Source organism: Phocoena phocoena, chromosome 8 (assembly GCF_963924675.1).
Source record: "Phocoena phocoena chromosome 8, mPhoPho1.1, whole genome shotgun sequence".
NCBI classification, from domain to species: domain Eukaryota; kingdom Metazoa; phylum Chordata; class Mammalia; order Artiodactyla; family Phocoenidae; genus Phocoena; species Phocoena phocoena.
This window is the reverse complement of record NC_089226.1, coordinates 86,130,626-86,202,714: the sequence shown is the minus strand read 5'-3', so window position 1 is coordinate 86,202,714 and position 72,089 is coordinate 86,130,626. Positions and strand designations below refer to the sequence as shown.

The 72,089-nt window shown below is 44.0% G+C and overlaps 1 protein-coding gene across 4 annotated transcripts; it reads right to left on the bottom strand.

Moving 5' to 3' along the window:
• Window positions 1–29,581: 29,581 nt before the first annotated feature.
• EHF (ETS homologous factor) lies at window positions 29,582–67,808 on the bottom strand. Of its 4 annotated transcripts, XM_065881316.1 has the most exons (9): window positions 67,655–67,808; window positions 46,734–46,833; window positions 42,844–43,089; window positions 40,277–40,339; window positions 37,532–37,600; window positions 37,345–37,413; window positions 31,899–31,961; window positions 30,117–30,312; window positions 29,582–30,013 (listed from the first exon to the last, which is right to left on the bottom strand). In XM_065881316.1, the coding sequence occupies exons 2-9, from the start codon at window positions 46,828–46,830 to the stop codon at window positions 29,914–29,916; spliced, it is 903 nt and encodes a 300-aa protein (XP_065737388.1). In that variant the 5' UTR covers window positions 46,831–46,833; window positions 67,655–67,808; the 3' UTR covers window positions 29,582–29,913. The 4 variants fall into 4 exon arrangements, with proteins under 4 accessions (XP_065737388.1, XP_065737389.1, XP_065737390.1 ...); XM_065881317.1 differs by lacking the exon at window positions 67,655–67,808 and having other exon boundaries at window positions 29,914–30,013; window positions 31,899–31,958; window positions 46,734–46,830; XM_065881318.1 differs by lacking the exons at window positions 37,345–37,413; window positions 67,655–67,808 and having other exon boundaries at window positions 29,914–30,013; window positions 46,734–46,830.
• Window positions 67,809–72,089: the final 4,281 nt, after the last annotated feature.

The following is a 72,089-nucleotide window of genomic DNA, read 5'->3' as shown; positions in this document are numbered from 1 at the left end:
AACTTAGAAAACTATTATAGGAAGAAAATTGAAGCTAGATTCCTATCTAACTCCATAAACAAGGGTAGATTTCAGATGGATTAAAGACCTAAATGTGAGCAGTAAAACTCTAAAATTTATAAACTGTAGAATATTTTTGTGACCTAGAAGTTGGAAAAATGAGGGGTTAATAAAACTTCCAGAGAACAGATGCTATGACAAAAAAAGAGATAGATTTGACTATAATAAAATTAAGGATATTTGTTCATTGAAGAACGCCATGAACAAAAGTAATAGATGAGTGGCAGAATAGGAGAAGATATTTGCAACCTCTAAAACCAATATCTACAATTTTCAAGGAAATTTAATAAAAGACAGTAGCCCTAATAGAAAACTGGGTAGAGGGAGTAAAAAGGCAATCTACAGCAAAGGAAACAAAAAAGGTTTAGTATATGAAAGACTCTCAAAATTATCAATAACCAGAGGAAAGCAGTTTAAAGCAAGATATCGCTTTATACCTACCATACCAACAAGACTCCCAAAGCTGGATAATGGAAGTCTTGCTGAGAACAGAGCCATGAGAACCTTCATGCGCTATGGGTGGGAGTTTAGAACCAGTAATTTCACTCCTGGGTGTATATCTCAAGTGAATTCTTTACCCAGTCCCATGAGAGATGAAGTACTAGAAAGTTCACTCTTATTATTATTGTGGTTATTGCTGTGGTGGCTGAGCATTGACGACAACTGGCATATTTGCCAGTGGAAAAGGAGAGAGAGAAACTGTGGGAGACACTTATCTTGGAGCATTATGGGGCAATGAGAAGCAAGGGATTAGATGTAAATATAGTAGTATGGAGACACTTTTGAAAAATGCTATACCTAGTGTTAAAAAAATAAAAAGTAGAATGAGATATAAAATCAAATATGATTTACATAAAATTGAAATAATGTACATAAAAAATATATATTTGAAGGACACATACTCTTAAAAAGACCTAAACAGGAACCACAATAACAAACAAATTAAATAGAATAGAATGGTTGTCCATAGAAGTGAGTATGAAAATAAAAGACAATAAATTAATAAATCAAATAAAAAAGAAACCCTTCAGGGGCCAGTAATAATTATGCCCCATAAACTGCAGAGCGTAATTAGCTCTGCAACTGAAGATATCCCTGCCCTGTAAGTGCTCATACTGTCACAGAGAAAAAGACACTAAAAATGTCAAAGAAATTTTATTGTATTAAGGAATTCAGGGGGTCAGATTTTATCGTATTAAGGAATGTATTGTATTAAGGCAAAGAGGAGATATTCATCATACAGATGCTATTTAGGCCAGGCAGACTGTAATAAAAGCCATCATATAGGATATATTACAACATAATATAGAGTGACCAACATGTATTTTTTTTTACAGACTAAAGGTCCTAGGTTTCTTCTTCTGGGGGTATATTAATGGAACAGTTTATTCAATGAAACTCTAAGCACAAATTACCTTAGGCAATGCATCACAGATACATGTGTGGGAATTGATAGAAATGCACTGTGTTCACTGCGATTTTCATCAACACTTTGGATAATGAGGGACAGAAATGTGATCCTATCTATCTTATGTAATGTCAATAAACCATTTATTACGTGTATTTGTCTATGTTTTTAGATTTTATCATGACCTTGTAGAAAAAGAAAGTACCACGCAAAAAAGTGAACACTTCCCCTGTACCTTTTTCTCTCCCATCTCTAGAATTTCTCCCCCATCATCTTTTAATACTTGTTCCTACCTTATTTATATGGTAAAAGATTTGAAATAACAGAAATGCCCCAAGATAGGGGAACTGTCAAGCCAATGGTGTCTCCCACTTGATAAAATATCATAGACTCATGAAAATTAGGTTAAGAAGAAGAGGCAGAATGAGCACTAAGGAGGAGATGATGCCTCTTGGCTAGAAACACAGATTCCCAAGCAGAGATCCGTTTCTCCCCTTGAGTCTTTCTGGCTGGAATCCCTGGTGATTTGTCTCATCTGCATTGTAAGCAGGGTTTAATTTAACAAATTCCACGCCTCTACCAATCCTTTGGGCATTCAGAATGGTTGCTGCTGACAATGGCAGGTCACACATGGAAAAATATATATAATAAAATATTTTTTCAACATTGATTGAGTGAGGCCATAGAAATTTGTAGAGCTATCATGAGTAATCCTGACATACTACTGCTAAATTTCACCTATGTTCATTGTAAGATACTCCATTATTTTATGAATCATTAAGTAAGAAAAACATTGTCAATTTAACTATGACAAAATGGTGTCCTTAAAAAAACAATACTACCTGTTCAGCAGCCTGGCAAGCTGGAGTGTATGTACCAACCCTTCCACTTCTAGCTGTGTGGCTGTGAACACATGAACTAACCTCTCCAAGCCTCAGTGTCAGCATTTGTAATAAGAAAACAGCAATAGGACCCACTAAGTAGGGTCTGTGTAGAGATTAAATGAGAAGAAAACACAATGTTTACCATGCTGTCTAGCACATACTGGAGGTTGATACTTAAAATATATAAGCAATTTTAGGATGAATGCAAAGTTTGTAATAATGTGGAATGTGCTCATAGTATAATGGCAATGAAAAAGCAAGACACAAATCACTATAATTTTTTTAACATCTTTATTGGAATATACTTGCTTTGCATTGTTTTGTTAGTTGCTGCTGTATAACAAAGTGAATCAGCTATACATATACATATATCCCCATATCCCCTCCCTCTTGCGACTCCCTCCCACCCTCCCTATCCCACCCCTCTAGGTGGTTGCAAAGCACCAAGCTGATCTCCCTGTGCTATGCGACTGCTTCCCACTAGCTATCTATTTACAGTAATCAAGACAGTATGGTACTGGCACAAAAACAGAAATAGAGATCAATGGAACAAGATAGAAAGCCCAGAGATAAACCCACACACATATGGTCACCTTATCTTTGATAAAGGAGGCATGAATATACAATGAAGAAAAGACAGCCTCCTTCAGTAAGTGGTGCTGGGAAAACTGGACAGCTCCATGGAAAAGAATGAAATTAGAACACTCCCTAACACCATACACAGAAATAAACTCAAAATGGATTAAAGACCTAAATGTAAGGCCAGACACTCTAAAACTCTTAGAGGAAAACATAGGCAGAACACTCTATGACATAAATCACAGAAAGATCCTTTTCGACCCACCTCCTAGAGAAATGGAAATAAAAACAAATGAGACCTAGTGAAACTTAAAAGCTTTTGCACAGCAAAGGAAACCATAAACAAGATGAAAAGACAGCCCTCAGAATGGGAGAAAATATTTGCAAATGAAGCAACTGACAAAGGATTAATCTCCAAAATTTACAAGCAGCTCATGCAGCTCAATAACAAAAAAACAAACAACCCAATCCAAAAATGGGCAGAAGACCTAAATAGACATTTCTCCAAAGAAGATATACAGATTGCCAACAAACACATGAAAGGATGCTCAACATCACTAATCATTAGAGAAATGCAAATCAAAATTACTATAATTTAATCTCAATTATATTTTAAAAGTAATGCATAGGAAAAACACTGCAAAGAAATATACCAAAATGTTCACATATGTGTTAACACATATAACATACATTTGGAAGCTAAAACCATAGATTATTGTTCATCTTTTCGTATTTTTCTGACTTCCTAACTTCTCTATAATATTAATTTAGTGGACAAAAGTATTTGATTGCTTTTATGATTTACTCCTAGATGCTTTTTTCATACTTGGGTACCACCATTGAATGAGTAAACAAATGCACCCTCAAATGTGGCTACAAAGAATCCATCCTACCACTTCTCATTCTAGCCCGAGAGAGACATTGCTAATCACAGCCTCCTGTGATTCTGGCCCTGAATCCTACCTGATATTTACAATCCTTAATATAATAGTCCAGCTCTTTCCTTCCAATTGAAATAGCACAACAGGTAAAGCCTATCTTTGGTCTCATGTATTATTCCTCCTCAGGATATTTATATGTTAACTATTAACATATTTGATCAGTAGATCAAAAGTTTAGGCTAAAGACAAAAAAAAAAATCCAGGTGGAACTTTAGGTGGTCAATTTTGGGAAAAGGGGATTTGGAAAGAGAGGCCTTTCAACCGCAACACCCTCATTTTCTTTTACCAAAAGATTATAAGGTTAATGTCTTTAAACCTATGGCAGAATTCAGATTTTCCTAAATAGTCATACTATTGAATATTCTACCACTTGTGCTGGTCAGGCAATGATGTTCTCCAACCTTGGTTTTGCCTCTAAGGTCCTGTGAACTCATCCTTTTTTATATTCCATGCACCAGGCTCCTGACAGATGCTAAATCAATTGGTTATCCAGTGATCAATTTCTTTTAGCAAAAAGGGGACCTCTTTCTTTCCTAGCAAAGCCATAAATTCCCCTCACTCTCAGACTTTGTGTCTCACCTCTTCAATGTCTGCCAAGATGGCACAGCCCAGGTGACTGATACATAAACTAGACTAGTCCTCCCAGGCGGGTCCTAGAGATGGTTTCCCAGGAGACAAGAACTGGTGGTCAGGGCCATGTCATTCCCATGCTTTGGAAAGCCACTGGAAATGACTGGTGGGTGAGTCATATGACTGTGTCACTGTAGGTTTACATGGACCAAAGCTACATTTGTTCCAAGCTTGTAAATTCAGAGAAGAGAAAATCTCAGGAAAAAAACAGAGGCTCATATTACTCCAAAATACCTGCAAAAGGTGGAGTGATAGGCTGCCTGCAGATGGTGATAGTACAGCCTTTGAAATGCCATTGAAAGGCTGCAGGCACCTGTTCCCAGTGTCTTGGGTAGTTGGCAAAGAGATATTTCCCTATGAAAAGACAGAAGAAGAGATTCTGTTTTTCCATAAGCCCAGAGGGGGGATGGGAGGCGGTTCTAGGACAGCCTTTGGAATTGTCCATTGGTGTGGCCGAAAGAATATATGACTTGGTTTCAGAAAACCTGCATTCAAGTTCTGCTTCTCTCACCTAATGATCCTATGATCTTGGGTGAGTCTCTTAATTTCCCCGAGTTTTATTTTCAGTTTTATTATCTGAAAGATGATGGCAATAATTCCAGGGAGTTGAAATAAACAATTGAGACAGCTTATAGGAATTTCCTGGCATATAGTAGGTGCTCAATGAACATTACATTCCTTATCCATTCTCTTTCCAGTTTGTTCAGATATGGAAATTTAGGCTAGGAGAGATTCTGTGATTTGCCAAAAGTCTCCCTCATCAATGGTGAATGACAGACATTCATTCTCTGTCTGGAAAGTGGAAGAACTGGGTCTCAAGTCTAGTTAAGCTTCCTGATTTAAAATCTAATGCATTTGCTGAAAATTCATTTTGCCTTCTTGCCAATCAATGCCAGCTGGTGGGGGCCTAATTGGAACTGAGGATGAGCACAAGTTCTTAGGGGCCAAGAGAGGAGAAAACCCAACAGGAAGAGCTCACTGAGAAAAGCCCGTAGCTCTGTGCCGGTGTGGACCTCTGCATCCAGAGAACCAGGCGGAGACAGCACAGGGGAGGGTCCAGCCCAGCATCGTCACATGTGGGCACTCCCTGCAGTTACCTGGCAGTGCTGAGCCAAGACCATGTCACTGTAACAGCAATAACCATAAAATGATAACTCCCACCTACCAACAGATTCTCATGTAGCTGGTCACAGGCCAAATAGTCCCCCTCGCAAGGTTGTTGTGGAGATGCAATAAGGCAACATATCTACAACACTTCGTAGAGCACGTGGCCTATAGTAAGTGCTCAGCTAATGGTAGCTTTGGGTACTTTATACACATGGTCTGCTTTCATCTTTGCAACGACTTTATAAAATGCTCATTACTATGGTCTCTACTCTATCAATGAGGATACTGAGGCTTAGTGGATAAAGGGACTTGGTCACAGACAAAAAGTTAGCAATTAGTAAATATGTCTGAGTCCAAAGCCTGTGCTTTTAACCATTAGGATATACTAGCTGACGGGTCAACTAGTGGAAATTGTGACCCACTGGATAGTCTTGGTGTAATGCTGTCAGAGTTTCCTCTTTCCCATGAGCCCTAAAACTGAGCACAGCAGGAGGAAGCATATGCAGGACAGTCTGGTTCCATCCTCACTCTGCATTGCAGGAGCCTCTCTGAGACTGGAGACTCGTGGCTCAGAAGGAAGGAACTGGACTGGGTTTTTATAGGAGGAAGCTTAGAGGTTACCTTATCTCAAGGTCAGTGGACTCGTTTGTTTGTTCTAGTTTGATTTGGTTTGATTTTTCTTTGGAAGCCTTTGCTTAAACGAAATTTTATAGGCAAGCCCAAAGTGTGAAGTCAACAAAAGTGGAACCACTCTGTTGAAAATAATTGGGAGGCCCAGAGCCTCACCTCCTCCAAGGAACCCTGACATATGCACCTCTTAATTCACTAATGGTAGCCGTACATCTGGAGACCAAAGGACTATGCCTTCTGTATGTGGACAGAGACCATATGGGTAGTGGAAATGAAATCAGGTAGTCCTGGGTTCGTATTACATCTCTGTTCTTTATGATATGTGTGATTTGGGCAAGGAAAATAATCTTTCTGAGCAAGTTTCATCCTGTGTAAAATAGTGCTCTGATCCCAGCCTGAGAAGGCTGTAGAGGGAAAATGCAGTAATCGGTGAAAATGGCCTCAAACAGTAATAGACACAGAGAAGAAGGGATACAACTGTTAGCTCTTGGATCATTAACCTGGGGCTTTAGTTTGGTTTATTTTGTTTTTGTGGAAGGAAGAAGAAATTTTTAGGGGTTAAAATGAATAAAGAAAATATATCTTAAGACAAGCATATATAATCACAAAGGCTGAAAAATGCACATCCTTGCCTCCGTTCAACATTTACCATGTGCCCAGAACTGTGTGGTGCTGAGATGGAACAAGCAATATGACTAGCACCTGCCCTGGACGAGCTTACAGTCCACTGTATGTACAACCACACACACGCGCGCATGCAGGAAAAATTTCCAAACTCTTCCCAGTGTGGCAAATTATGACAATGTAGCAGCTTAGAGTCCTGAACCCTAGGAATCCCTGCTCTGGTTCTTGTCACAGCAAGAAAAACACCAAAGCAGTAGACGAGACCATTACCCTCCCAACTTAGACATTGTAGAATTCCAAGACTTTATGTACTGGAACACAGAAATTTTTCTATTATCCTTCATCCGGCGAGACCAGAAAGGTAAGGATCTTAGATGATATATAGTGGCCATGCAATTATCCCTTTCATGTATTGAGTGCTCACTGTGTGCCAAACAATGTACAGACTTTACCTAGACTCTCTCTGGGCGCCAAGTTACTTGAGAGCAGGGAGTTTTGTGTTCCCAGAGACAGAGCAAAAGGACTGGACTTTTCAGGTTCTTTTCAGACTAGAATAATTTTTCTTTTTCCAGAAGAACTCCTTTAAGTATTTATTTTACTGTAGGTCTGCTGGTGACTAAATCTTTTTTTTTTTTTCTGTCTGAAAAGTCTTTACTTGACCTTAACATTTGAAGAATATTTTTGCTGTGCATCGAATTTTAACTTGGAAATGTTCTGGAACTTTAACGAAGTAATTCCATTGTTTCTGGCTTTCACTATTTCTTAAGAAAAGTAATGTTATTCATCTATTTTTTCTCTGCTTACTTCTGAGGTTTTCTCTTTGTCTCTTGTCTTTGTTTTGTTTTTCAGAGGTTAGCAATGAAAGCCTACATGTGGTTTTCTTCTGATTCTTTCTTCTTGGAGTCTGAACCTAGGGGTTTCATCCATTTTGGAAAATTCTTGCTTGTTATCCCTTCAATGTTGCTTCAGTTCATTTTTTCTCCTCTCATTCTAGGACCCTAGTTATATGGTTTTTGACCTATTTACTGCCTCCATATGTCTTCCCTTTTGTCTAGTTTTTCTCTAGGCTTTGGTCATTTAGTTCTAGTAATATTTTATTGAATTGCATATAAAAAATTGTCAAGATTTTGAATAATGTTATTTTCCTCATGAAAAGGTTTGCCCTTTCCTTTGCTGAGTAGACAGATTAGGGGTTATCAACTTTAACCAGTCAAGTACTAAGCTGGTTTGAAGTAGATCTGTGGTTATGGCAAAGATCTATCACTTCTGGTTTATATCTCTCCTTTCTGGAATTACCAGTAAGTAATCATTACTGAGGTGTTTCTTGAAGATTTTTCTACCTGCTTGGTCCTGAATTCTAATCCTTTTATCTTTGGCATTATAACACTAACAAAATTCCATTCTGCTTTTTAGAGCCTACCTCTGTTAATCTCCTCCATAGGCAAATTCAGAATTTGGCAAATATTGAGAGATGGTGAATCTGATGGAGTGTTGGGATCAGGTCTCTAGCCTTCTCTTTTCATTGTTATTCTATCTTCACGTATCTTCTTTTTGTCTTTCCAGCCTGTAAGACTATCAGAATCTCTATGGTTTCTCTGCGTCTTAGTAGCTGTCTCCTGCCTGGACCCTTTGTTTCAAACCCCAAATTGAAAAATGCCCTGAGATTTGAAAGTCACTTTAAATGTCAGCTTACTTCCTTGCATAATTCCCTCTTCCTTGGAATTTTGTTCCCTCAAGTCTTCGCTGCCTTTACCAGCTGTCAATGCCCTCAAATGTTTCTAGTCATTTTGCTGGGGGCTACCGTATTATATTTGGAAGTAGAAGTCTATAGTGTGATTTGAAATTTGAGGAGTGTTTTTGTTTCATTGGACAGTAATTTTACTTTATCTTTTAAAGGGTGAGAATGGGAAATGCAGCAAAGATCTGTAGATAATGAGAAGATTTTGAAGATTTTAAAACACAGAGACGGCATAACTCGGGCTGTATACTAAGTGAGTTTCTTGGCAGAAGCATGTGGAAAGGAATGGGGGTGGAAAAAGCAGAAAAAGAGATCCTGGTAATTGTTTCCCTACTTCTTGTCCCTGCTTGAGAAATGACCCAACCTTTGAGACTCCTGCTCCTTGCTCTAGAAAAATCAGAAAAGGGTGATCTCCCTACAACAGGGAGGTTATGAGCAACGCCTAACAGAAGTGATAAAAGGTGGTTTCAGGATAAAAATAAGGACTTTGAAGTCAGATAGACCTTGTTTTAAATCCTGTCTTTGCCACTAGCTAACTATGAATCTGGTAAAATCACAAGCTTTCTAAAACTCATTTTTCTTGTCTGTATAATACCCCATAGAGTTATTTCACAAATTCAATGTGATTTTAGTATTGTGGTTGAGCCAGGATTCAAATCCAAGCAATCTGGCCTTGGAGTCAAGTGTTTAAGTACTACAATATACTGCGTCTATGAGAATCAGAGATTGTGGTTGAAATTCCCCAAGTCAGATATTTCCAAAAGACAATATTTTCCATTGTGCAGATTAGTTTGAAGACAATAGGTTCTCTTCAAGGTCACCCAAGTCCTGCAGTGGTCCTGGCTCATAGTTTCAATCAGATGAGAAATTGGTGACTCCAAATCTAGACTCTTTCAGGAGATTCCAGGAAAGGACTTTGCCCTGTAGACAGACAATCAAGATTTCTGATAGAAAGTGGTCACATTCATTAGTATGGCTTAAGGTTTCTCTTACTCAGGATTCTGTCTCTACTTGTCCCAAGACTAACCTGTACCTAATGCCTTAAAACACCACACAAAGGAATGAAATGGGCTCCATCTATTTGTCAGGACAAGTCCTTTTCCCCATCTTCCAACTCTCTCACTGGGTTCTTCTTGGCTTCCTTGCATTTTCCCAGCCCCAGGTAAAATCTTTCTGTACAGAAATAACTTATATGATAGGCAAGCTGTCATCACAATTTTACTCCTCTTTAATAAGAATAAGGCCCTTTGTAACCTGAGAAAAATCTAAACTCCCAAAGACTAGACCATATGCTCTCTGTTTGCTGGCCTCTGAAGCTTTGTTCATGCCATTTCCTCTGCAAAAATACTCTTTCCAATACTGTCACCAGCTACCTTCACAATTGTATTGACTAGTGCTCTTCGTTTTGCAATCGACAGAAAACTCAGAAATCTAAAACAAAGATTTATCAGCTCCTGTAAATGAAAAGTCTAGTAGTGAGGAAGGCTTCAAGTACATCCTGATCCAGGGGTCCATGATTCATGAGGGATCTAGTACCAGTTCTCTGAAATTTGGTTTGTTCCACCCCCCTCAGTGTATTGACTTTATCCTCAGGTTAACTTCCCTTATAGAAGAAAAAAAAGTTACAGTAGTTTTATGATTCACGTCTTCATATCACACAGTCTTGAGGAAGAGACTTTTATGTCCCAACATCCCCAGCAAAAAGTCCTGAGACTCACTCTGATTGTACTAGTTTAGGTTATAGTGATAACCCTCAGAAGAGGTATAAACTACCTTGATTTGCTCAGCCTGGGTTATGTGCTCCATACCTGGAGTTGAAGGAAGAGCTACTTTCCTCAGAACTACATGGATTCCCAGTGGAAACTGAGAACTACTAGAAAGAGATAAGAGAAGAATATGCACTTGGGAGGAACCAACAGAAATTTATTACATTATGAAGTCCTGACATCCAAGAGGTGAATCAAAATAAAGAAATACAAAATGGATAACCAAGGTAAAAGATCTGGTGGCAAACATTTGACACACTTAAATTTAGATCTGACTAAACAACTTTAGAATTGGGTTTTGAATTTGTCAAGAAAGACTAAAAATTTTAACCCTCAGCAATTAAAATATACTAACCCAAATCAGGAAATTGAGGAAGGGAACTATGAGGAACCACACATGTTAATTTTATCATATTTCAGAACAAGGAGTCAATCAATCCTGTCTAAAATTGAAACATGTACTTTTAGAAAGCATAATTGCTCCAATGTCAAAATTTTTGTGCTTCATTTTCGTGAACTTAAAGGTACCTTTTTTGAACTAATATACCTTTCGTATTAAAGAAACATTTAGTTGAATTCAGAGATTCCCTTCATTTCTTTTTCTTCCAGTTGAATTGAAGTCAAATTGAGTAGTTTTTACTTTGTGAATTGTGCATAAGATCACATATCTCTAAAATTACTTCTATCTATATACCTATCTATTCATTTTATTGACAAGTTAATCCATTAATATGGTTCCTATATAAAGTTTTACAGTGAAAAGTCATGCTTTCACCCATATCCTCCATCCTCCCAAGTCCCAGCCCTCAATTCATCTATTTTTTATTAGTCTAGAAGCCTGGAATTACGTCCACCAAAAGTGTACATGGTTATTTGGAGTGGTGAGATTTGAGATACTTTTTAACTTTCTTAATGTTTATCTATACTTCTTTTTTTTCAAATAGTAATCAGATATAATCTTTAAGTTATTATATTAAAAATGAAAATAATTCCTCTCCTTCAATGGCCAATTAAGTCCCACTCTTTTGTGAAGACTTTGCTGGTTTTCAGGAGCAGGAATTACCTCTCTCCCTCTTCTCTATCATCCATATCCCTTACTCTGTAGCCCTCTCACACCATACACATACTCTCTGAGACCAATGCTATTTGTGGACGTGTAATGCATTTCTGCAGCGGGAGCTCCCTGGAAGTCCAATCTGGGGTTCCACTGTTAGTGTTACACAGACCAGTCAGCCTCAAGAAAAAGTGATAGCTAACATGAGTTTTGAATTTCAAATTACACTCAGTGTCCCAGGAATCTGTTTATTTTTACATTTTTGGCAAAATTCAACTTCCTGTTTCTAAGAAAGCTTACTCAAAGAAAGAAGGGACTTCACTCAGCTGTTCAAACCTCAGGTGGTACCTCCTTTAGCAGCTTAGGAGTTCATGCGATAGAAAGGTCATTGCTTGGGGGCTGGGTTCAAGTCCCAGTTCTGCCACCTGGGCAAATTGTTTCATCATTCTGAGCCTCCATTTCTTCATCCCAAGGGAGAGGTGGTAACGATGATATTTACCTATCTCATAGAATTAAGTAAGATCATATAAGTAAAGTGTGTGGTACTCTGCCTGACAGAGTAAGCACTACATAAGTATCAGCCATCACTGTTACCCATGAGCCATATCCCCGGGGAGCAGCTTTACCAGGTGGAGGTACACTTTTTAGATCCCAAAGGGCAGCTTACCCTGGAACTGACCACATATGTCCAAGGATCCAGGCTCTGCTGCTTTTGTCTCCACTCCTTTCCCACCTTCCCAGTCCTACAAAACCACCAGAGACAACTCCACGTTCACCTCAGTTCACCAGCCCTTCCCAGGGCAGAATCATAAACACTTAAATAAATTTTGGACTCCATTCAAACTTACTTTCATAAATTCCTGGAATTTTCTATTTGGAACAACCTCAGAGATGATCTAGTCCAACCTGTTGATTTACAAATGAAGAAACCAAAGCCAGAGAGTTTAAGAAACTTGCCTAAGGGCCCATGGCTAGTTAGTAACGGAGCCATGACTGGAACCCAGGTCCCATCTTCCTGCATTTCCCTATTATTGATCATATTGCCATGTAATATGTTGGGTAATTGGCCGTCTCCCCCAGAAAGTGTGATCTCCAACTTAGAATGCCTGCTTGTTCATGAGCAAGCTGAGGTTTAAAGAGGTTAAGTCACTTGCCCAAGGTCCCTCAGCTTGTAAGTGAAGGTATGAGATTTGGAACTTAGATTGCTTCCACTCAAAAAGCCTGTGCTTTTTATGCTGCTAGCCTGTTTTCCAGTCCCAGTGACTTAAATATATCTCTTCCTAAAGAAAGAATGGACATCAACAGTGGACGCAGGACAGTGGAGTAGAACAGGAAGTCAAGTGGGCTCATACACTACCCTGCTGTGAGAACTTGGACCAGTCATTTGACCTTGGCTTTTAGTCTGTCTTGTGCAGTAAGACTGTGGCAGCACCTGGTGCAGTGCATGACACCTTGGCCATATGTAGTTGAAAATTATTGAATGTGTGAAGCTTTTTTCCCCCAGTACCACATAGCCACGTTCTCTACTTCTTGTTTTCCCTCTCACAGGACACCTCAGCGGAGTCCATCATGGGCCCGGAATCCTGTGTCTCCCCATACGGGTGAGGCATCCTCAGGTCGAACTGAAGACATCGCCTCTGTTTGCACAGCTTCAGCAGGGATCACTGACTCTATCACCAAGTGCGAATACACTGTTTGTTTTCCTTCTTCTCCTTCCATGTGTTGTTGGAAAAGTCCATTAGTGCTGAATGTGATGACTAAATAGTCAAGGGGAGAACAGTTGATGTGTTAATAACCCTTAGGTAAATAGCATTTGTTACTGTCACCACTGAGGCTTTCAGAGACATGGCACCATTCCTGGCCCTGGACTGTCCTCTTGTCAGCTCTCTGTCTTTCAGCAACCTGGAAAGGCAGGTTTGGAGAGGCAAGAAGTCTTAAAGGGACTGGTAAGCAAGAGGAAGGAAAGGTATGGGAAAGAAACAGGGACTCAAAGAGATACAGAGAGTAAGAGAGAGGAGGGTAGGTTCAAGTACATACACACATAGGCGTGCGAGCACACACACACACACACACACACACACACACACACAATGAAGCTGTGGAGAGAGTCAGAGAGCTGACGATTAATGGGATCTTTTATCAGATTTTGTATTCTCTTGTGCTCCTTCCTTAGCAGTGCTAGAGACCTCTGCATTCATCATATCTTAGCAGCTCTGACTTGGTTTCCCTGATTCCACATCTGCTCTTCCACTAACTTCTAGGATGTGCAGTTTTTTCCTACCAGACCTGCCTGGGACCCAGAGCGGAGATGACGTTGGCTGGATTTGAAGAATCAGCATAAGAAGGTTACATGGTATCACCATGGAGGCCAGGAGGAAAAGGAACTTTCTAAAGGATATCTCCATGTTGGGGATGGAGGAACCCACCGTCAGGGAAGGTCACACTTGGGTGAAAGGATTCATGAACAGGAAAACTGGAAAACCAGCTTCTCCTCTTAGTTAAGAGCCTGGGTGACCTTGGGACTGCACATTAAGCTCTCTGCACTTTCATGATGGCAGTTCGCATCAGATGATCTTCCAGCTCTAAGCATCTCTGGGGCTGAGATTTTAAGGTGGATCAAACACCAAATCCTCTTTGAATTTTCGTCCCTGGCTAGGGCTGAACAAGTATGACTTTAATGCAAGGCAAAATGGCTTGAAGACATCCACGTTGGTTAGATATCATTGTGTTCCCAGACTAGACACCTTAAATACCTCTCTTGGAGTTCTCACAAATTTAGTGATAATTCCTTTACTTTGCTTCGTACTTAATTCTTTTCATAGCACTCTCCAAGAGAGACTATAGAGCATCATGATTAAGATCCCAACTCGGGCTTCCCCGGTGGCGCAGTGGTTGAGAGTCTGCCTGCTGATGCAGGGGACACGGGTTCGTGCCCCGGTCCGTGAGGATCCCACATGCCGCGGAGCGGCTGGGCCCGTAAGCCATGACCGCTGAGCCTGCGCGTCCGGAGCCTGTGCCCCGCAACGGGAGAGGCTACGACAATGAGAGGCCCACGTACCGCAAAAAATAAATAAAAAGATCCCAACCCTGGACTCAGCCAGACACAGGCTCAAATCTCAGCTCTGCCCCATACCAGCAGGGTGAAGTCAGGTAGGATTCTTTACCTGTATGAGCCTCAGTTTCCTCATCTGCAAGATGGAAATAACAGTAGAACCTATCTTATGGGCAAGGACTTAAATAAATACTGTTTTTAGCACAGTGCCTACATGTATAAATCCTCCATAAATATTAGAATTTGTCCACTCCATTCCCACACCACCAATGGGAAATAGATAGGTATTTCCATTTAGGAGAGGAAGAAATGGAGAACTTAAGTGACATGACCATGGTCTCCAACAAGTTAGAGTTGAAGCCAGGACCAGAAAGAAAATAGACTGTCCATCCCCCATATCATCACAAAGTCTCTGAACTATGCTTTCAAGAGGCTAAGCTTTGAGGGTGAGAATGAAAAGGGAGAAGAGTAAAGGCTAAGGCTTTAATCTTGGGGAATACGTGTTGTTAGAAGGATGGGAAGAGTAAGAACTGAAGAATGAGTACTCAGGAAAGCAGGTGAAGAAAACTGTTGCAGAAAACAAGGAAATGGAGAGACCTTCAAGATGGTGGAGGAGTAAGATGTGGAGATCACCTTGCTCCCCACAAATACATCAGAAATACATCTACGTGTGGAACAACTCCTACAGAACACCTACTGAAAGCTGGCAGAAGACCTCAGACTTCCCAAAAGGCAAGAAACTCCCCACGTACCTGGGTAGGGCAAAAGAAAAAAGAATAAACACAGGCAAAAGAATAGGGATGGGAACTGCACCAGTGGGAGGGACCTGTGAAGGAGGAAAGGTTTCCACACACTAGGAAGCCCCTTCGTGGGCAGAGACTGCGGGTGGCAGAGGGGGAAAGCTTCGGAGCCACGGAGGAGAGCACAGCAACAGGGGTGCAGAGGGCAAAGCGGAGAGATTCCTGCACAGAGGATCGGTGCCAACCGACACTCACCACCCAGAGAGGCTTGTCTGCTCACCCGCCGGGGCGGGCGGGTCTGGGAGCTGAGGCTCGGGCTTCGGAGGTCGGATCCCAGGGAGAGGACTGGGGTTGGTGGCGTGAACACAGCCTGAAGGGGGTTAGTGCGCCATGGCTAGCCGGGAGGGAGTCCAGGGAAAAGTCTGGAGCTGCCGAAGAGGCAAGAGACCATTGTTTCAGGGTGCGTGAGGAGAGGGGATTCAGAGCGCTGCCTAAACAAGCTCCAGAGATGGGCGCAAACCGCGGCTGTCAGCACGGACCCCAGAGATGGGCATGAGACGCTAAGGCTGCTGCTGTTGCCACCAAGAAGCCTGTGTGCGAGCACAGGTCACTATCCACACCCCCCTTCCAGGGAGCCTGTGCAGCCCGCCACTGCCAGGGTCCCAGGATCCAGGGACAACTTCCCCGGGAGAACGCACGGCGCGCCTCAGGCTGGTGCAACGTCACGCTGGCCTCTACCGCCACAGGCTCGCCCTGCATTCCGTACCCCTCCCTCCCCCCGGCCTGAGTGAGCCAGAGACACTGAATCAGCTGCTCCTTTAACCCTGTCCTGTCTGAGCGAAGAACAAATGCCCTCAGGTGACCTACACGCAGAGGCGGGGCCAAATCCAAAGCTGAACCCCGGGAGCTGTCGAACAAAGAAGAGAAAGGGAAATCTCTCCCAGCAGCCTCAGGAGTAATGGATTAAATCCTCACAATCAACTTGATGTACCCTGTATCTGTGGAATACCTGAATAGACAACGAATCATCCCAAAATTGAGGTGGTGGACTGTGCGAGCAACTGTAGACTTGGTGTTTGCTGTATGTGATTGACTGCTTTCTGGTTTTATGTTTATCTTGGTTTAGCGTATAGAGTTTGTTATCATAGGTCGATTTGTTTATTGATTTGACTGCTCTCTTCTTTTTTTTAAAAAATATATATATATTTTTTTTTCCTTTTTCTCTTTTTGTGAGTGTGTATGTGTATGCTTCTTAGTGGGATTTTGTCTGTATAGCTTTGCTTTCACCATTTGTCCTAGGGTTCTCTCTGTCCATTTATTTATTTTTTTTAGTATAGTTTTTGTACTTCTTATCATTGGTGGATTAGTTTTTTGGTTTGGTGGCTCTCTTCTTTCTTTCTTTCTTTTTTTTTCTTTTATTACTTAAATTTTTTTATTTTTAATAATTGTTTTATTTAATAACTTTATTTTATTTATTTATTGCATTTTTTTCTCCCTTTTCTGCTGAACCATGTGCTGACAGGGTCGTGGTGCTCTGGCCGGGTGTCAGGCCTGTGCCTCTGAGATGGGAGAGCCAAGTTCGGGACATTGGTCCACCAGAGACCTCCTGGTTCCACATAATATCAAATGGTGAAAGCTCTCTCAGATGTCTCCATCTCAACACTGAGACCCAGCTCCACTCAACGACCAGCAAGTTACAGTGCTGACACCCTATGCCAAACAACTAGCAAGACAGGAACACAACCCCACCCATTAGCAGAGAGACTGCTTAAACTCATAATAAGTTCACAGACACCCCAAAACACAGCACTGAACCTGGTCCTGCCCACCAGAAATACAAGATCCAGCCTCATCCACCAGAACTCAAGCACCAGTCCCCTCCACCAGGAAGCCTACACAACCCACTGAACAAACCTAGCCACTGGGGGCAGACACCAAAAACAGCAAGAACTACAAACCTGCAGCCTGTGAAAAGGAGACCCCAAGCACAGTAAGTTAAGCAAAATGAGAAGACAGAGAAACACACAGCAGATGAAGGAGCAAGGTAAAAACCCACCACACCAAACAAATGAAGAGGAAATAGGCAGTATACCTGAAAAATAATTCAGAGTAATGATAGTAAAGATGATCCAAAATCTTGGCAATAGAATGGAGAAAATACAAGAAACATTTAACAAGGACTTAGAAGAACTAAAGAGCAAACAAACAATGATGAACAACACAATAAATGAAATTAAAAATTTTCTAGAAGGAGTCAGTAGCAGAATAACTGAGGCAGAAGAACGGATAAGTGACCTGGAAGATAAAATAGTGGAAATAACGACCACAGAGCAAAATAAAGAAAAAAGAATGAAAAGAATTGAGGACAGTCTCAGAGACCACTGGGACAACATTGAACACACCAACATTCGAACAATAGGGGTCCCAGAAGAAGAAGAGAAAAAGAAAGGGACTGAGAAAATATTTGAAGAGATTATACTTGAAAACTTCTCTAATATGGGAAAGGAAAGAGTCAAGTCCAGGAAGGTCAGACAGTCCCATACAGGATAAACCTAAGGAGAAACATGCCAAGACACATATTAATTGAACTATCAAACATTAAATACAAAGAAAAAATATTGAAAGCAGCAAGGGAAAAACAACAAATAACATACAAGGGAATCCCCATAAGTTTAACAGCTGATCTTTCAGTAGAAACTCTGCAGGCCAGAAGGGAGTGGCAAGACATATTTTAAGTGGTGAAAGGGAAAAACCTACAACCAAGATTACTCTACCCAGCAAGGATCTCATTCAGATTTGATGGAGAAATTAAAACCTTTACAAACAAGCAAAAGCTAAGAGAATTCAGCACCACAAAATCAGCTTCACAACAAATGCTAAAGGAACTTCTCTAGGCAACAAACACAAGAGAAGGAAAAGACCTACGATAACAAACCCAAAACAATTAAGAAAATGGTAAGAGGAACATACATATCAATAACTACCTTAAATGTAAATGGATTAAAGGCTCCAACCAAAAGACATAGACTGGTTGAGTGGATACAAAAGAAGACCTGTATATATGCTGTCTACAAGAGACCCACTTCAACCCTAGGGACACATACAGACTGAAAGTGAGGGGATGGAAAAAATATTCCATGCAAATGGAAATCAAAAGAAAGCTGGAGTAGCAATTCTCATATCAGACAAAATAGACTTTAAAATAAAGACTGTTACAAGTGACAAAGAAGGACACTACATAATGATCAAGGCATCAATTCAGGAAGAAGATATAACAATAGTAAATGTTTATGCACCCAACATAGGAGCACCTTAATACATAAGGCAAGTGCTAACAGCCATAAAAGGGGAAATAGACAGTAACAAAATCATAGTCGGGAACTTTAATACCCCACTTTCACCAATGGACAAATCATCCAAAATGAAAATAAATAAGGAAACACAAGCTTTAAATGATACATTAAACACGATGGACTTAATTGATATTTATAGGACATTCCATCCAAAATCAACAGAATACACTTTCTTCTCAACTGCTCATAGAACATTCTCCAGGATAGATCATATCTTGGGTCACAAATCAAGCCTTGGTAAATTTAAGAAAATTGAAATCATATCAAGTACCTTTTCCGACCACAACGCTATGAGACTAGATATCAATTACAGGAAAAAATCTGTAAAAAATACAAACACAGGGAGGCTAAACAATACACTACTAAATAGCCAAGAGATTGCTGAAGAAATCAAAGAGGAAATAAAAAGTACCTAGAAACAAATGACAATGAAAACACAATGACCCCAAACCTATGGGAGGCGGCGAAAGCAGTTCCAAGAGGGAAGTTTATAACAATACAATCCTACCTTAAGAAAAAAGAAACATCTCAAATAAACAACCTAACCTTATACCTAAAGCAATTAGAGAAAAAAACCCCAAAAAAACCCCAAAGTTAGCAGAAGGAAAGGAATCATAAAGATCAGATCAGAAATAAATGAAAAAGAAAGAAGGAAACAATAGCAAAGGTCACTAGAAGTAAAAGTTGGTTCTTTGAGAAGATAAAGAAAATTGATAAACCATTAGCCAGACTCATCAAGGAAAAAAAGGAGAAGACTCAAATCAACAGAGTTAGAAATGAAAAAGGAGAAGTAACAACTGACACTGCAGAAATACAAAAGATCATGAGAGAGTACTGCAATCAACTATATGCCAATAAATTGGACAATCTAGAAGAAATGGACAAAATCTTAGAAAATCACAGTCTTCCGAGACTGAACCAGGAAGAAACAGAAAATATAAACAGACCAATCACAAGCACTGAAATTGAGAGTGTGATTAAAAATCTTCCAACAAACAGAAGCCCAGGACCAGATGGCTTTACAGGCGAATTCTATCAAACATTTAGAGAAGAGCTAACACCTATCCTTCTCAAACTCTTCCAAAATATAGCGCAGAGGGAGGAACACTCCCAAACTCATTCTACGAGGCCACCATCACCCTGATACCAAAACCAAAGATGTCACAAAGAAAGAAGACTTCAGGCCAATATAAGTAATGAACATAGATGCAAAAATCCTCAACAAAATACTAGCAAACAGAATCCAACAGCACATTAGAAGGTTCAAACACCATGATAAAGTGTGGTTTATCCCAGCAATGCAAGGATTCTTCAATATATGCAAATCAATCAATGTGATAAACTATACTAACAAATTGAAGGAGAAAAACCATATGATAAAAGGAATCTAAATCAGAAAAGAAGAAGTAAAGTTGTCACTGTTTGCAGATGACATGATACTATACACAGAGAATCCTAAAGATGCTATCAGAAAACTACTAGAGCTAATCAATGAATCTGCTAAAGTAGCAGGATACAAAATAAATGCACAGAAATCTCTGGCATTCCTATACACTAATGATGAAAAGTCTGAAAGAGAAATTAAGGAAACACTCCCATTTACCATTGCAACATAAAGAATAAAATACCTAGGAATAAACTTACCTAAGGAGACAAAAGGCCTGTATGCAGAAAACTATGTCACTGATGAAAGAAATTAAAAATGATACAAACAGATGGAGAGATATACCATGTTCTTGGATTGGAAGAATCAACATTGTGATAATGACTATACTACCCAAAGCAATCTACAGATTCAATGCAATCCCTATCAAATTACCAATGGCATTTTCACAGAGCTAGAACAAAAAATTTCACAATATGTATGGAAACACAAAAGACCCCAAATAGCCAAAGCAATCTTGAGAAAGAAAAATGGAACTGGAGGAATCAGGCTCCCAGACTTCAGACTATACTACAAAGCTACAGAAATCAACACAGTATGGTACTGGCACAAAAACAGAAATAGAGATCAATGGAACAGGATAACATGCCCAGAGATAAACCCATGCACATATGGTCACCTTATTTTTGATAAAGGACACAAGAATATACAATGGAGAAAAGACAGCCTCTTCAATAATGGTGCTGGGAAAACCAGAGAGCTGCATGTAAAAGAATGAAATTAGAACACTCCCTAACACCATACACAAAAATAAACTCAAAATGGGTTAAAGACCAAATATAAGGCCAAACATTATAAAACTCTTAGAGGAAAACATAGGCAGAACACTCTATGACATAAATCACAGCAAGATCCTTTTTGGCCCCCCTCCTAGAGAAATGGGACCTAATGAAGCTTTTGCACAGCAAAGGAAACCATAAACAAGATGAAAAGACAACCATCAGAATGGGAGAAAATGTTTGCAAATGAAGCAACTGACAAAGGATTAATCTCCAAAATTTACAAGCATCTCATGCAGCTCAATATCAAAAAAGCAAACAACCCAATCCAAAAGTGGGCAGAAGACCTATATAGACATTTCTCCCAAGAAGATATACAGATTGCCAACAAACACATGAAAGGATGCTCAACATCACTAATCATTAGAGAAATGCAAATCAAAACTACCATGAGGTATCACCTCACACTGGTCAGAATGGCCATCACCAAAAATTCTCCAAACAACAACTGCTAGAGAGGGTGTGGAGAAAAGGGAACCCTCTTGCACTGTTGGTGGGAATGTAAATTGATACAGCCATTATGGAGAACAGTATGGAGGTTCCTTAAAAAACTACAAATAGAACTACCACACGACACAGCAATCCCACTACTGGGCATATACCCTGAGAAAACCATAATTCAACAAGTGTCATGTACCACAATATTCATTGCAGCTTTATTTACAATAGCCAGGACATGGAAGCAACCTAAGTTCCATTGACAGATGAATGGATAAAGAAGATGTGGCACATATATACAATGGAATATTGCTCAGCCATGAAAAGAAGCTAAATTGAGTTATTTGCAGTGAGGTGGATGGACCTAGAGTCTGTCATACAGAGTGAAGTAAGTCAGAAAGAGAAAAACAAATACTGTATGCCAATGCATATATATGGAATCAAAAAGAAATGAAATGTTTCTGAAGAACCTAGGGGCAGGACAGGAATAAAGACAGACGTAGAGAATGGACTTGAAGACATGGGGAGGGGGAAGGGTAAGCAGGGGCGAAGTGAGAGAGTGGCATGGACATATATACACTACCAAATGTAAAACAGGTAGCTAGTGGGCAGCAGCCGCATAGCACAGGGAGATCAGCTCGGTGCTTTGCGACCACCTAGAGGGGTGGGATAGGGAGGGTGAGAGGGAGACGCAAGAGGGAGGAGATGTGGGGATATATGTATATATATATAGCCGATTCACTTTTTTATAAAGCAGAAACTAACAAACCATTGTAAAGCAATTATACTCCAATAAAGATGTTAAAAAAATAATAAAAGTGTATTTTAGGCAAAGGGAACAGCTGAAGCAAAGTTCCCGTGGTAGGGATGAGTTTGACTATGACTTTCAATGGGGCATTTTCAGTGACTTGATATGAACAGAGGCCAGATCATGACAGTTAACAGAAGAGAATTGAAGTATAAGGAAATAGAGAGTCTATGGGTAAACTACTCACTCAAAGAGCTGGTCTTGAAAAGAAGGAAGAGAACGGTATTGGTGGCATTTATGGTCGACAGTGGGCAGTGCCAGCCATTTCTATTTGGGTACCTTTCATTTCCCTTCCCATTTCAGTGATTTCCCCTCAATACCAATATTCTCAAGCGGAAAGCCACATCCTTGGAACATTCACATTAATGACTATGAGGTATTTGTGGGGTTTGGAGATAAGAATACTCAAATCCTCCCACTCCAAGTCTCCACTGACAGCATGGAACTTGTTTGCACTTGTAGATACTGTCACCATTTCAGCAAACACAGAGATATTTGCTTTGGATCTTTATTTTTTTTTGTTCTCTAGAATTCAGGGTCACCTCTGGTTTCTAAGGCTTTACTGTATCTTATTTAACTGTTGGTTAGTTTTGCTCACTATCTTTTCACGCTTACCCCATCCTCCCAGGTCAAATTCTAGAGAAAGGCTGTCCAATAGAACTTTCTTTGATTATGGAAATGTTCTATATCTGCATGTCCAATACAGGAACCATTAGTCATATGTGGCTATGCAGCATTTGGAATCTGGGTAGTGCAATGAAGAAGCCACAATTTCGGCTAGGACAACAGAAGAATTTATATTTTAATTTTATTTAAACATTAATTTAAAAATATGACACATTTAAATGTTTGGAAAATAAGTATGTTTGGAAAACATCAGGTATATGAGTCAAATAATTTGATTATAAAATTTATGAAATCTAAATACAGATCAAGTCTTTCCAATCAATATTTAACATGTGTTCAGTAAGTGTAAAATGCACACCAGATTTTACAAACTTAATATGAAACTTTTTTCATATTTCATAAAATATCTCATTATTAATATATTAACTAATTTTAAAATGACAATATTTTTATATATTAGATTTTTAAAGATATTATTATAAGTAATTTCACATGTTTCTTTTTACTGGCTAAAGGGAAAATTGGACAATTTCAAATTACATATGTGACTCATTTTATTTTCATCAGAGAGAACTGATTTAAGCTATTATTTGGGTATTAAAGAGCAGATTTGACAAATCCCTCTATTCTGTAGGTATATGAATATAAATCATAATGTTATTGACTTATGATGCTTTACATTAAAACAGAATAGAGTTTGAAAAAATTTTTTTTAATTTTTTAAAACAATTTCATTTACATAATTTTCACTAACTTAAATAGCCACATGTGGCTAGCACCCATATTTTTGGACAGATAGTTCTAAAGTTAAAATTCAGGAGAGTTCATAGTTCCCAAAGAGAAGACACTCTGCAAGTTCTTTGTGATTACTGAGAAATGCATCAATGCAAATAAATAATTCACAGGGCAATGAGGGAATTTCTTCTCAATTAAAAAAAAAAGGAATATATACAAAGTAGGCCAAGTTTGATGTGTTTGAATATTATCAGCATACTAATTTAGCCCAGACATGAAAATACTGCTTCTTGTAAATCAGAGAGGTAATCTCTGAAGATCATCATTTCCCTAAGTGTGTTCTAAAGGGTGCTGATTTCATGAAGTCTTCTTTGATGAAAAAGGTACATTGTCAAATAGGCTTGGAAAATTGGGAGCACTTTTTTCCCTCTCATAGATTCACAATACATATCATAGCACAAAGGCTCTGGGAAATCCTACAGTAAATAACTCTGTGATACATTGTTTGACTCACTTTCTCCAATGTATTTAACCATGAAACTCTGTGTGTGTGTGTGTGTGTGTGTGTGTGTGTGTCTGTGCATGTGTACGTGTGTAAAACATTAGTGTTTTGACACACTAGAGAAATATTAGGGCTAAGAGTATGGACTTTGGGGGAATTCCCTGGAAGACCAGTGGTAAGGACTCAGTGCTTTCACTGCAGGGCCGTGGCCCTGGTTCAATCCCTGATCAGGGAACTAAGATCCCGCAAGCCGCGTGGTAAGGCCAAAAAAAAAAAAAGTATGAACTTTGGGAAAAAGAGAGCTGGGTGAGCAATGCCAGTTCTACCACTTACTACTAGCTGTGTGACCTTGAGAAAGTCATTTAATCTTTCTGACCTTCATTTCCTTCATTTGAAAATTGGAGATAATAGCTATAAATAGCAGGCTTGCATGAGGATTAAATGTAATAGTGTATGCAAAGAACATATCACAGTTCCTGGGATCAAGTGGATCTTCCCCAAATGGTTAGCTATTATTATTTTCATTATGACTTCTATTTATTTATTTATTTATTTATTGACTGTATTGGGTCTTTGTTGCTGCTCGCAGGCTTTCTCTAGTTGCGGCAAGTGGGGGCTACTCTTCGTTGCAGTGCGCGGGCTTCTCATTGTGGTGACTTCTCTTGTTCTGGAGCACAGTCTCTAGCATGCAGGCTTCAGTAGTTGTGGCACGTGGGCTCAGTAGTTGTGGCTCACAGGCTCTAGAGCGCAGGCTCAGTAGTTGTGGCACACGGGCTTGGTTGCTCTGTGACATGTGGGATCTTCCCGGACCAGGGCTCGAACCCGTGTCCCCTGCACTGGTAGGGGGATTCTTAACCACTGCGCTACCAGGGAAGTCCCTCATTATGACTTCTTAAGTGACTGAAGGACTGAGACTTTCTGGGCCCCAGGAGAAATATGTTGTGAACTGGTAGAGTTCATTTCTTGCCTGGAAATTTTTTTACCTGTTGTACTGGAAACCTGCATGTAAGAGTGATCTCTTCTGCCTTTCTTTGTTCATCCTTCACTAAGAATGTACACTCAGCATCAGATGCTGTCCATCTCACTCAGAAGAAAAACCAGAGCCTTCAAAATGACCTCCAAGTTCTATGTGATCTGACCTGCCAGGGCCTCTCTAACATTATTTCCTACTACTGCTGAGTCTGCTCTGGCAAACAGACTGCCCTGCTCTTCCTTGGACATGTCAGGAACACGCGTCAGGAACCTCAGGAACTTCGTACCTGCTGGTCCCTCCAGTAGGGTACCATTTCCCCAGCCATCTGCATGGCTCCTTTCCTTCCACCCTTCTTAACCCTGCCTAAACTTGCAATCAACCCTACATACTCCAGCACACTTTACTCCTCTTCCTTGCTCTACATTTCTTGACTACACATCTGATATGCTATGTTTGTTTCTTAATATTTTGTTTCTTGTCTGTTTCCATCCAATAGAACATAAACTTCAAAAGAGCAGAATTTTTTTTTGTCTCTTTCATTCTCTGCCATAACTCAGTGCCTAGGACAGTGCCTGACACATAGTAGTAGATGCTCAGTAAATGCATATTGAGTAACCATATGCAGAAACTGCATATGTTGTGTTGCTAAGCGTGTTGCTAAGTGCATTCCCTCTAAGCCTGGTTTTGAATGACTTGTTGAAGCATGAAGCACACAGTTACAGGTTGGTTTCTGTGGTTTTTATTAGTGTTTTCTGGGACCCATCAAACCAAAAAAACATATTTTGAAAAATATAATTCTTTCATAAAACAGAAATATTCAGTTTGAATTTAACACAGTATCAAGGGCAAGATTTTTGATTTTTAAAAAAATAGCAGCAGTAGGGTTACTTCCCACAAATTGTCAACCCAGAAGCCAGATGGGAAGAAAAGCAAGAATTAGGCATATAGTTACAGAAAGATTAATCCCAATTAAGCTAAACTTGTGAAGGCTTATACATTTTAGTGGTTCGTGAGGCCCAGTCGCAACACGTTTTTATTAAATGTTCTCTGTATCTCTTATTCCAGAAATGGAATACTGAGAAGCAATGCTGAGGTTAATTCAGCTCTGATAATTGTGATTGCTGTGTTCTTTCTTTCACACAGGAAGTATCCATCCAATGGGCTCCTATGGAGTACCTATTACACCCCACATAGTTAGATAAGCTCCTCACAAATATGGTTCCACGCTGTGCACACAGTAGGCACTCGATAAACTTTTTTTAACTATAGAAGAATAATATAATTGCCTTTCCCTCTTACTATTTTAACTTTTCCTACACTTTATACATTTGAAAAACAACACACTTGTAAAATTAAATCTAACATGCATGACTAACCTTATCAAAAGATCCCTCAATATTTTTCAAAACAACAAAAAAAAATACAAACCAACCCCAAAATACTAAAACTTAGAACTGCTTTACACTTAAATAGCAATTTACATCATATAAACACATTCATAATCTTCATTGGTTTAAACAGGTTCAAGGTTCATGACTGGCGTCTTACACCAGATAAGTCTCACAGTTCCTAATAAGGTGACAGAATTCTCACACAACATACGTTGACTTGCAGAACCAAATAACCCGTTTTGATTTTATTTCAGCTCAGGTAGGAAGGCAAAGTAAAGAGTCTCACAGTAAAATGTTCACCTGATAGATAATATGTCCTTGAAGTTTTGGCCGTTGTGCTCTTCATCCAGTGAAGAAAACAATTTCCATCACGATTATGGATATGGCTTCCCAATCCGAGGAGTCTTCCAGAAGACATTCATTCATTCACTCAACATATGGTTATTGAGGACCTGTCTCATGTTAGATACTGGGAAAACAATATTGCTAAGATATCATCCCTGCCCTCCAAGAGCTTACAGTCTAGCAAGGTAAGAGTTTGAAGAAGGACAAGCACACTCGAAGGAAAACTCATTGCCCGGGTCTGCCCTGCTCAGAAAGCAAGTTCAAGAAGCTGTAAGTATGTCCCTGGGAGTCAGGGCTTTGCTCGTTTCATCAAGTCAAACATCTAGAAGCCTCAGATGATCTGAGTCTGGTGAAGTCTCAGCAATACCTTTCCTGCCTCAGGTTCCCAGGAAAAAAACAAATAAGAGCCCGAGCCTTTAGTTTAAGGAGAGTTTAAGGAGACGGTGCGCAGTGACCACAGGAGCATCGGCTCAGACGAGCTTCTTAAGTGAGAAGCTGTGAGTTGCCAAAAGAAGGGGGCTTCACCTGGTGCTGGCTTGTCTCTGGGATTTTGCTTTCCCTTGCAACACCGAGGGGGGAAGGATTCTATTCACACCCCAAATTGGCATGGCTCGATTACCTTGAGTTCTCCAAGTCATGAACAGCACACAGAAAATGCATCAAACTCAAGCCAAGACAATAGAGAGATATGCTGAGAACTTAATACGCCCACCTATTTATGCAGGAACCGGATGCCAAGAAACCGTCACTTTCAACAAATAACACAATCTGCTAATTATGTGCGGGGTGTTCCAGTCAGTACACCCCAGACTCACTACCTCGCAGGGGCTGCTCTTCAATGGAGAGGGTGAGGAAACAGCAAGACCAATCTGGAGGAATGTGAGAAACTTACAGGTTTGTGGAAGAGCAAGGTCGGAGAAGGATCCAGGCTGCCTAGATGATGAACAGGCCGAGCCGGAGAAGAAACAGCAGAGAGCGAATTAGCAGACACCCCTAATAACTTCACACAATTCAGGCACACACAGTCACACAAACATTCATGTGTTTACACTAATTCAAATATCTGGAGGTTTAATTCATTCTGTGGGAAGTATAGTCAACTGCTGGGAAAGCCTCATAGCTCTTTAGCCTTCCTTGGAGAGCAAGGTGTGTCTTTCATGCAGGAATGTCTCAGATCTGTGCTGCTCATCTTCATTTCTCTCAGTTCCCTCAGTAATTGTGACTTGACAACACTGAGTAGCACCAAGTCAGGCAGAGAGAAAAACAACTCGGTTGTACCTTCAGAAGGTCATTCATCTCACTAAGCTGTGCTCCAAGGTCACTGGCCATAATGGCTCTCATTATAATTAGGACAAATTCTTAATTCTTCTCTTCCGACATTCTGAATCCATTACAGACACTCTGCAACCTTTGACTATGGCTCGCTTGCCTGAGTTGAGGAAGGCACTGCAGGAGGTGTTCCATCAGTGGATGAGACGAGCCCCCTCTTATTGGTACATGTCTTCATTCCCATATTATGCTCAAGATAGAGAGGCAGGAGGGAGGAGAAAGCCAAGGACATGGAGAGCAGAAAAGAAAAGTTGCAAAAGGGATCTGGATGTTCAAACTCATTTTCAAAGTGTCTACAGGCTCACGTTCCTCCCAGATGTCAGGGTCTGGCGATAAGTCTCCAGGGACCCAGAACAATGCCATCATTGGAGAAGTCTCTAACTCCTTCCTGACCGTAGATCCTGAACTGAGTTTTCTGTTTTTCTCTTCCATCCTTCCTTTCTTTTCTTTGTCTTTTTTTTTTTTTTTAACATTCTTCTAGATGCAAATCTAGGCAAGACATCATTCACTTTGGAATGAGTTAAGATGAGACAGGAAAGAGATTATCCAAAAGAGGAAAGATTATAAGAACTAACATCTGCAAAGATTCTCCCCTGGAACTAACTTCCTCTCTCTCACACACACACTCTTTTTCTCTCCTCTCAGTGTTTCCTTCTGTAATATAATATTTACTCTGTTTTGTAATTCTAGTGTAATGTGCTCTATTGTTAGCCCTTGTTTAATTTATCTGAGTCTAGCTCTCATCTCAGGTTCTGAAAAGAAACCCCTCTAGCTCTTTCAACCCATTGTCCAAACATTTTAAAAATGAAAAGTAGGTTGACTTTAAAGTCTTGCTTTTGCTTCACTCTAGGGATTTTTTGTTGTTGTTGTTCTGAGAATAAATCACCATCTTCATCTTGACTAGCTAAATCAGTGGTTCTCCCTCCCCCCAGGCCCCGGGGACATTTTGTAATGTCTAGAGACATTTTGGGTTGTCATAACTTCGAGGACCAGAGTGCTATTGGCACCTAGTGGGTAGAGATCATAGATACTGCTAAACATCCCAAAACACACAGGACAGCCAAATAATACACAACAAAGAATAATTCAGACAAAAATATCAATTGTGCCAATTGGGAAACCACAGGACAATGGGAGTACAAGAGCAAACTCATAACTACCTCCCTTTTCCCACTTATTTTTAAGCAACTGGGATAAAATTAACCAAAGCCGGACCTTCTCTTTAATTAACTGAAAGTGAGCAGAGGTGGCAATTGAAGTTTTTCACCAATCATCCAAGGGGGAGGAGGGAAGATAGACTTGGCACCAGGTAAATCATTCCTGAATGAGAATAAAGCCCCCTCCACCATTATTCTTTTCTGATTTAAGCATAAAAGGCACGTGATTATGCAATGATTACAGTCCACTCTGGATGGTGGAAGTCCTCATTCTCCACTCACTGACTCCCGAAGGTCAGGGTAGACTTCTCAGCATCCTTCTGGTTCATCCCACCAATCGGAGACCCTGGAGTTCATCCTAGAGGCCACGCCCACCTCTCCTGAAGAGGCCACGAGGATGCTATGTGCTGAGGACACCTCATCTTTTCCTAAATCATTTTGCACATAAAAACTTTTAATGCCATCTGATTTTTTTTTTTTTTCTTTCTCCTTAGCAAGAAGCACATGGCTACAGACTCTGTTCTTGCAGTGGAAAAGAACTTCACAATAGAGGCAAAAACAAATCACAGCCACATACAGTGTCATATTTCACAGAAAACTGTGTACGTTTGTTCCCCATATAGGACATACTTCAAAGTAACAAAATAATTCTATCAACTGTCATGTTCCTTCTTCCTGTTAGAAGTAGATGTATTTTTTTCCCCGTCATGGTACATAAATATCAGAGAAAAGTAGTCTTTGAAATATTTATGTCCAGGGACTTCTTGGTTGGTTATCATTTGGGATGTGTTTAGGTTTGTGTTCAATGTATCAGCAGCTTCAGTTTTCATTTTCCCTCCATCCGCGTGCATTCTTCCCAAATTTATATACCAGTCTTCGTCCATCCACACGTTCCAGAATTTCTCTTTTGTAGTAATATCTGTAACAAAAGGCATTGCATAAGGTGGCTGGTCTGATTAAGACAGCCGGGGGAATGACTGGCCACACGGCCTTATCACGTTTGGAGACGTGAAACCCCTCACCTCATGGCTCGGCTGAGTTTTTCGTAGGTCATGCTGCTGTTGTTTTTCTTTTTCCCCCATAGCTGGGCCACAGCCTCTGATTTCAAGAACCTGAAGATGCCCTCAGACCGGTCTTCCCACTTGATTAACCCTGGATTCTTGTCTGGGTTCAGGAGGATGTCGCGGATGAATTCCCATAAGTGAGTCCCTCGCGGATCTGAGGTGAAGGAGAAAAAGGAGTTTATTCATGGCTGAAGTCACTGCAAAGAAGGGCTAGAGGAAGCCTAGAGTTGAAATATCTTACAACAAGTCAGAGATACTCGATTCCATGCTACCCACCTGTGACGCCAAATCACAGAACCCCCACTGGGTATTTAAGAATGAGCTAGCACAGTTTTTTAATTTTACAAATCAGAAAGCTGAAGCATGGAGAATTCAACTGACCTGAGCAAGGTCACACAGCTAACGAGTGGCAAAGCCAAGACAAAAGAATAGGTCTTACATAGAGAAAAGATTTGTGTTTGCCAAGGGGGCACGGGTTGGGAGAGGGGGTGGAGTGGGAGGTCAGGGTTAGCAGATGTAAGCTATTATATGGAATGGATAAACAACAGGGTTCTACTGTATAGCACAGGGAACTATATTCGATATCCTGTGATAAACAATAATAATAAATATTTTAAAAAATAAAAAATATTTTAAAAAAAGAACGTATATATATATGTATAACTGAATCACTTTGCCATACAGCAGAAATGAACACAACATTGTAAATCAACTGTACTTCAATAAAAAGAAATAAGTTTAAAAAATAGGTTTTAGTTCTCCTAGGCTAGGAGGTGTATCTTCTAAATATGGTTAACAGATTGCTGGGCATTCCTTTCAATTTGTTACTTCCCAGGAGAGCAACGCTCAACCACTTTTATTCAGAACCTCTTTTGTTTAGAACCTCAATCAATTAGACGGCTGCCACCCAGCAACTGTGTGTCAGCCAAATGCGCATGGGTAGGGTCTTAGAATTCTAACTCCTAGAATATATCGGTGCGGGGTCTCACAGGGGTGGAGGGGGCCAATTTGAAAATGAAACAGCAACTGTAATGAAATTAGCAACCAAATTCAATTCTACCCTCACTGGATTTGTGACACACAACTCCCTCCCACACCCAATTTGAAGGGCTGTGTTCATTCAGTTCTGTGGGATGACCTGGAGTAGCAGATAGCAGATAGGAGTCCAACTCCTTACAATTTCCAGATTACACCACCTTGATTTCTTTCTGTGTCCTCCCCGCCACCACCTCCACGTCTCTGATATTTCATACACTTTCATAAGGTTTTATTATCGGGGGAAATACAACTCCCCAAAAGCACTGTTGAATCTTAAGAATAAACAGTATTTCTTGGAACAATAACTCCACAAAAGTAAGAAGCCAACATTCAGCCAAAGGAAAAAAGAATACACCCTCAGCTGTTTTTTCCCATCTCTCTCCTTTTCCCACCCTTTTTTCTGGAGAAAGGGAAATTGCTCACCCCATGCCTGCAAGAAGTGCTTGTTCACTGATATCTCAGTTTTAGCACAAAGAGAACAGAATGAGGAGGAAATATCCACTGGGGCTCCACTTTGAGAAATGACTGCAGAAGGGGTTACTTAGCCAGCCAGTGATGCCTCTCTTTTCACACCCTACCCAGTCTGAGGTGGAGAAATGCAGGCAGAAGGCAGAGGCAATATTTGTCTAAAAACTGGTGGTCTCCAGTTATTCTCCACTCAAGGGGAAGGGCCAGGAGGCATCTGAAAGCCAGCCAACTTACTGTGCTTTTTGGTGTGGGACTTTGTTGGTTGGCCTTGCTGCTTTTTCATATCAGGCGACTCTGCTAAAGAGAAAAATGAGAACGGCTTCATTTCCCTATTTCCTACAATTATCATCTTCATTCATTCATCCACTCATTTCACCAGTATTTATTGAGCACCTACTACATGCCTAGCACTGTTCAGGTAGGTGGTCGTGTCCAAAACAAAACAGAGGTAATAAGTGCTCTGGAGAAAAAATTTCAGGGTAAGAAATAGGGGTAGAAGTGTGGAGATGGGAATAGTTTTGCCATTAAATATAAGGTGGTCACGGAAGACGTCTCTGATAAGGGGACCAGAAAGGTGTGAGGGGACAGTCATACAGAGAGCTTGTGGAAGAGCTTTCCATGCCTGAGAATAGCAAAGGCCCTGAGGTCAGTGTGCATAGAATAGAAGGAAGTCAGTGTGGCTGTGAACAAGGGGCAGAGGGGAGCAGGTGAGGTTCAGATCACTAAGGTCTTGTAGGACTTTTTGAGGATTTTAGCTCTTATTCTGTGAGAGGTGGGAAACCATTGAAGGATTTATTATTTATTTATTTATTTCTGGCTGCGTTGGTCTTCTTTGCTGCCCGCAGGCTTTTTCTAGTTGAGGCGAGCAGGGGCTACTCTTCGTTGCGGTGCATGGGCTTCTCATTACAGTGGCTTCTTGTTGCAGAGCACGGACTCCAGATGTGTGGGCTTCAGCAGCTGTGGCACGCGGGCTTAGTAGTTGTGGCTCACGGCCTCCAGAGTGCAGGCTCAGTAGTTGTGGTGCCGGGCTTAGTTGCTCCACGGCACGTGGAATCTTCCCGGACCAGGGATCGAACCCGTGTCCCCTGCATTGGCAGGTGGATTCTTAACCACTGCACCACCAGGGAAGGCCCCACTGAAGGATTTAGGTCATTGAAAAGTTTTAGGCTTTTATATATATATTATAATACAAAAATGTAAACATTTATAACAAAGAAAGATGACTTGTAAGCCAGAGGAGTGCCTTTTTTGGCATGCAAAGTTACCTTTTAATCAGCCTGACAAAGGGGCCATTGACTGGCCTGAGCTCAGTACAGAGGGCCACAGTGGACTATGGAAACACAGATTAGTTTAACAAATGACTCATTATGGTAACCCTTGAGATTATCAACAAAGAGGAGATGACAGAGGCAAATCTGTGAAATAAAACTTGTTAAAGAGAAAACTAAATGATCTAGCAGTGTGTGTGTGGGGGGGGGGTGTGGTTGTGTCAGTGGGCACTTCAAATGTCAGGACGACTAAAGCAGATCTTACCAAAAAAAATTCTCACAATCAAAAATCTGCCAACTTGAATCCGGGGCAGCCCCTAAATGGTAGCCAATCCTGATAAGAAATTGGACCAGTATATTGCATCCCTTCTGTGTACATTACATCAGGGCTCCCTAACTTAAGGTTTGCTGACCCATGTGTGGACTTCAAGGGCATTTCAGACTGACTGAAACCGCAGGCAAAGGAAGAGGGTCCACAGCTTTCAAGATTGTCAGTAGTGATCCATTATTCAATAAAGTTTGAATACCATTAGCTCCTAAGGAAAATGGTTAAGAAGACTAGCTCCTGTTTCTTGACCACTTACTATGTACCAGGCACTGTGGTCAGCACTTTCCATGAATCACCTGTTTTGATTCACACAATCACCCTATGAAGAAGGCGATAGCGGGATCCAGAGGTTTCACTCATAACCACCATTCTATGCCATTTCCAAAGATGGTGCCACATAAGAGATTTCATAAACGTCTTCCCTGCCAAGAACCAGGTTCAGTTCTGCAACCCACTAGTTAGTGGGGAAAAGTCTTTCCAATTTGATGATTCTCCATTTCCCCGCGTGCATGGATGCATTCACCTATCTGATCCCCCAGATTGTCACAACTCAGAGCTCCCAGCAGTTTGAAAGTCGTGGTGGGATAGATGAGACAGTTTTAATAAGATCTGGTTACAAGAGAAACCTCTTTTTCTGGTTAAATGTGCCACCATCCTCCCCCACCCCGCCGCCCCTCCCCCTCAACACTGTCAGCAGGAGGGTTTGCACCCGACTTGGATTTCTCCGAAACCTGAAAGAACAAGTTCGCAGGAAACGCAAGGAGACTCCACTCTCCCTCCCTGTAGGTTTCAGGGTGAGGTTGCGACATCCCATCAGGATGTGACAATATTGCAACAGGTTGGCACCCACAGCGGTTTCCAAGTGATACATCATTCTGACAGGGCCACGTTGTTCTGCGGACAAAGAGTGGCATTTACCCAGCAGGCCACAAGCAAAGCTCATTTTCAAATGGCATCCAGGAGGGATGCAGGGCCATTATTTCAGAGCCAGCATTGAACTCAGAAAAACCCAAGTGTAGGCGTCTCTCAGCTTTTTGGCCTCCATCATTGTTCACGGGTTGCAAACTCATGTAATGCAAGAATCAGTTACTTCGGGGAGTTAAGGTACCTTTATGAATAAAATGGAAACCTTGGCCCCTCTCCCCAGAAAAAGGCACATATGTGTACACTCGTGAAATTCTGCAACAATTTCAGGAGCGTGTGGGTCACTTAGGAGTCCATGGACTCCAGATTAAGAACCCCCAGAGCAGCTACACCACGAGGAAATGTTCTCTTTGAGGTGTCAGCCATTTACCCAAGCTAGATTTCCATCCAGCTTAAGAAAGACCTCCCGCGAAAAAAATCCCCCCAATAAAAATGTGTGCATCATCGTAGGCAAGAATATGCAGCTAAGGGCAAAAGAAACTTGAATTTCTTCCAGCCTCTTCTTCCAGTCCCCAGGCCATGCGGGACAAGCTGTGGAATCACCCACCTGCCCCAGCACTGAAATCTTTTGATCTGAAACTTCACCTTAATATGATGGCCTTGCCCCCTGTATCTTCCCCTGGCCCCCAAATAAAAATCAAAACCTTTGAAGTTAGCCGCGTGGTTAAGTGATTCATCCTTATAAAATAATGGCTTGCTCTGGGGGAACTGTCCAGACTGGCCTTCTCCTGCTCCACTCCCAGGCACCTCAGGCCAAGGTCCAGTCCAGACGGGGCAGCACCAAGGCACGAGTTTATGATGAGTTCCAGAGCATGACTTCATCTAAGCTGCTTCACAAGCAGCAAAGATTAGAAGCATTTGCATATTATTCAGCTGTGAGCCATTTCTTTACGTGATATACAAATTTCAGTGTTATAATAGACCATGCCACCCTCGCTCTAGGCTCAGCGAGTCGGTAAATAAACACATCAATCCCGAATTAGCGTCACTGGCTCGAGGACTATCGAGCAGATCCGGAACACTGGCGGCGGCCATTTTATGAAACGAGCAGATGACAGAGACATCAAAACAGAGCCCGCTTCCCCACCTGTGTTTATCAGCGAGGGCGTCAGTTGACCTGTGGCCTCGCCTCAGCGCGGCTTGTGACTTGCACTAAAACACATAAAGATACTTAACTGCACTCCATTTCATGGGAGCTGGAAATCCAAAGACTCAGACAAATGACAAGGGTCTTTGGCGGGGGGGGGGGGGGGGGGGACGGTTCTGGTCCCGTCCAGTGGAGACTAAACTATTCTGAAAGGAGTTGATCCTTACAAGGCTGTAATTAACTATCCTACCTGGAAGGCTGTTACCTCAAAGAATTCACCAACCCAGACACTGAAATGATTCTTTAAGTGATCATTCTGATCGGGGTCCTGGATGGCTTATCTCATTTTCCAGCCTGTGTTACAATTTCGGGATAGGAATCTGGAGTAAGGTGATCAAGAATGAAGGGAGGTGCAGGAGAGCAGATTTGTAAAGCCCATTTGAAGAAGGACTATTTAAAAGTAGAACAGTTGAACTCAGGAGACAGTGAGTTAGTTCCCTGTTACTACAAATATGAAAGCCGACATTGGTCCCTGTTGATTGGGAGATTCCAGCAGGTTAAGTCAGGATGCGGGAGAGAGCAGTGTGGCCTGGCTGGGAGGGCAGCAGAGTTGTTGATTACGGCTTTTCCTCTCCCAGGTGCCTAGAGACCTAACCATCCCTGAGGCTCAGGAAGTGGTTGGTTCAACTTTATTCTTCCTTGGAATCTTCTGCCCTAAGCCAAAGACCCAGGACATGGGAGGTGACACCTCAGGAGGTGTGTCAGGAAGTCAGAGGGCGACCGCGGTGGTTTCTTCAGCTCTGAAAACCTTGGTCTTGACTGGGTGGCAACGATTGCCACAGAAATTTTACCCTGACTGGCTCAGTTCCCCCAGCATGGCAAATCCACTGCAGAACCTTTCCAGTGTTTGATCTAGTTCCCTAATTTCAGCAAATACTTAGAGTGACACATCAGGCGATGGGCCTCTGTGTGGAGGGGGAGGTCGAGAAATGAATTGGCCTCCATTCTTAACCTCAATTCCAGAAGCATTTACCCTGGCTCCCAGCCCTGTCTCATTCAAAGGGCTTGACCCGAACAAAACCTCAAACCAAAAGCTTTCATTTTTTCAGTTCTCAAAAGCACACTCAACAAAATGAAAAAAAAAGGAAGGAGGAAGGGTTGTTGTTTGATTCTTCCTTTCACAGACACTCTTTTAAATCCCAGTTCTGAAGTTGCCCCAAATTCAATTCCAGGAAAAGACAGATTCACTTGTGACGGGTCTAAGCTCCATTTCACAGAGCCAAACAGATTCACAAATTCGCACCGAGATCAAGGGACTACACGAAACCCTCTCTTCACCTCCCCCGTGCACTCATTCCTACCAGTGGGCCTATTTGTAAGTGGACAAGGAGAAATAATCTGAAATACAATCTGAAAGCTCCTCTCCCAGACTCCCAGCAGACCAACCCTCCCGCTCAGTGTAACCTTGATTGAGAGTCATGGGTAGACCCCAGATGCATCCAATCCTAACCAAACACAACTCATATGAACATAATTCATAATGTGCAGGTGGTCTGACTAATTAGAGAGTCCTGATGAGCCAACAAGGTCAGACTTTAAAACTGACCTGTGATTCCCAGGGTTCCAGAAGTTTTCAGCTACTGCCCCTCCACCCAGAGACCATCATCCCAGGTTCACTGACCTCTGAATTCCACTGTTAGACATTCATTCTCTAAAGCCAAAGACAGCTTGTTGAAAATTAAATAGAGCCTTCTCCCCCATAAATATACCCACGTATGAATAATGTCATTGGATAATTTCACAAAAGCAAGTTTTTCCTGAAAAGAGAGTTTCTGTTGTCACAGAGAGTGACTTGGTTTCACAGGAGCAAAACACATTTCCTAGAGGCATCCTTGCTGGTCATTTTCAATGTACAAATATGGGCCCGAAAGCAGATTCTTTATAAACTTTTCCTAGCCTTTTAATGGGAAAGACTCCAGCGAAGTTGGAAATGCAGGGCATTGGTAATTCTCATTAACTCATAGTAAGCACTGGCAGGAGGCGCACTCAGCCTCGGATGTCAGGACAACTTACCAATGGGAAGGTGACCGCTGGTTGTCATGGAGATCTGGGCCCGGCAGAAAGTTTTGCTGTCCAACAACTCTGTGGCAATGAAAACATAAAGGACATTAAGAGTCCCCTCCTTACAACATAAATTTGGGGCTGTTAGAAAACCAGAATAAGAATGTAAAAGGGTCTTAAGCGTTGGGGAGTTAGTTACCTACTGTGCTACCATAGTTGGTGTCATATAAATAGTTTTCTTCTTTCCAGGTGTTCATGATGGAAGGGTCTACAAAGGACAGAAAATGGGAATGTCAGCAATCACCTTCCCCAGGTGAGGAGTTTGCCTTTTCTTACTCACTGTTCATCAAAGAGGTGTGGGACAAGGGGCTGGTTCTCAGAGAGAAGAGATAAGATTCTGCTTCAGCCACATGTTACCTTATCATAATGTTACCCCAGTTTTCTTCCAGGGCCCTAGGGGAGGTGGACTTTGTTACGGCCCCATCCAGGTGTTCTACACCTGTTGCATTTTGAGGGAAGTGAGAGAAGTTGCAACAGTGGGATCCTGTCCTAGACCAATGCTTTCCTGAGGATATTCCCAGTCTGCACTTGGTGGGGCGGGGGGGGGGGGGGGGTGTCCAGGAGCCTGGCATTGTCTTACATTCTACTATATTGTCACCAGAATATTTTTAGACTAGTAAAAAAAATGGTAGGGACAAAATAATTTCATGATTAATGAGCATCTTTTCCTAGTAACGTCTTCCTGGGAGAATTAATGATGTTTCTTTAAGAAAAAGTCTGCTCAGTCTTATCACAGAGTCTTTATTGCTAAAATCCAGAGAGAAACTCTCCTCAAGTTGGGTGACAGCCCCCTCCCTCCAGGATTTCTCCAATATGCTTAAGGGGTGACATAAAATTTTCAAAACAGAACCAAGGAGAAGGAGATGAGAGTGTTACCAAATCAAATAAACAGGTTTTAACAGTAGGGCCTCATTGCTTCATCTAGGAAAAGTTCTCTCTCTCTCTCTCTTCAGTGTGCTGGGCAAGCATGTCTCCTGACTCTTCAGATTTCAGACTCCAAGGAAACTCCCCTCCACCTACCCTAAACGAAGCCCAACTCCTACACACCCCTCACCTCTGGGCTGATCTCCAACAGAATCTTCTTTCCTGGCTGGCCAAGAGCTGTGAGATCTGGCAGGAGCTGTCACCTCATCCCCACCAGGAGCTTCCTGCTCTCCCCTCGTCACAGACAGAGGCTGCCCTCGGCTCCCTCCTGCCCAGCATCTGAATTTCAGGGCCGGGGTGGTAAGCCACTGGCCGAGTTTCATTTTGTTTTTGTAGCATAAATGGTATAAAAACCTGACTCACTGGCTAAGTCCTCCTGTTTACGACATAGGGATTTAGCTGGTATTTGAACTAATAGCTACGTGTTTGGGCACCCCAAGTCTGATCACTTAGGGGTTACACCCTCTGTCCTCGTTGGGTCACCTTGTATACCTGTTGTTGTCTCTGAAAACAAACTGAACCAAAAAGGTTTGGAGGTGTTGGCCCCTGTATGAGCCTCCTTTCCCCTCCTCCCAGGGTGGAGCTTCCTCCCCACCCTTCGGCTCAGCTTTTCTGAACTGGCAACATGAGAATGTCTGGATGGTCAAGGAGGAATTGTCAAGTACTTGGGACCTCTCCAGTACCAGCCTGGCTCCTCCGCTGGGGCTATCTGTCCAGTCAACAGTGGGGATTTGGGGTCAGGGGGCACCATCCTCTAGGCCAAGTCCTATGCCTGCCTCTAGGGCAGTCACGTCCATAAAGCATAGACCATCTGGGTAACTCAACCCTGGCCTCTCGGGGGAAGGGCAGGGCTAGGAATACCTAATTCACATGTTTAGCAGCTGCTGTTTTTTCTTTAATAATGGTAGACCAGCCCCCTTATAAAAGAGTAAATAACTGCGTGGGGCCAATTTCTACCCCTAGTGACTCACAAATCACAGCAGGTCTAATACAGTCCTTGGTGACCGGCACGCAACCTGCAGGGAGGCCTGAGGCAAACTCCGTGGTTGGTCCATGTGGCCCACATTCTCACTGATGTGGACATGGGGAGTGACCTTGGAGCAGTGGCAGCTCCTATGGACCTGGGGGGCCTTGCAGAGCTCTCCCTAGACTAAGAGGTCATAGGCCAAAGGTCACTATACAAAGACCTCTGATTGGTACAAGGCTCTAGGGCACAACTTCTCGAGGCAGTTACTGCCCCCTGCAAGTTCCCAGGGGAGACAGAAAGTCCCCAGGAGAGAGATTTTGGGGCAGAGGAAGGAGGGATGATTAGGCAGATGAAGGAGAACAAAAATGAATGTAGCTACTCTGGGCCTGCAGACCCTACTCAGAGCTCAGAATAGTGGCTTTTGTCTAAAAGCATACTTAAGGCAGGAGCCAGTTCCACAGCTGCCTTTGGACATCCCTACAGAAACTCCAAGGTCCCCAGAAACTATAGTAACTACACCAAGTCCGAATCTTCCTCCTCCTTGTGAAACACACTCCCTCCAAGGGAGGAGGGGGAGAGGAGACACTGACCCTTCCTCTTCTCTCCCCTGGCTTCTCCTAACTTGGCCAAGGCCAATCCCCTGACTCTTTGTGGTGACAAGAAAGCCCACTTAGACTCTGCATTTTCTGGGCTCCTGGATCAGAGCCTGGATGTTCCCTTGACCAACCATGGGAAGCAGAGAAGTGTGGGCAGAATTAGGCTCACCATCAATCTTAGAAATCAGAAATGGTCGGCAGTCACTGGTCCCAAGGACGAGGGATGAGGCTCATGGCTGCCGGGCCCATTGGAGACAGCCAGGGAAGAGACATCCCTGGGCTTCCTGCCAAAGTACTGGCTCCGTCCCGCTCTCACACTCGCCCTCACACTCCCTCTCAGTTGTCCTCCGCAGGCCTTTGCCTACCAAGTTGGCTCCCTTCATCTGCCACGACTCACCAGCTTGTTCGGTCTTGACGATGACATTGTGTGTGGACTGGAACAGGTCACTGCTGCACTGGCCTGTGAAGGACAGATTGGGAAACTCAGAGCGGGCCCACGTGTAGCCAAAATGTGCTTCTTGACCAAGGACGAAGCTGGCTTCATGGAAGAGTTTCTGACAGTCCCACAGCATGGTCACCCTTCTTTGCTTCTGGGAGGGGGCTTCCCTCTCTGGATCTATAATCTCAAGCCTGGGGCCCTTGGCCCAGAAAATCAGTAGCTAGGGCACCAACCTCAGATGGAATTATTTGGCCTTGTATAGAGAAGGCATCCAGTATGAAGGAAATAAAACTTTAGAAGTTGAAAGACCAGTTTTTCCACTAATAGCTGCAAGGTACTTCACCTTTCTTCATCTTGGTTTCCTCAACTGTATATTTCGGAGATTAAACTAGCTAAAGTCATTAGATGTTCTCTAAGGTGCTTTCGCATACTAAGATTTGATAGGAAGTGCAAAGGAAACACAAGGAAAATCACCTTAATTCTTCTTTGATCTTAAATTTAATCAAACCCCTTTTGATTAGATCTAATCTATGAGCTATGTCTGGATAAGTGCAGTGATTCTTCCCTTATTTATGCCTGGCAACTTTTCTCCAGATGTATCATATATAAAAGCACATATATACATGTGAATTCGTTTCATATGTTTTTCCTGCCCATCCAGATTATAAATATCTCAGGAGCAGAGGTCATGCTTTAATGTCTCTGACCTTCAGTTTTCCCAGATGAAAACTGCCCCTGTCAAATGGGTGCAATATTTATTTTCTCATAAGGTCACCAAATGAATCAATTCACTTAGAGCCCTTGTATAAGTAAATACTCAATAAATGGAAGTTAGAGGAATGTCTACAAAAAGGCAAACAACGAAACAAAGGTGAGAAATCTGGACATTAGGCATTCAGAGGCACCAGCAGCATGCAAGTCATGGAAGGCCAAAGATGGAAGGTCAAAGGTGGAAGGTCAAGGACGGCCACATCACCTCCCACGCTTCCCTGCCTTGAGCTTCAATCAGGGCAAAGCTTTAAAGAGACAGAGACAGAGAAAGAGTTACCATTCCACTTGAGATGCTGCAAGTTGCTGTAGAGGAGCTGTCCCGCTGGATTTAATTGGAGGTGGGGAGGTAAATATTTTTAATTCTTCAAGTGTAAGTCTGCTCTTTCTGAAGATGCCTGGGGGTTATTTTTAGAGCTTTGTTTGGTTTGGTTCTAGTAAAAGAAAAAGGAGCAACCACCTCTGTGAGGTGGATGGGAAGTAGGGAGTGCCCAGGAGCTGAATGAGGTCATCTCAAATGACCACCACTTCTGCCTGCTCCGAAGCCAGACGCTGGGTTCTCTTCAGTGTTGATGGCAGTTATCTGGATCTGAATCTGGTTCACAGCCCTGGAGCTCATGCTTCCCAAAGCTCCAGCTACATGCCCAAACACAGATTCTGCTTAGACAGGCGTGCCCACTCTGATGTGGACAGGATAGCTCACTATTCGTACACATCATTGCTTTCCAAAATAGTTCTCAGAGGAGCTAGTGTTTATAACCACTGTCAGAAGAACCTTAGGCCCGTGTCAAGGACATTCTGCAAGATAGATGTCTACCCGACCAGCTCTTGCAAGCCAGTGTAGCACAGGTGCATGTGTGAATAAACTAGCACCAAAGGATAGCCTTTAAACGGTGCCTGTCTATGTGCTAGGTGAGGCCTCAGGAAAGACACCTGGGGCTCTAGGGCAGCACCAATCCCAGAAATCACTGCAGAAACATCCCAGATGTGTCCAGACCATTCGTTTTAAGACATTTTTCGATTCAGGACCTTTTAAAAATCTGTTGTAGTATCGTAAGCTTTCTCCCCTCCCAAAAAACAAACTAGATCTAATTTTGCCTATTTTCTTACCACACTTACGTCCCATCTTAAGAACCTAGGTGTAGAAATTTTTTTTAAAAATAGCCATGATGAAGGGCTTCCCTGGTGGCGCAGTGGTCGGGAGTCCACCTGCCGATGCAGGGGACACGGGTTCGTGCCCCGGTCCGGGAAGATACCACATGCCGCGGAGCGGCTGGGCCCGTGAGCCATGGCCGCTGAGCCTGCGCGTCCGGAGCCTGTGCTTCACAACGGAAGAGGCCACAACAGTGAGAGGCCCGCGTACCGCAAAAAAAAAAAAAAAAAAAAGTAGCCATGATGATCTTAACAAGCAAGGGATTGGGAATGAAACAATGAACCCCATTTGCAAGAGAAAGAAGTGGTTTTCTGAGAGTACCAAGTATCCTGTGAATACCCAGCTAGCCTTTGTCTCCTTGGAAATTAACCATGTAAAGAGAGAATTATATTATGCTGGATTTGTATGGGATTAGACACACCTTGTACCCTAGGCTTCAAGCCTGTCCTCTCACCTCCCTTCTACTTCTGTCTCAGGAGACAGTAATTTGGAGGTGAGACCATCCTTGGATGCCCCTAAACAGGAACCCTGCCAGCTGTGGAGTCTCTGCTCTTCCCAGATGGCTCCTAGCAGGGCAGAGAGACAGAGACAGAGAAAGAGTTACCATTCCACTTGAGATGCTGCAAGTTGCTGTAGAGGAGCTGTCCCGCTGTCCCTGCCGCCCGGGTGAACTCCTGCAGACTCATGCTACAGAGATGCTCGCCGTTGATGTCAAACTCCTGGAAAGGGATGCAGCTGGCATCTAGCTGGTTGGTGTCCAGGAGGTGCTGGAGCCATTCCCACACCTGGTACTTGGTCCAGTACTGAGGATGGATTTCATGCCACTGTCCTCCAAAAAACCCGCTGGAAGCTGCAAAACAGGAGGCGGCCCTGTGAGTGACCTGTGTTTGTTTCCGAGCATGATCCCAGACATGGGGATGCCCCTCTGGCTGCCAGACGTCACAGGGATCACAACCACCCTCTGTGTGCATCTGGGGATTGGAGCTTCAGATGGGCTCTGGAGAGGAGGCTCTAGGAAATGCAATTCTTTCCCCAGTTGTGGTGGGAGCCAATCATCCAGCCTCCGTATATCTTCATTTTGTTCTCCATATACTTACCCCTGAGCTCTGGATGACGACACAACACTTGAAATGCTCTGAGATCATGAGCTCTTTCCCCACCTCCCACAAACTACCGTGAAAGCTAAAGCGCTGCTACAGTTTCAACAGAGTATTAGCTTCTTGTCCACACCCACAGAGTTGTCTCCTTCTCCCTCTCTCTCTCCCATTTATTTCTCTCTCTTACACACGCATATATACACATACATACCCAAAACTCAGACCATTTTCAACCAAAACTGAAGCTTGAGACTCAGGTTCTTTTCTCTGTGATGCCTTTGCTGCTCCCCAAGATGGTCCAGATGATTCATCTGCTCACGGTGCTGACATCCTCCCACCCCATACTGGTTATTACAGCCACTAGGATGTCACTTCCCTACTCAGCTACCTTCAGCAATTTCCCTTTATCCACTGAAATTAGGCCCCAAACTGCCAAGCCAGGCATTAAGGCTCTTCACTAACTATTCCTCAAGTGACCTTTTGCCTTTTTTCTGTGTTGTTCTTTCAGCCCGGTTTGTATTCTACCTATCACTCTCTGTTGAATTTATACCCAGCTTGCTGACCCTGACCACCCTATAAAGCCATCGCAGACCCCCCTGACTGACTGCTGAGGGCTGCTGTCCTCTGAAACTCCAGGAGATGCACTTTACATTTCTCCTAATGACGTTTGTCATGTTCTGCCTGTCTTGGTGGGTCTCTAACTACAGTCCTGTTCTCCTTTGTAAATTGTATGCTCAAGGTCATGGACCCTATCTTACCCATCCTTGTATCTCCCATAAAAACTACCTCAGAGACTTTGCCATCATAGGTACTGTCTCTCCCTTTCTTCAGTAAATTTGGGGCTGAAGAAGAAATAACGTCGGAACCTGGAAGAGTTGTGAGGTGCATTCACAAGATGGTTAATTCAAGTACTGGTGAAGAAGAGGAATTCATTCAAGCCAATAATTATTATTGAGCTCACTATGGACTAACCATCTATGTATGTGACTCTCATACTCACTTAAGAGAACATGACGAAATCAGCCCAAAATCCTGGAGGGATGGAGAAGAGAGAACCAGCCTCTGGCGGCATGTAACCAGACTGAGAGACCTTACGATCCCCTTGAAAGCACGGGCCAAGGGAAGGAGCTCTCTAGTGGGAAAGGTGAGGGGCAAGGACAAGGGGAAAACCCTATTATAGCCCACCAAGCTGAAGGAGGGGAAGTCCAGCTGAGCATGACACACAGATATTCCCACAAACTCAAGGATAGACCAATAGAGGAAAACGTAGCAAAAGAAAATGGTCCCTAACTTTTTCTTCAAGGTCATGCTAGATCAGTACTTCTCAAACTCTAACGTGATTACGAATCACCAGGGAATGTGGTTCAAATGCGGATTCTGACTCCACAGACCTGGGGTGAGGCCTGAGTTTCTGCGTTCCTAACAAGCTTCCCCAGGATGATATGATGCTGGTCAGTGGATACAGTTTGGATGGCAAGGAGCTACAGAGCTCCAAAAGGTTTGATCTCCACAATGCCTATGGCCTAGCCCTCAACACCTCAGGAGGAAAGGCTGAAGGGGGAATGTTTCCAGGCCGGTCCCACCTGCCACTCATATTATGTGCCTTACTCCTCATTCCTCATGGCCACACAAAAGCAGGCCTAAACCCTCTGCTTGGGCCCTAAAGGAGAAGCCAACAGTGGAGGGGGAAGGGGCAGGGACTGGACGAATCTAGTCCCAAAATTTAATTACATAGAAATATTCCCTAATACACCAACACTCAGAGCCTAGACCGGATGTCTCTATTTCCTCCCGACTTTTTGGTGTCCCACCAATACAGCTAGTTAAGGGTGGCCTACATTTTTTGCAGCTCCCCAAGTCTTTGTTCTTTTATTTTTTAATTGATTGTGTTTCTATGAGCGTGCAGCTCCGGGTTTGTACACAAGAGACAACTCTCAATAACCCCACACCAGGCCTGCGGTACTTTCTTCTCTCGATGTCACATGACCCAGATGAGAGGATGGCTCCTGATAGCGCAGCCTGTTAGAACTTGGCAGAACCCGAGAATTTTGTCTAAAGTTGACCAGGGGAGACTCCCCATCAGCCAGGCGGCTCATCAGATTCCCGAAGCTTTGGGAAAAGCACTGAAACTCGTATGAGTTCAGCTCCTCTCTGGCATTCAACTGGCCTCCCCCATCAATCATGACCAGGAGCTGGGCCTTCTCTGGGGCCTCTGGAAGCTAGAGAGTAAAAAAGTGATGTTTAAATTCCACTCCCTGCTGACTACACTCCAGAGCAAACCAGAGGGATGCTGCCTTAATCGAGGGTCCTAGGGCCTGGCATCCAAAAGATTGTGCGTTTCCCTGTTTGGAATCATCCTTCAAGGTCCCCACAAGGAATCTGAGTCCTGCCACAGGGAAGGTCATGCCCAGAAAAGGCAGGAGTTCAGAAGCACAGGTGATCAATAAGAGAAGGTCACCCATCCCCGCTCTCGACCACGTGTGGCTGGGCTTCCAAACTGGAAGGTGGAGCTGCCCACAGATTGGCCACTTCTTGAAGAATGCACCCCTTCCATCAGCCTCCCACTGCTGCTTCCCAGACTCTGCTCACCGATGGCCCATCTCCATTTTCTCAAGGGAAGCAAGCACAGCGGAGTCTCTGGGGAGGAGATTAGCGGCAGGTATGGGGTGGGAGAAGGCCCAGAGCTCCCTACACCCACTGCGGTTCGGTGCACAGCTGTCTACGCAAACTGAACACCTTCACAATGGGGTGCGGTGCCCTGATTCAGCAGCAACTTTGTTCAGTCCGGCTTCCACAGTAAGCCATGGGCTTGATCACCAAACCCTCCATAAGCCCCGCCACCAGGCCCTCCTTCTTCTAATCAATCGGTTCTAGATTAAAGCACCAAAGGCAGGCACATGGTCTCCTAACAACTCTCCCCTCCCTTTACAAAGGGAGGTCACCGGAAAACGAAATAGAAAGATTAAGCTGCTACAAGTCTCTTCTCCTTAACTTCCATGCTTCCATGCGACACACACACACACACACACACACACACACACACACACACACACACACACAGTTTTCCATCCTATCCTATCTTGATATCCCAGCCAACACTATTAAAGTTGGCCTTCCTTTGGGGTGCCTCTTCTATCACTCTCTCTGCCAGGCTACCAACCTGGACCTTTGAATATTGGGAGAAAACCACGGAATATCTCAGATGGGCTTCTGGCTGGGGCCCTGGGGAGCCTGTGAGGACCTCCAGCATGAAGAAGAGTTTTCTCCAGTCTCCCTGGTCCCCACACCCCCGGCTAAATAAAACCTGTATTTTTCATTAAGTTGGGAAACGGAGCCTAATTAAAGCCGAGGAAGAATCCCCATGGGGAGTGACACTGACCCCCACGCGGCCCCTTACCATTGCACGTTGGGTAGATGTCTGTCCAGGCCGGCTGCTGGTGGAGGAGGTTGCTGCTGGGATTGAGATTCATTACACCACTTCCTTCCAGAATCATGATCTGTAAGGGGATCAAACAGGCCGTTCAGCCAGTGCCTCTTGGACAAACGTCATTTGAGAGTATAGATCATAGAGTGAATTTAGGAAGGAAGAAATAATTTGGTCCTTCCATCCATCGCCTGTGAAGCATGTTGCCACCAGCCCTTTCAGTAAAAGCAAAACTCACTGGCAATTAAAAATTTCCAGGTTCGATTTTCATATGCATGAGGCAAGATTTTATAGCCACCCATTCACAAATGAATAATCTCTGATCGGAATGAAACGGGAGGAAAATGTAATACTTGCTCACTGGGCGAGTCTGGCCAGCAGCCAATTTTTTTTTTTTTTTTTGACAAAAGTGAAAATACCAAAGAAGTTTTTATTTAAAGTAAAATTTCAATCAATGAAAACCCAAATGGGTAGCAGAACAGACCCGGCACCTGTGCAGGAACTCTGACCTGAAATCAGACATTCACAAGTCCCGACACATCTGAGCAGCCTACACCTGGGCGTCCAGTAAATTTCCTCAGCACAGACGTCTACCACGGGACGGGCTCGTCTTGGAGGACCTCAGCCATATTTGACCTAGAGTTTTTCAAGTATTTGGCTCCGTGATAATATTAGAAATCAGTTGGTTTTGGGGACAAGACACTGCCCCTTCCCTTCCTTCCTGGTAAAAATTCAGCCCCACGTTCCCTCTCCTTTCAGAGACCTGGAGAATACCGCAGGCTTCAAAGCTGACCTGAAGCTGACTTTCTCAGTCTGAGGGCTCATTTTCGCAGTAAAGGACCCAGGAGAAGAGGCTTTCTTCCATGAGCCTGTTTGGGTTTTTTAAACCATGTAAAAATTTTACACTTTAGAAATATTCACCTCAGTCGTCCAGCATCTACAATCTTCCTACCCTCCAGGCAGGCGCCCTCCACCTTTCGGACTGAAAGCCCCAGAAGTGTGTTCAATCATCCAAAGGATGAACAGCTTGTTTCCAGAGGATGACTGAGCATTACCCAGGGCCTCTAAGGGTAACCTGCTCTTTCTAAATGTTCGGGTAAGGAGAAGAGTGGCAGATCATGGAAATGTTTCTGCCTGTATGGGGGAAATCTTGCATCTTCACGAGTCACCAACCTCCCCCAAACTGCCCAGCCAGAGTGGTTCCATCCCTCAAAACCCTTTCCTCTAATTTAGCTGGTGCTCCTCTGGTTCTATGTAGGGCTTGAGAGGGGAGAAGAGGGGTCTGGAAAAGGCATAAAAATTCATTCATGTATTCATTTATTATCAGCCTTGCAATGGGCTGGGCACAGCTTTAGGGACCAGGGATAGAGCAGTGATTAAGAGTTGAACTAGGCTAAACAGGAACATTTATCATGATTATTAACATCATCATCCTTGTTGTTTGGCAAATAATTAGGCCTAAGGAGAAGGCAGGGGAAGGAAAGATGGGGTGGGAATAGTGAGCACTGTAACAGACCACAGGGTGCAGAGATGGCAGAGCCGGATTCTACGTGGTGGTGCCATAGAGATGAGTTTCGAAGTCAGAAAGAGCGGGGGTTTATCCCACGCTCTCACACTTACCTGCTAAAGTTGGTACTAAGTCGAACAAAAGTCACTAACCTCTCTGAACCCCAGTTTCCTCTTATGCAAAATACAGGTCGTCATACGTACCATGTGTATTGGTTTGAGCTTAAACGAGTTTCTATACCTCGAGCGCTTGGCACAAAGTCGGTCATGACCGCATGGTAGGTGTTATGAGGAGGAGGGCTACTACATCTCTGGATAACCCAAACCAGAAGCAACCTTGGGCCTCAGTTTCCCCACGCAAAAATTTAAAGAAGGTAAATTGCTTCTTAAGTTCGTTTCCAGAAATCTCTTTGATTCTCACTCTCAGAGAAAACCAACCCAAGTCGAGCCTTCTCCTCCTTCACAGGAACTGCACCTTTTCCCATCGAGCTTTCTACAGCAATTGCCCCAAGCGAAGAATCCAAACGGGGGACTCCAAGGTACAAGAAAACTTCCAGGTCCCCAGAAGGGTGGCTGGGGGAGGGAGGAGGCATGGCAACGGCTCCTGTTTGCTCAAGGCCGGGCTTGTTCCTTGCCAGCATTTGCTCAACTACAAGCGGTAGGCAGGTTACTGTTTAACCCTGAAGGGGCTGCAGCTCAGAGCCCAGCCCATCTGCCCTCCAGGCTGTGGGTAAGGGTGGGGTGGGCAGCGGAGGCTTCCCTGAAATTCTTTCACAAGGGTTTGCCTGCAGGGCTGTTTCAAAGTGGCCATTTCAGTGGAAGCCAGACCTGCCGGGGCCAGCTAGGACCCACCTCCTCAGCCGGCTGGCCCAGACCTTCTGCTCACCACTTCGCAAAAAACTAGAAGGCAGGGCGGTGTGAGGACTAAACGCCTGGCTTTGAAGTCAGGGAGAGGTGGGCTCAGAACCTAGTTCCCCTGCTCACTGTGGGTGACCTTGAGCAAGTTCAAGTCTGTCTAGCCTACATCTTTCTGATCCTCACTTTCCCGCCTTGTAAAATGGGAACAACCCAGACGCAGACAGCTGTGGGCATCAAATGAGCTTGTGCATGCAGAGAGCCGAGTGGGTACAAAGGAACAATTCAATAAATGTCGCATGACCATGTGGGCCAGTTTTCCTCTTAGGACCGAATGCCCACCAGCCCCTTTCCTCCGGGCAGACGTCATTTCTCAGCACGAGGCCCCCAGAACTCTCAACCCACAGAGAAGCCCTGAGGACTACAAGGTCACAGCTGCCCGGTCGCCACCTGGCCCACCAGGAGGCTGAGCGCGCTCCCTGCCGGCACCCCCTTTCCAAGGGAAAGCAGCTGGCAGGGTGAGGGGCCCTTTTTTACAGGGCACAGGAAATGGTTACTGCCCATGAAAGAGTTTATGTCGCTTATTCCTTAGTGAGTCAGAGTTCACCGAGGTCACCCGGGCTTGTGAGGAAAGAAGATCAGTATTTTCAACCCAGCTTGGGGTTGCAGGGACAGCGCCCTTAGCGTGGGCACCGAAGGCCCCCCACCTCGGGGCCAGCATGGCGGAAGGCCTTTCACCAAGTCCTACCCCCCTCGGAGGCCCAGCTCTTCAGGTGTAAAATGAGGACATTTGCCCCCCAGCAGCCTTACAGGACTGTTGAAAAGATCAAATGAGATAATGGATAATAAATGTGCCTTGCGAATTGTTTTTAAAAAAAAAGCATTATGGGCTTCCCTCGTGGCGCAGTGGCTGAGAGTCCGCCTGCCGATGCAGGGGACACGGGTTCGCGCCCCGGTCCGGGAAGATCCCACGTGCCGCGGAGCGGCTGGGCCCGTGGGCCGTGGCAGCTGAGCCTGCGTGTCCGGAGCCTGTGCTCTGCAACGGGAGAGGCCACAACAGTGAGAGACCCGCCTACCGCAAAAAAAAAAAGCATTATTATAATCAACTCACCCACACTCCCATATATGAATAAAAACTTTCTATGGTACATGGTGATTACTTTATGGGGTATAAAAAGCAACCCTTTTCATTAAAAAGTAAGGGAATTATTTAATGCTGCTCTTTAAGCTTTCTACTTTACCTTCAGCATAGCTTTTATTAGTTTCTTTCAAAAGAAAAATATATCAAGTGTGGGAGGTAGAGACTTTGGAATCTCTGAGGCCCGGGTTGGAATCCAGGCTCCCCATCTTTCAGCCACGTGACCTTGAGTATGTTACCCTTTCCCAGCTCAATGTCTTCAATGATTTCAAAGGGGAAGTCGGGGAAAGTGGATGTCCTCCAAGCCTAAGGGCTGTTTGGAAGGATAAATAATATCATGGATTTAAAGGTCCCTAGTTCGATGCCAGAACACATGCCCTCATTTAAAATCAGTTTCTTTTCCTTTCTTTAAACATCAGTTCTCAGGGTGTTGCTCTAACACATTTTACTTCTTCCAAGATTGGAAGAAGTAAATTCAGAGCCTAAGTAAGAAGGTTCCACCCTTCGAGCCAAAAGCAAGCTGGGAAAAGGATCTATTTGGCCTCATCTCCAGCTCGAGGGAGAATTCTAGGGTGAAAAGCAGTTTCTCAACCTCAGCACGACTGGCATCTTGGTCCGGGATGGTTCTTTGGTGCGGAGACGACTGGTGCATTGCCATATGCTTAGCTGCATCGCTGGCCACTAGATTCTAGCAGCACTCACCCACCACCACCCTGAAAAATGTCCCCGGAGCCAAATCACCCCCAGTTGTAAACACCAGTCAAATTAGAGCCTGTGGAGGTGACAGCTCAGGCTTTGATCTCGCTGTGTGGTGACCTTGCACTGTTTTCTATCCTTTCTGAGCTGCTATAGCCTCTCCCAGGAAACAGCCATGGCATTAGTATCACCACGTAGGCTTGCTGGAGGACTGACTGAGATAAGGGACTGCGAGGTCCCCAGCACAGTGCCTGGTCACACCGGGTAATTGCCTCCTAGGTAGAAATTTAAGAAAATGCACTGGGTATCAGGCCCACCTTTGTCTATTCCCGTATGGTATGTATTCTGGGAACACAGCATAAATTACTACTTGGGCTATTAAAAACTGTACACCAGAAAAAAGGTAAATCTTAACTGAAACCGAAAGAGTGAAATGCAATGTGGGTGATGCAGCATTTTTTCCATTTGCATTCTCTTAATCCCCCTTCGTGTATACAAACAATCGGAGGGAACTTTTTGACCCCTGTGATTGTCTTGACTTCCACATTCGCCCCAGACATCACCCTTTGCACGGCAGTTCTAAAACTGACACTTTGGGCGACAGAAGTCTGGAGCCACGCGTGGGACCCAGTCGACTACAGTAGATGGTATCTCATGCCAGCCTTCCAGCCAGGACCTATTCCACCTTAGGCAGCAATTCCCTGGCAAACAATGGGCTACTAAGGTTTGACCAGTCCGAACCCATTTTGGCAGAGAGACGGCACCGTGCTGTGCTGGGGTGGCCACAGACACTCTTTACTCGCCTACTTTGTTAAGTGGCAGTTCGGAGTTAAACACAAATTCCCACAGAGCCCTAAGATGCTAGGGTCTCAGACCACTGCTGGGCCACCCACGCATAAAGGCGATCTACCACCTCTGTACCCCCCCTGCCAGACCTTCATCAAAGGCTAAATTCCCTTCGAGCACCAGCTTGACCACCACGCACAGGGAGGACCAATGGATCAGGGTGGAGGCCATCAGAGCACTTGGCCTGACCCTAAAGTTTAAGAGTCTCACATTTTAGCTGCTGCTCGGTGGCACAGATGGGAATGCATGAGAAAGAGTCCCACTAACATCTGGGTTGAAAGGACATGCTCATGTGTCCCACCTCACATACTCTGGGTGTGAGGACCTTCAAACCCAGCCCGATGTTGCTGCATTTCTGGAGGGCAGCTCTTACAGTGACTCAGATGATGAGGTTTGAAATCCTGATTCTGCCCCTTGGCAGGCTGTGTTGACCTTGGGGAAGTACCATCCTCTCTAAAGTCTCAATTTCCCACTATGACAGAAAGTGGGGGAAATGGAGTTGATGTGCGGATTAACTGAGAATGTTTAATGTGTGAGAATATAAAGTTCTCACACATTATCTCATACATGGCAAGTACCCAGGAAATGTTAGCAGATATCATGGGGTCTGCCCAGGGATCTCTCTCTAAACTGTGCTGGTTGGTTTGGGCGACATTCTTGGGGTCGGGTTAGACCCTTCAGGGGCAGGATGGTGTAATGGTGGGGAGCTCCAGGCTCTGGAGTCAGATGGCCATGGTTCAATCCCTGGCTTTGCCAGTTTACTAATGGGGCAAGCTTGGACAAGTGATTCAACTTCTCTTGAAGGTCTCATTTTCCTCACTGATAGAATGGTATGAAAAGTGTTGATAGATGATATGAAAAGGGCTGTTGAAAGACAAAATGAGATGATACCTGTAGAGTGCTTGGAAAAGCGCTTGACACATATTAAGTACTTGGTAAATTTAAGCTGGTCTTTATAATCATTATTATCATTTCTTTATTGTGCTGTGGCTATTATTTTGTTGAGTCTCCAAGGAGGAAATTGAGGGTTTAATTCACTTCAAGCAAGGCTTCTAACTTCCACCATCTACGTAATATTCAGCAACCCCAGCTGGCTGGCACAATCTAGCCTAGGGCTGGACTCGTGCCTCCCCACTCCCCATCCTGGGCTGCTGGTCAGACGCACCATGAGGCTGAGCCGTGAGTGGCATCTCTCAGCCCCTGCTCACGGAAGCCGTGCTCCCCTGCTCTGGGCATGCATCCTTCCTTCTCCCCTTTGTCCCACCAGGCACACGCTACCTGAGGCTGCCGGGAACGGTGGAAGGGCACCCCTCTGCAGGTCTTGGGTTACCACCCGGCACTGTGCTCTCACACACCATGGCTGGTTGGCAGGTACACAGGAGAGCCGCACATCCAAAGTGGGATCTCCTGGCAGAGAATGGCCAGAGGATCTCTCTATCCGACAGGGTCCCTTAGCACATGAACTGCTCATTTACTGGAAGAAGGGGGTCTGGGATTTGAGCTCATGGGAACAGAAAAATGAGAGGAAGGAGGCACCACTGGGACTTTCACAAGGGACCAGAGTCATGCACTCCAGAACCCAGGAGCCTCTGCCCAGTCTCGGGACTCCTACCAAGGCCAAGAACATGCTCCACTGGTCTCTCTTCTTAAACACACAGAGAGAACCTGCCAGCAGAGACAAACGCAGCCCAGCTTGGGCTCGTTTATCTGGAGCAAGGTGTGTCTTTTGCTCTGTGGTGAGGTAACTGAGACCAAGGACAAAATGCTGTAAAAATGAAAAAGAAAAAAATAATAGTAATAATAATAGTAACTATACTATAGTAGCTAGGGTTTATTGAACATTTAAAATGTGCTGGCTCTGTGTTAATAGTTTTAAATACATTGTCTCAGTCAATATTCACAATTACTCTGTAAGGCATTATGTCATTTAACAGATGGTTTATCCGAGGCTCAGAGAGGTTGGATAACTTGTTCAAGCTCACACAGTTTCGAAAGAATTGAAGCTAGAAGAGAATTCAAACTCCAAGGGTCTAGCAACAAACCCCGGGGACTTTCTGCTGAGAAGGGGGTGATTTGCCAGAGAAGAAAGATGCCTTCAACTCATCCTCACCTCCATCCCCATTCCATACATACTCACAGCATTCTCCCTCTGCCATCTGGGGCCTCACACCTTTACCAGGTTTCTCCAAGATTACAAAATTCTCTGGTTCATTCAATCATGCAGTGTCCCTGATTGAAACCCGTTTCCTTTTTGCCAGAGCAACCTGAAGCCATCACTCTTCTCAATATATTCAAGAGTTCTTTTTAGAATGAAAGGGTAGACATCTGTCTTCATTCTGTCATACCTACCATATACTCAGGTAGGAATATTTAGGGTATGAAAGCTGGGCCAATTTTACTCTTTTAGCCATTAATTACAGATTTATAGCCCTATATATTTATATACACATACATACACATTTACATGCATATATATACAGGAGTATATCTGCACACATATATAATATAAACTCTCCTTTTATGACTCAATAAAGTTATTTTTATTTTATATTTTGGAAATAAACTGGTCCATAATTCTTTGTGCTTCATCTGAATTAGCTCTCAGTCCAGAAAGTAGGGTTTGCTCTTTCTGGGAGGGTAAAGATACACTGGGAGCCACCAGGACCACAGAGCAGATCATAAGCAGGGCTTTGCCTGTATTCCCTGTTCCCAGCCCCAGGGGACTGAGAGTCAAAGCTATGGTCTGCCTTCTTCCCAGCTCCTCGATACATTCAACCACAACATCCCCAAATGGCCTCAGACCTGGCTGCCTTGTGTGGGTATTTTTACTCCTCAGGCCCGAGGAGCAATTAGACATTGTAAATAATTACTTTTGCAATGACAGTAATATCTAAACCATTCTCCGTCCTTAGTCAAAGTTACCAGCAGGTGAATTCACAGCATTTGCCTGAAGGATATTGCAACAGATTACCGACTTCCTGTTTCAATGTGACTATCATTTCAAGAGAACTACTCCCCACGAGGAGAAAAGAAAATTCGAGTGCATGTGAAATCTAACTGAATGTAATACAGACAATAATTTGTGTTTTCCAAATGAATTAAAATGTGAATCAAGCTTGGGGAATGTATTTGATCCTCTCGGGATTACATCACAGGTAATTTCATACCCTCATAATGTGTTTTGAAACAGACATTTCATGTTCCCAGGGGCAACATCAGAAGCATTATTCCTGGGCTTTCAAGCGTTTTCATGAGCAATGATGCCATATTGGGAGGCCAAGAGCTGATCCATTATAGATACACTTTACTGACTGTGAACCATTTGGAAATATACACGAGGCTGATCTTTATCAGTCTTGGTGCCAGATGCAGACAAGATGCAGATACTGACAGTGGACAGGCACCAAAGTTGATCAAAAAACAAGATTACCTTTCATGACCCCAGGAGCCTTTATCAATCTCGTTCAGATATGACAAACTAAGAAAAATAGGGCAAGCTTTGAAGCACAAAAGGTCACAGAGTCTTTTGAGACCTCAAGAGAAACTAGGGTTTTCTCCTCTTCAAAATGCACACCAGGTTTTGCACGTATTTCGTGGGCCCCAGGCCCTCTAAAGACCATCCACGGACCCCTGCAAATCTATGGACACCATGGATCTTTAAAAAAAAACAACAACTCTCTTGCTCTCATGTTGGATTGAAATGTAAAGAAAACTTTGCAGTGGAGTTAGGGATGGGAGACAAGTCTACTCCGACCTCTGAGAGAAGGCCTGAGAGATTCTATTCTTGTTCTTACTTGACATGGGTGTTGCCTAGTTTTCCTATGGTGACACCAGGAGGGGCCGCACTGTCCCTCTCCGTTGGCACCTAAAGTAGTGATCATGCTGCATCCAGGAGAGTCATTCGGGACCTCTGTCTGGCAATGCAGTGAAGAATTCACCATCCTCCCCACCACCCTGAACCTCAGGATCTCTCTCCCCACTAAGCCTCGATCTCTATTCTAAAACCAGATAATCATAAAGATCATACAGAAAAAACAAAAACATCCCAAAACAAACAAACACCCAGGCCTACTTTTACAACCCTAGGTCTCCGTAGGTCTTTGGAAAGGTACAGGTACGGGGACTAGAGGATTACGTTTATGGCACTTATTCTCCTACTTGGCTGATGAGGCCGTACACGTGTTTCTCACAGGTTGGTCTATAGGCCACCTGTATCATCATCACCTGAGGAGAAGTTAAATTTGAAGTTTCCTGAGGTCCCGTCCAGACCGTGAATCAGAATCTACATTTTTGAGACCCTCCCTTCACGAATCCTTAAGCCCTCTCACAGCTGAGAGCTTCTGGCCAAAGATTCATCTACCTGCCTTCCCTCGATTTCCCACAACAAGATAACAAACTCCAGCAGATATCAGTCCTAAAAGAAACATCCATAAACACCAGGAAATCTTTGTAAAGTCAGAGACAATACATTCAATCCGAAGAACTCAAGCTCCAGTTCATCTGTGGAGATTCTACCACTGTATTATTTGCAGACTTGAAATAAAGCTGTTCCTAATGTCCAGTACCACCAAATGGTTCAATGCAACAGTGCTCAACGAACTTACAAGTATGAGTCTCTGAAGGCCAAACAAACAAAGCCAGCATTTGCAGAGGATTTTTGTAATGATAATTTCCATCAAGGGAATCTCATGGCTGGCTGAGTCACCCCTTATCCCAACCCCCACCCCCACCCCACCTCAGCTCTTCCAAAGTTTACTTAACCACTTTGGATTTCAGACCTCGTACCGAAGAAAATTAGTATCTTAGCCTTCGGCAGAGAGAAACAATCAAGGAATGTTTGTCCCACAGGTATAAATATTTATCCCCTCCAATTAATATATATTTCTTGACTGTCTACTAGATGCTAGGCACCGTGCTGGGAGCTGGGGGCACAACAGTGAACAAAACACAGAAGCTGCCCTGCTCAATTGGACTATCCAGAGAGGACACCACTTCTGAAAACCACAGTAGCTCTTTCCAAAATCGTCTGACCTCATTCGCCATCTCCTGCTGGGGTTACCATGGAACCAGAGGAGACAGAGCCTGGCAACCTGCTCTGGCATTTGGATATCACCAAGCTTGGAAAGAACTTCAACTCCATTTAAAAACAGGACTGATGGGCTTCCCTGGTGGCGCAGTAGTTGAGAGTCCACCTGCCAATGCAGGGGATGCGGGTTCGTGCCCCGGTCCGGGAAGATCCCACATGCCGCGGAGCGGCTGGGCCCGTGAGCCATGGCCGCTGAGCCTGCGCGTCCGGAGCCTGTGCTCCACAACGGGAGAGGCCACAACAGTGAGAGGTCCACGTACCGCAAAAATAAATAAATAAATAATAAAAAATAAAAATAGTACTGATTCTCCTCTCTCCAACAACTCCAAGCCCTCACCTTCACAGAAAACCCTCACCAAGACCAGGAGTTGGCAGCCATGAGTTTCACACGAAGCAGCCTCAGCCAAAACCAATCTCCACTCAGGGCAGAATAAAGCGGTTGGTTGTCTGGATGGCTGAATGTCTCTCCCCGAGACAATGGCGTGTTTATGTCGGAGGGTTAGGGGCAGGTTAACATAAAACCCACCGTAAACAGAGCTGTTAATTCCGTTGCTGGCAGGGGCTTCTGTTATCTTCTGAATACCTCCCAGAGGGTATGCGCCCTACCTTTGCATTTGAGTTGGCAGCAGAGTTATTTTTTTGCACCTGTTGCTCTGCTCCAATAACAACGCAGTTAAGCATTGATTTGTTGGAAAATAAACAGAAAAAAGCAAAGAAAGGCATCTGCCCGAACAGCCTGAGCTGGTTTGACAGAGCGTTCATGCCAATTTGTTTTTCCTATAAAAATCAAAGAAAAACCTGCGCTTTCACTTTGGATGCTACCCTCCCACTCCCTCAGAAGAAACGGTGGTATCGAAGAGGCCAGCCAGAGCTGGCAGGGCTAAGGAGCCAGAAGACACTGTACTTTTCCATCGGCTGGCTCTGTGAGGGCGCTGAGGGGTGTCCAAGATCTGCAGAATGACATGGCCAGCCTCCAGCCAGCCCAGGTTAAGATCCTCAGTCAGATTAACAAGGGCGGAGAAGGGGCTGCTGGGGTATGATCAAAACCCAAACCACACTCTTCCAAATGGTTGACTTCTGCAAGTCAATATGGTTCAAGTAGTAGGTGTGGCCTATGGGTACCTCCCTAAGCAGAGACTCAGCCTGCTTCTCCCAAAGACTTCTTCATCTAGCCCTGGGCAGCAAGCGTAGTTTGAAAACTCCAGGTCCCTGGACCATAGCTTTCCCAGCGGGGAAGGGAGGTCAGCCATACCTACCTCCCAGGCAAGATGTGTAGACTCGCTCACGTCCCGCCAAGCGACTTGATGTGTCACGTCCCCAGTGGAAAGGACCTAAGATGTTCACAGTGTGGTGCCTGCATCAATTCAAGCGTCATCGTGCTCTCATTTCTCAACAGCTCGTCAACATCACACGAGGAGCTCAAGCCAGAAAGGGCCACAAAGAGCTAAACGAATCACTCAGATGGAGATCATGACAATACGAATTAAGCAGTGGCATCATCACCCACCCTTCAATGCACAGTGTCAGGAGAAGCCTCTTAATATCTCTTTTTAAGCCTTGAGCAGAAAGCCTAGGACGTGGGCCAGGCTCACTGTTCCGCGAGATGACCGCTTCCCCTCAGCTTTCTCTCGGCTGTTGGGCCTTCATTATCACCAGACTACTGGCTTAATGGGGGAGTCACAGCAGTGGGGGAAGGCCTCGGAAACGCCGCTTCTCGAGGAGCGTTACGAACAAGGTGTTCCGACAGAAGAGGGATATGCCTGGCTGAGCATTCCCAAGCATTCTTGTCATGAGCAGGGCAGGGAGTGGAGCACCTTGGAACCAAACTGGGCAGCCAGAAAAATAAAAGATTTAACACCACCCTCAGTTGACTGAAAAATAAATAAGACCAAGGACGCAAGAATGCGGGAAGGGTGGAGGGAGGTAAGAGGTGGGAACCGCAGCCAGGCAGGGGTTGGGATGGACTGGGACAATGGATTTGACCATGTTGAGATTCAAGTGTCTTCCCAGAGAAAGACTAAGATGACCCAGCCAAGGAAAGATCAACAGCCACCAATTTAGAATCTCACAGACTGTGTAATTACAAAACAACAGACAAAATTATGACGGGGATGATAGTTCATATTTATTGAGTGTTAATGATGTGCCAGGAATTGAGCTAGGCTTTACAGGAATTTCCTCACTCGATCCTTGCAATAGCCTCCAATGTTGGTACTAATATTAGCCCCACTTTACAGGTAAGGAGGCACAGAGAAGTTAAGCAACTTACCCAAAGACACAGAGCTAGTAAATGGACTGGATATATTATAATAAATGTGTTGGAGTGTGGCAGGAAAGTGCAATACAACTCTTGTAGCTTTGAAAATGGATCCTTGTATTTCCAAAGATGAGGAAGATGTCTCTTTAGGATCGCTTACTTTTATTTTTGAAGTTGAGATCCCTTAAGATCCTTTAATTTTTTTCCCTAAATGTGAACAAGAGGCATACTAAGGATCCTTGTGCCCTAATATGAAAGTTCTCTTAGTGTCCATCAGCGTGGATGCTACAGAAGCACCAGTTCACCGCCACGCAAATCCATTTGTCAAAACTTCAGCCTGGCTTCCTGTTGAAAGGCCCAGACTGACTCAGGAGTTGGGCTTGGCTGCATGAAGCCACCTCAGACTTATTAGCCATGATAAAAGAGCAATAATAATAACAAGGAAACAAACTGTTGAAAAATTAAGGGAAATTTATGCCTCCTTTGGAAAAGCATCTGACGACTGAGCTGTCACTCAGAGGCCCTGATGTCAGACCTGCTGTGTTGTGGACGTCACACCCACAAGGGGAGGACTGTGAATGTGTCACTCTGAGAGCCTGCATTCCATCACTCAGAGAAGAACTCTAGGGAAGTCCACCCCATCCTCCAACAGGCGAATGACCCTGCAGCAGTTTGTAAAAACGTAGCCATAAAACACAGACAGAACTTCATTAGACTCGTTCCAGTATCATCTTTGCAACTTAAGAAACAAATAATATCTGAATTTTCTCACGAATTAGAGGATCTCCTCTTTAGAAGAAGTAGGGTTTTCTCTTCGTACAGGCAATCATTAAACGACAATAGACAAGGAAGCCGCGTTCCTTTTTAGTGCCATCCTACAAGAACGATAGACTCTCAGCAACCCAAGTCTCATTTTTCCTTCCAAAACACACTTTGCTCCGCGTCTCCTAGCTCACCGGCCTGTGGATTAAGCCCTCTGGAAAATAACAAATGAAAATACTCCTCAACAAGGCAAGCAACTGACTATCGGAAATGTTTTCTAAGGAGTCAAATCCCTTCCAGCCGATTATTCATCCCTCCCATTGCTTCAGTGGACACCTTTGACACTCAAACAAAATGACCCAACTCACCAACTCAAAACACCCAAGGTCAGCTAGATGATCACGATGAGAATGAGTAGGGGCTCTCCCAGCAACTTCCCGGCTTGCTGGCTTCCCAGCATCAGAAGCCGTCACAAGTTTGAAAAATTTCATCACATCCAGAGGGAGGCCCAGCTACATAATATGCAGGGCTTGGTGCAAGGGAAAATTTGGAACCCCTTGTTCCAAATGTATTAAGAATTTCAAGACAGCCACAACAGAGCATTAAACTAAGCACAGGTGCTTCCTAAGTGTTGGACCCTGTGTGACTGCATTTGCTCTATCCCACTGACACCGGCCCTGTCCCTGGGGTCAGTCCCAACTTTTGCCTTCACCTGTACCCTTGCTCTCTCATCATGGAAGGCAGGGGGAGTCTTTGCTGTCTAAAGCTTTTCTGTCTAAAGCTCCTAAAGTAGTTAGGAGAATTAAATGAAATACAACATTGAACATGTCTGTAGCGGCACCTGGCTTACAGCAGGCCCTCAGCAAATGTTAGCTAGTATTACTATTGTTGTTGTTTATTATTATTTTCATTATGCCAAGGTCCCTCGACAACTCCAAAGCTACCCATAGGCAAGAATGATGGGTGGGAAGAAAAGACAGCCCATTTCGACAGAGACCATCTATTAGCTACTGCTGTTCAGAAGTCATTTCATTAGCTCTGTGTGAGAGAGTGCCATAAATTAGGCATTCTTAGCCTTCTCTTTATACCATGGACCCATTTTACGCAGTCTGCAGAGGCTTACAGACCCCTTCTCAAAAAAATGCTTTTAAAATGACAAAAATAATAAGATTAGAAAGGAAGTTTATCTTGAAATACAATTATCAAAATACTTTAAAAATAAATGTGTGATATCATAATAACATATGGGCTTCTTTATTAGTACATTAAACAAGAATATCTAGTGCAGGTCCAATAACTTCCGTAACACCACAGAAGTGATGAATAGTGGTATTTTGAGACATCCGTAACAAGTATAACCTGATACGAAAGTGTCTGTAATTTCTCTTGGTGCCGATCAGTTACAGCTATTGCTACTGGGGAGCTTTGCCTACACTCATATTGAAATTGAATTGAATTCACACTGAATGTTGAATTTTAGTTAGATTACTGAAAATAAACATGTAATTTTTTTCCCACATCCAAGTTCACAAACCCTCTGATTTCTCCCCATGGACACTAAGAGATCTTTGGATCCCAGGTTAGGAACCCTTGCCGTTTTACAGGAAGGACTGCTTGTTCAATTCAAATAGCCTCTTGAGACCACTTCCACATGGCCAGAAGCCTCAGCTGAACAATGTACAGGAGGCAGACCCTATAGTGCCTTGGCAAAATAAGTAGGAATTTTTTTTTTTTTTTTTTTGCGGTACGCGGGCCTCTCACTGTTGTGGCCTCTCCCGTTGCGGAGCACAGGCTCCGGACGCGCAGGCTCAGCGGCCACGGCTCGCGGGCCCAGCCGCTCTGCAGCACGTGGGATCTTCCCAGACCGGGGCGCGAACCCGTGTCCCCTGCATCGGCAGGCGGACTCTCAACCACTGTGCCACAAGGGAAGCCCACCCTTAAATTCTTGAGTGTCTCCAGATACCTACTGGCCACTGCAGCTAAGGCATTACTTACTATGGGTATTCTAGAGGCTTTAAAAAAATTCCTGGACTTCCCTGGTGGCGCAGTGGTTGAGAGTCCACCTGCCGATGCAGGGGACACGGGTTCGATCCCTGGTCCGGGGAGATCCCACATGCCACGGAGCAACTAAGCCCGTGCGCCACAACTACTGAGCCTGTGCTCTAGAGCTCATACTCCACAACTACTGAGCGCATGTGCCACAACTACTGAAGCCAGCGCGCCTAGAGCCCGTGCTCCACAATGAGAGAAGCCACCGCCATGAGAAGCCCGCGCACCGCAACGAAGAGTAGCCCCCGCTCGCCGCAACTAGAGAAAGCCCGCACACAGCAACGAAGACCCAACACAGCCAAAAATAAATAAATTTAAAAATTTATTTTAAAAAATAATAAAGTCTGTTGCAAAGAAAACATCTTATCAGTAGTCACCCTGGAGACAAGGCTGAAATAATCTTCACCTTTCAGACCCCACTTACCTCATCCAATAGGATATACCATTAGCCCTACTGAGGGAATTTTTTAAAGGTTCCTAAGAGGGACCCCCCAAAAAATCTCTATGAGATAGTCATATGCTCCAAGCTCCACTGTCATACACAAAAGTAGAAGACCGTCTTCATATTCCAAAAAAGACTCAATAGACTTTTGTTTTTGTTTTTTTGGTTTTTTGCGGCACGCGGGCCTCTCACTGTTGTGGCCTCTCCCATTGCGGAGCACAGGCTCCGGACGCGCAGGCTCAGTGGCCATGGCTCACGGGCGCAGCCGCTCCACGGCATGTGGGATCTTCCCGGACCAGGGCACGAACCCGTGTCCCCTGCATCGGCACGCAGATTCTCAACCACTGCGCCACCAGGGAGGCCCGACTCAATAGACTTTTGGAAGAAGTCTGCATCAGGCAAAGAAAGGGCTGGCAGGCAGACTAACATTTCTCAGAACCACAATTGGACCCATAAAGATCTAGCCCCTAAGACTGTTTATGTGGTGTCTATAATATAGAGTGAGGAGGATATGACAGAATAGGAAATTTTGAATTCAACACAATTACAACCACATCAAAGAAATTGTACATCTAGACAAGGTCCTACGAAAGTAAAAATAGTTACTTTAATAGTGGGGTTCAAGAGGTGGTCTAATAGTCCAATAATCAAAATATTGTAGGAAGCATTTTGGCTCCTTTTGATTTGGGGCTTGGTTTCCCTCAGAAAGCAGTTTGGAATGCACCTCTGCTGGCCACATTTTAAATAAGTAGGCAGATACCCTTAATAACAACGAAGATGCTCCTGAGAAAGGACAGGAAGGAGGCTCTAAGGGCCGGGGTGTGGGGGAAGATTGGAAGAGAAGAGGTAATGTGAATCCAATGAACCAGAACAAGGGGCTCAGCCCCATAAAACAAACCAAAGACAGAGTGTGCTTAGGTGCTAGTGAAATCCATTTTCAAAGAAGTATTTTACAAGGTATCTCTTTTAAAACAAGGCCAATTAAAACCCTGGTAGCCTCTTTAAATGAGCCACCTGCTTTACCCTATTGCAAGCTTTGGTTGCTCCAGGTTCAGGCTGAGGGCCTCTGGGAAGACCAGGCTCTCCAGGTGGGCTGCCCAGTGGCTTGGCCAGCCTCGTTCCCCTTCTGATGACCCCCCAGGTCTTCCTCTCGGAGAATTGAGTCCATGTCCATCAAATCTACCCAATAATTCATGGACAGTCAGGTGAACTAAGCAGCCTCCACGGGGTCCTGAGCATTCACTTTTCAGCCGGCTGCTTTCGTGTTTTACAGAAGACAGCATTAGAGTACCTACCCGTGGACACCAGTGGCTCCCGGTGGTCACAAAGCAGTCAGCTGCATCCACTTCTACACTGGCACCAACTTCAGATAAATGAGGCAATTGATAAAGATGGGATGTTGCCATGGGAACAGCTCAAGCACCCCTAGTAAAGGTATCTAGTCTTTAATACCTCCACCAGGTACATCCCTTGGCCAAAATTCTGAAGACCCCAAGGAAGCCACTTAAGGGCTCCTACTGGTCTTCTTTCCTGTCTCATCCTTAGGAAGGCATCTCCCACCCCATTCTCAGCTTTCACAGACTCGAGCTAAACCTGCTGACCTCTAGGCTTAGCTAGTTTCCCTAGGTCATCAGATTCCGAGGGCTGAAGTGGACCTTATGGATGATCGGGTTCAAACTCCTTTGTCCAAATGAGGAAACAAAAGCCCAGAGAGGTGGAGTGTGCTGCTCTGGGAGCACAGCTTTGCTGGGACTACAAAACCAGGTCTCCTGACTGCCAGTCGCCTGACTGTCCTGCACCCTGCCTTGCCCACACCATGCTCCAATCACTCAAAAACGTGAGTCTGGAATTCTTCAAGGAAGATTCTTAAAGAAATATCTTTTTTTCCCCCTCTGAAGTCCAATAAATTTTTTATCAAATAACTCTGAGGGATCCATGGAAATTTCTACTCCAGCACATCTCAGCTTCCCGACATCAAAACCACTCAGCTTGAACATATGTCCCATCCTAACATTAGCTGCTGTGGGAAGCCATCCTCCCCTTGTTTCCTGCACAACTTAATAGTCTGGGCTTTAAAACCCTGTCCGATTTAAATAACCGTGATAGTCACATATGTCTAATAGGAGCACAACTGCAGCTCCTCAAAACGAATCCGATGATTTAAAATCCTATTATGAAAAATTAGATAAGAAAATATTAAATAAAGTTTATTATCTTCCCTGTCTCTTCAGTTATTCAGCAATAGATTTAAGAGAACTCCAGCACCATACGGCTGCCTCCCTGCCTCTGTCTTCAGGTGACAACCCCCAGCTCAGACAGAGCCGGTGTGGCTCACCCAGGCTGACAGCCCCACACGGTCAGTTACCCAGTAACAAAGCCAGGATTAGAAGCGTGGTCTCAAACACCAAGGCTACATGGAGCCCAATCCTCCCGACTGGCCCCTCCCACAACAGAAATGATTGTCACTTAAATTCTACTGGAGAGGGACCCTAACGAGAGAAATAGGCTGAAACGGCAGAAAAAGGTATCACCGAAAATCAGCTTCCGACTTTATATTTGATTCCTTAAAACCGTGGCGTTGCTTCTCAAGTGTGTTAGCAATTTCTACCACGGCGTTCTTGGTATCCACCCTACCCCATCTCCCAGAGGTCTTTGAAAATCCCATCTGTTCAAAAGGACTTAAGGAGGACTCCAACTGGAGGAAAGGGGGGAAAGACTGAATCACTTTTTAACGATTTGTATAAACCTCTATGGCTGGGCTTGATGCTTTAACATTAAACAGGGTTCCTACACTGAGTTTTCAAAAAGCAAAGAACACAGCCCAGTGCTAACTCTAATTTGGAGGTGGAGGTATAGGTGGGGATGAGGAAAAGTGAAACGTTACAAGATTCCAGAAAGCTAAATTCTACTTCCTGGAAATGAACTTTGACCCAAAGCACTCACTTTCCGGCCTAGGACCTGACATGAGTTCCTTCCAGTTTCCAATTAGCTAACTGACTGCAGCTGAGTAAATATTTTAACCTCTCACTTTCCGTTTTGTCTCAGCCTTTGAAGTTGTCAAAAAGGTAATGAAAGAAGATCTGCATAAAGTTGGTAAATTAATGGGAGCATAAAGGTGGAACCATGAGTGTGAATGCAGGGCTTCTCAGAGGTCCAGAAAGGCCCAAGGCATTTCCATTTGGGGGAGCTCACAGTATATTTAAAAAATGGGGAAAAAAATCAAAAGGGGGTTGTTTGAATTTAACAAACAGATGCTTTTTAACACAAAAGAACAAATATAATTGAATTTGAGATCTTTCATACATATGAGGCCTGGATCAAAGGCATCAGCCTACCCACAACCACCCTAAAAAGGTCTCGACTAACGCCGCCATCTTGAACAGTAACACAAGAGAATTTACAGCACGGTTGTTCCCTCAAAGTTACTTTCTTCTGCAATGCCTCTGGGGCTTCCCTGGTGGCGCAGTGGTTAAAAATCCCCTGCCGATGCAGGGGACACGGGTTCGTGCCCCGGTCCGGGAAGACCCCACATGCCGCGGAGCGGCTGGGCCCGTGTGTCATGGCCGCTGAGCCTGCGCGTCCGGAGCCTGTGCTCCGCGACGGGAGGGGCCACAACAGCGAGAGGCCCGCGTACCGCAAAATAAATAAATAAGTAAATAAATAAAATGCCTCTGTAAAATGGTTTGGAAACATGGAGGATTGTCTCCATTATATTTATTTTTTCAAGTGTGATCACACACTTCCAAATGACCCTCATTCCATGTTCCCACTGTTTTTTAAAGTCTATCCACATAAGCCATGAGTGATGGTGTGGTAATAATGTGATCCTACCCGACTTCAGATTATAAGATGGAATTGATGAGTTATTTCATAGTCTCAGAATTCTAGGTCTCAAAAAGAGGATAAATGGAGCCTTCTGCCAACTCCAAATGCAGCTATTAAAGTCACTCTTTTCCTTTTTAAGAATGAAAGATTATTCACTGTTATAGAGCTCCATAAAGTCATTCTTAAAATCTCTTAACAGCCTTTCCTGGTAGCATCTCTTACCCCTGAAGTTCTACCCAATGACACAACTTCATCTCTCCTGTTGGAAATCAACTCTTCCCTTGACCTCAGTGGAATTAGCGCATGGCCACTCTTGATCCCCAACTCTGCGTTTATGCAGTGAAAGGCTCTATCTAAACACATCCTCACAGCCATGCCTATAGAACCAACCACTGAAAAGTTCTCAAGTCCAAACACTCACTCACTTTATCCCTGTTACTAAGGTCGGTGCAGATAACCAGCAAGACACCTGTGAACTTAGACTCACAGAAGCTTATGCTCCATCATAACAAGACACATGCTCCCACAATCCTAGGAGTATCCTAAATCTTGGCAAAGACGGATGCTGAAAATGTCAGTTTCCTGACTCGGCGTTGTCATTTACCAGCAAGAAGATTAACTCCCCACTGTTTCCAGTTCTATCCACACGTAGGCCAGTTCTTCTCCATCGTGTCCAAACAAAATCAGAAGAACCCCTGTCTTAGAAGGCATTTGCGGCTGCTGACTCACATCTGGCTGTCTGGTCATAGTATCCCATCATGGAACAAACAAAGGGTTCGTTTGTCCCCACGTGAAATGACAAAACTCGTTGCCAAAATTGTTTTTGTTTTTTTGTTTTCTGGACAGAGATGTGCAGCTCTCCCCAATACCCTTCCCTACCTGGGCTGCCTGACCATTTTTTCCAACGTGGGTGCATACACACACCCTTGCCTGTTTCCAGCCATTTTCAAACACCAGAATATACTGAAGATAATCTGCCTTTCTCTACAACTAATGTAATGAGTCAGAAAAACTACCAACAGAAGACATCTCTAGAAAGTGAGAACATGTGCCCTGAGCCCCAGTAGCTATTCAGCCAACCAGTTCTTCACTGAGAAGAACCTATCCCCAGCTTTCAGAATTTCAGAATTCAATCCAGGGAAATGGCTTTGTCACAGAAAGAGAGGGAAACCAGGCGGCTTTCAAATTCACAGTGATCAAAGACCAGACTCCACGCAGGGAGTTCAAAGATAACAGCCAAAGTCACCCTGCTGCCCTCCAAAATAAAATCCTAAGACAACCCAGTGAGGAAAGCACAGCTGAGGTGAGCTTCGCTTCCTGCCAGCTGCCTCCGGGAGTCTGGTTTATTTTCACCTGATTCAAGGCAGGTTTCTCTTTTCACTCAGGTGTTTGAATTCCAGATTCAAAAGAAGGTTTAAAAGTAAGGACTTACCTCATTTACCTAAAGATTCTGGGTGGGAAATCCAATAGCTGTAGTGAATGGAGGGAAGGTAGCAAGCAGCCCTCACGCCAGCTCCTACAGGGAACCAGGAGTGTTATCACGTCTGAGCTCTCATCAGAGTGAAGATCAATGCACATGACAATAATTTTAAATCATTTTGTAGGATGTTAAGCAATAAGCCACCAACCGGGAATTCCCTAAGTCACTTCCCCCTCTTCTGATTGGCTGCTGGGCCCTTTAAAAAAATAAAATAAAGGATTACAAACATTTGCTCATTTGCATTTGGCCAACTCACACGTTAGTGTTCAAACAAAACAGGTCTAACCAGGTTATGCCTGTGTCTCGAGAACAGAGACAACCTGTTAATGGATGAGGAATTGATTTGGTGGTGACTGTTCTTTCTAACTTAGAGGCTGTTTCGGGTGAAAAGCTCCAGGCTTGCTCCCCAAGGATACCAGCAGGAATGGAGAACGTAAGAGCAAAGTGAGCAGAAGCTCAAATCTGGAGGAGATGATGGTACAGGGGATTCGGGGGCCACTCTTAAACCTCTGCCTCATGTACTAATTTGTATTCAGTCCACTCTGCTTTGACATCAAGATCTTTGCCCTGGCCACACAGGTACCAGGTTCTTAAGGGACTCCTGTCCAGGTAGCGGGAACATAGGTTCTATCTCCAGGCACCATGATTTACTCCTTGACAGTGACCCTTGGCAATTTCAGTGGACTTTGAAAAGCCTATCTCCCCTGGCCCCAGGTAAGAGCTTTGGAAAATTTGAAGGGAGGGTCCTGGGAGGGAGAGTCTACCCTGAGTTGTTCAGGTAGAAGAGTCAGCTCTCAACAACTCGAGGGCTGACTATCTGGTTGGTGGATTATCCAGATTCTTTACTTCCTCTTGACACTTCCATGGTCTTTTTTTACTATATATCGACCCTCCCTACAGGTGCTAGAGGGGGAAAGACCAGGATGCTGTAACTGGAAATACAACAACACACTTTGGGCAAGAAGAAGGTGGGATCTGGGGCAGGATCCACGGATTCAAATGCCCATGCTATCCCCATCACCCTGGGCCAAGGGCCTGCTTCACTGGGTCACAAATGCCCTTCCACCAATACAGATGAGTGTCGGCTCCTGGCAAGGAATAATACCCTCCCCTAACCATGAACTTTCTCTCTTGGGTCTCCTTGGACTCTGGCCTGGCATGAGCTAAGTGTCTAGGCAGATTTCTTTAACTCATCAGGCCTCCCCTCTGTGGGAGGGGAAAGGGAATTTGAGTTTTGGCAAAGAGACAAAGATTTTGTGATCAAAACCAAGAAGTTCCTTGTGTAAAAAAGGAAAGTCTATATATGGGCAACAACAGAATAGAGCAAAAAGTAAGCAGTTGTCCTATTAAGGTGGAGTGGTGAGTGGATGGTAGCCCTCCTTTCTTGCTGGTTTTCCTAGTGTGGGCCCCCACCATGTTTGCTAAGGTTTGGGAAAGTGTAAAAGACTCGGTGGGAGGGCAGGGGTGGGCTTGGGAGGGTCTTGGAACTCAGGCAGGTCTTGAAGGTTTTGAAGGTTTGGGGAGTACAATTTAGGGAGGCTCTAAAAAGCCCCTCTACCTCCTTGGCCTTCACTAAACATTCCCACCATTCCGTATCTTCAACCTGGGTGTTTCCCAAAGGCCTTGTTAAAATGCAAATGTCCGATAAATACAGTAAATGTCATTATTGCCCATTATCACATTAACCCCAATTAGTCTATGAGTTCCAGATCTGAGAGCAGGGCCCTGAGGGAAGAGACTGGTGATGTTTTGCTTAAAAGATGAATCAGGAGCCACCTGAACTACCAACCCCACCCACTGCAGGGGGTGTGTGTGCGTGCAGGAGTCTGTGTGTATATGCGGGCATGTGTGTGTGTGTGTGTGTGTGTGTGTGTGTGTTGGGGGGAGGGGTGTCCAGGTGTTTTGAGTGCCAGTGTAACTCCAGGAAGCAAACTTGGCCTTCTTTACAATTTCTTTACAATTTTGCCTGAGATTAACCTGAAACAGGGACTTCCCTTGTGGTCCAGCAGTTAAGACTCCATGCTCCCAATGAAGGGGACCTGGGTTCGATCCCTGGTCAGGGAACTAGATCCCACATGCATGCCGCAGCTAAGAGTCCGCATGCAACAACTAAAGACCCTGCATAACACACGAAGACCCCACGTGCCACAACTAAAAGATTCCTGCATGCCGCAACATAGATCCCGCAACTAAGACCTGGTACAGCCAAATAAATACTTTTTTAAAAAACAAACAAAAAACCTGAGACAGCAGCGGGGTAGGTGGGAGGTAGGGGGTGTGTGGTCAAGAGGTGGTAAACCTCAAAAGCAACTCCAAAAGTGGTGTGACTCTCCGGTTCGGTCTCAACCACCTTTAATTGCAGGCTTTTTCATTTCTAGGTGAAGAGTTTCAGTTACATGTCTATTTCTTCATCCACTCTTACCCTGCCCATTTTCCATCAGAGGACTGCTCCATTAAGGCACTCCTGAGAAGAGTCTTTTGAGGATGGTAGTGGTGAAAGAGGATGAAAAGACGTCACCTCATATTCACAAGCCACTTTAGTTGTGGAGTCTTTATGTATATACACAAAGTACCTACTAATGTGTCTAGTCCTTAGTGGCTTCTTATCAAGTATTGGTTATTTTCTCTACTTGGGACTTAGTTGAACCTCCCAGAAGAAAAACAAAAACAAAAACATCTTCCTCCCCCATCCAAAAAAAAAAAAAAAAGGCTAGATTTTTAGGCATGTTACACCCATAGAGAAATTTCTTCAGAGTATGAGGTCTCTTACCCTATAATTAACTTCAACAAGACAGCACTTACATCGAATTAGATAGATGGATGGTTAGATAGATAGACAGATAGATGGATCAATGGATTTCACATCCATAGAGAAATTCCTTCAAAGTATGAGGTCTTTTACTCTATGGTAAAAGAGACAGCACTTACATCAAATTAGATTGATGGATAGATAGATGATAGATAGATACATGATGGAATGGTTGGAAGTCCTGATTTATAACTGAAAATGCTAAAAGTTGGATTTGATGCTGAAGCCTTCAACTGCAAGAGCCTCAAATATATCAAGCATGTCTTTCATGGATCAGTTTAAAAGTGTAACCACAAAACCATCAAACACACCAGAGCCTTTATATAAACACATTGTCAGTTTCTTGAAAGTCATAACCTTCTCAAGGAGGAATCAGGCAAGAGTCTCGTTATCACGTCAGAGCTGCAGCCCCATCATCGATTCGGTTTGTTCTGTGCTCCGAGGATCTCCTGTAGACTGATAAAGACAAAGGAAAGCAACAGAGTGATGAGACAAAGCTGACTGCCTGGGTTTTAAGGATGGGAGGACTTAAGAGAGGCAAAGCAGCTTGCCCTCAGGTCACGATTAAGATAATACTGAGATAAATGGAACCAACTCTGCAAACCCATTTACTCTGCATAGAAACCTTCCTGATTTCAAGGCCCTATCACTGTCTCAGACCTGTGCAAAGACACAGAGGCTTTGAGTCAAGCTGTGTTGCTGGTTCACACAGAGGAAAGGGGACAGAGCAAACCAGGCCAGGGTGTGGGCAGTGGCCTGGGGACCCTGAGTTCAGCTGAATTGTCTGCTAGGAGATCCACATTCCTACATCAAAGACAAGACGAAGAATCTCTCTGAGCCAGGTATCAAGCCCTAAGGGGTCGAGTCTTAATACCAACACAGGCTGTGGTTACAAGGTTAACGAGAGCGGTGCGCTTGCTTTGCAAAAAGAGGATGCTGGCTTACTTTACACAGCACCTTTTAACTAGAGGCCCTATATTTATTTTTGAAAGCAAGAGTGTGTTTATATCTGTTTCTGTCTATCATCCGCTCTTGATGACATGGACTTACCTCCTGGGCAGAATGTAACAACTATTTAGTGGGAGCCACACAAGAATATCACTCTAGAACTAACAGGAACAAGAAACTCTGGTGGGGGAGGGGAGTGACATACAGCATTATCGTCAGTTACCTTGGCTAGAGTCAAATAAGGTACCGCGATTCATGAATATCATCTTGCCTCACATCCTACTCCCTTCTAAAAGCTACGCTTCCAGAATCTTTACATTTGGGCTTAGATTCGATTCCCAGGGGTCTACAAATCCTCTGAGGAGAAATTTCCTGGGCTCTGAAGGTAGCACCTGAGCTCCATTTGGGAGGTCTGACAGCTATCCTAACAGATATGCAAGGCACCTTTTGACCATGTCTTTTGCCATCACATCTGTGCCTACACGCTGAGACTATTCTCTGCCCATGGCACGTGCCACACACCTGCTGAAGTGGGGACAACCTTGGTGCTGGAGTGGGAAAGGGTGGCTCACCATTTCTGGAAAAAAGTGATCCATCGCATACATGCTTGCATGCACACACACACAGCTA

What these genes read in the sequence shown, in the direction of transcription:
- EHF (XM_065881316.1), bottom strand. Translation starts at nt 46,830, where the DNA reads ATGATTCTGGAAGGAAGTGGTGTAATGAATCTCAATCCCAGCAGCAAC. An exon ending in CGTCAAGACCGAACAAGCTG is followed by an intron (nt 37,601 to 40,276) that starts GTGAGTCGTGGC and finishes TGTCCTTTGTAG; the next exon opens with ACCCTTCCATCATGAACACC. An exon ending in CAGCGGTCACCTTCCCATTG is followed by an intron (nt 31,962 to 37,344) that starts GTAAGTTGTCCT and finishes TTTTCTCTTTAG; the next exon opens with CAGAGTCGCCTGATATGAAA.